The 72,089-nt window shown below is 32.4% G+C and overlaps 1 protein-coding gene across 1 annotated transcript; it reads right to left on the bottom strand.

The window, feature by feature from the left end:
* Positions 1–22,486: 22,486 nt before the first annotated feature.
* Positions 22,487–27,844, bottom strand: LOC142230987 (uncharacterized). Its single transcript, XM_075301606.1, has 2 exons — positions 22,637–27,844; positions 22,487–22,555 (listed from the first exon to the last, which is right to left on the bottom strand). Exons 1-2 carry the CDS (start codon positions 27,842–27,844, stop codon positions 22,487–22,489), a joined length of 5,277 nt encoding a protein of 1,758 aa, XP_075157721.1.
* Positions 27,845–72,089: the final 44,245 nt, after the last annotated feature.

Raw genomic sequence — 72,089 nt, forward strand, 5'->3', positions numbered from 1 at the left:
AAGTCCTTTTCGCTCTAGGACGCATATTTAAGGAGATATGGACAAAAGCAGTTTTTCATATAAAAATTTAAATTTTTCTAGGTTTATTTTCCAATTTTTTGAGGGTGGTCACGAATTAAAGTCCTTTTCGCTCTAGGACGCATATTTAAGGAGATATAGCCAAAAGAAGTTTTTCATATAAAAATTTCAATTTTTTTAGGTTTTAGGTGGATTTTTAAATTTTTTGAGGGTGGTCACGAATTATCGTCCTTTTCGCTCTAGGACGCATAGTTTAGGAGATATGGGCAAAAGAAGTTTTTCATATAAAAATTTCAATTTTTTTAGGTTTTGGGTGAATTTTTCAATTTTTTTGGGGTGGTCACGAAATAAAGTCCTTTTCGCTCTAGGACGCATAGTTTAGGAGATATGGGAAAAAGAAGTTTTTCATATAAAAATTTCAATTTTTTTAGGTTTTGGGTGGATTTTTCAATTTTTTGAGGGTGGTCACGAATTAAAGTCCTTTTCGCTCTAGGACGCATATTTAAGGAGATATAGCCAAAAGAAGTTTTTCATATAAAAATTTCAATTTTTTTAGGTTTTAGGTGGATTTGTAAATTTTTTGAGGGTGGTCACGAATTATCGTCCTTTTCGCTCTAGGACGCATATTTAAGGAGATATGGGCAAAAGAAGTTTTTCATATAAAAATTTAAATTTTTTTAGGTTTTGGGTGGATTTTTCAATTTTTTGAGGGTGGTCACGAATTAAAGTCCTTTTCGGTCTAGGACGCATATTTAAGGAGATATGGGCAAAAGAAGTTTTTCATATAAAAATTTCAATTTTTTTAGGTTTTGGGTGAATTTTTCAATTTTTTTGGGGTGGTCACGAAATAAAGTCCTTTTCGCTCTAGGACGCACAGTTTAGGAGATATGGGCAAAAGAAGTTTTTCATATAAAAATTTCAATTTTTTTAGGATTTGGGTGAATTTTTCAATTTTTTTGGGGTGGTCACGAAATAAAGTCCTTTTCGCTCTAGGACGCATATTTAAGGAGATATGGCCAAAAGAAGTTTTTCATATAAAAATTTCAATTTTTTTAGGTTTTAGGTGGATTTTTAAATATTTTGAGGGTGGTCACGAATTATCGTCCTTTTCGCTCTAGGACGCATATTTAAGGAGATATAGCCAAAAGAAGTTTTTCATATAAAAATTTCATTTTTTTTAGGTTTTAGGTGGATTTCTAAATTTTTTGAGGGTGGTCACGAATTATCGCCCTTTTCGCTCTAGGACGCATATTTAAGGAGATATGGGCAAAAGAAGTTTTTCATATAAAAATTTAAATTTTTTGAGGTTTTGAGTGGATTTTTCAATTTTTTGAGGGTGGTCACGAATTAAAGTCCTTTTCGCTCTAGGACGCATATTTAAGGAGATATAGCCAAAAGAAGTTTTTCATATAAAAATTTCAATTTTTTTAGGTTTTGGGTGGATTTTTCAATTTTTTTGGGGTGGTCACGAAATAAAGTCCTTTTCGCTCTAGGACGCATAGTTTAGGAGATATGGGCAAAAGAAGTTTTTCATATAACAATTTAAATTTTTTTAGGTTTTGGGTGGATTTTTCAATTTTTTGGGGGTGGTCACGAATTAAAGTCCTTTTCGCTCTAGGACGCATATTTAAGGAGATATTGGCAAAATAAGTTTTTCATATAAAAATTTAAATTTTTGTAGGTTTTGGGTGGATTTTTCAACTTTTTTGGGGTGGTCACGAAATAAAGTCCTTTTCGCTCTAGGACGCATATTTAAGGAGATATGGGCAAAAGAAGTTTTTCATATAAAAATTTCAATTTTTTTAGGTTTTGGGTGAATTTTTCAATTTTTTTGGGGTGGTCACGAAATAAAGTCCTTTTCGCTCTAGGACGCATATTTAAGGAGATATAGCCAAAAGAAGTTTTTCATATAAAAATTTCAATTTTTTTAGGTTTTTGGTGGATTTTTCAATTTTTTGAGGGTGGTCACGAATTAAAGTCCTTTTCGCTCTAGGACGCATATTTAAGGAGATATAGCCAAAAGAAGTTTTTCATATAAAAATTTCAATTTTTTTAGGTTTTGGGTGAATTTTTCAATTTTTTTGGGGTGGTCACGAAATAAAGTCCTTTTCGCTCTAGGACGCATATTTAAGGAGATATGGGCAAAAGAAGTTTTTCATATAAAAATTTCAATTTTTTTAGGTTTTGGGTGGATTTTTAAATTTTTTGAGGGTGGTCACGAATTATCGTCCTTTTCGCTCTAGGACGCATATTTAAGGAGATATAGCCAAAAGAAGTTTTTCATATAAAAATTTCAATTTTTTTAGGTTTTGGGTGAATTTTTCAATTTTTTTGGGGTGGTCACGAAATAAAGTCCTTTTCGCTCTAGGACGCATATTTAAGGAGATATGGGCAAAAGAAGTTTTTCATATAAAAATTTAAATTTTTTGAGGTTTTGAGTGGATTTTTCAATTTTTTGAGGGTGGTCACGAATTAAAGTCCTTTTCGCTCTAGGACGCATATTTAAGGAGATATAGCCAAAAGAAGTTTTTCATATAAAAATTTCAATTTTTTTAGGTTTTGGGTGGATTTTTCAATTTTTTGGGGTGGTCACGAAATAAAGTCCTTTTCGCTCTAGGACGCATATTTAAGGAGATATGGACAAAAGCAGTTTTTCATATAAAAATTTAAATTTTTCTAGGTTTATTTTCCAATTTTTTGAGGGTGGTCACGAATTAAAGTCCTTTTCGCTCTAGGACGCATATTTAAGGAGATATAGCCAAAAGAAGTTTTTCATATAAAAATTTCAATTTTTTTAGGTTTTAGGTGGATTTTTAAATTTTTTGAGGGTGGTCACGAATTATCGTCCTTTTCGCTCTAGGACGCATAGTTTAGGAGATATGGGCAAAAGAAGTTTTTCATATAAAAATTTCAATTTTTTTAGGTTTTGGGTGAATTTTTCAATTTTTTTGGGGTGGTCACGAAATAAAGTCCTTTTCGCTCTAGGACGCATAGTTTAGGAGATATGGGAAAAAGAAGTTTTTCATATAAAAATTTCAATTTTTTTAGGTTTTGGGTGGATTTTTCAATTTTTTGAGGGTGGTCACGAATTAAAGTCCTTTTCGCTCTAGGACGCATATTTAAGGAGATATAGCCAAAAGAAGTTTTTCATATAAAAATTTCAATTTTTTTAGGTTTTAGGTGGATTTGTAAATTTTTTGAGGGTGGTCACGAATTATCGTCCTTTTCGCTCTAGGACGCATATTTAAGGAGATATGGGCAAAAGAAGTTTTTCATATAAAAATTTAAATTTTTTTAGGTTTTGGGTGGATTTTTCAATTTTTTGAGGGTGGTCACGAATTAAAGTCCTTTTCGGTCTAGGACGCATATTTAAGGAGATATGGGCAAAAGAAGTTTTTCATATAAAAATTTCAATTTTTTTAGGTTTTGGGTGAATTTTTCAATTTTTTTGGGGTGGTCACGAAATAAAGTCCTTTTCGCTCTAGGACGCACAGTTTAGGAGATATGGGCAAAAGAAGTTTTTCATATAAAAATTTCAATTTTTTTAGGATTTGGGTGAATTTTTCAATTTTTTTGGGGTGGTCACGAAATAAAGTCCTTTTCGCTCTAGGACGCATATTTAAGGAGATATGGCCAAAAGAAGTTTTTCATATAAAAATTTCAATTTTTTTAGGTTTTAGGTGGATTTTTAAATATTTTGAGGGTGGTCACGAATTATCGTCCTTTTCGCTCTAGGACGCATATTTAAGGAGATATAGCCAAAAGAAGTTTTTCATATAAAAATTTCATTTTTTTTAGGTTTTAGGTGGATTTCTAAATTTTTTGAGGGTGGTCACGAATTATCGCCCTTTTCGCTCTAGGACGCATATTTAAGGAGATATGGGCAAAAGAAGTTTTTCATATAAAAATTTAAATTTTTTGAGGTTTTGAGTGGATTTTTCAATTTTTTGAGGGTGGTCACGAATTAAAGTCCTTTTCGCTCTAGGACGCATATTTAAGGAGATATAGCCAAAAGAAGTTTTTCATATAAAAATTTCAATTTTTTTAGGTTTTGGGTGGATTTTTCAATTTTTTTGGGGTGGTCACGAAATAAAGTCCTTTTCGCTCTAGGACGCATAGTTTAGGAGATATGGGCAAAAGAAGTTTTTCATATAACAATTTAAATTTTTTTAGGTTTTGGGTGGATTTTTCAATTTTTTGGGGGTGGTCACGAATTAAAGTCCTTTTCGCTCTAGGACGCATATTTAAGGAGATATTGGCAAAATAAGTTTTTCATATAAAAATTTAAATTTTTGTAGGTTTTGGGTGGATTTTTCAACTTTTTTGGGGTGGTCACGAAATAAAGTCCTTTTCGCTCTAGGACGCATATTTAAGGAGATATGGGCAAAAGAAGTTTTTCATATAAAAATTTCAATTTTTTTAGGTTTTGGGTGAATTTTTCAATTTTTTTGGGGTGGTCACGAAATAAAGTCCTTTTCGCTCTAGGACGCATATTTAAGGAGATATAGCCAAAAGAAGTTTTTCATATAAAAATTTCAATTTTTTTAGGTTTTTGGTGGATTTTTCAATTTTTTTGGGGTGGTCACGAAATAAAGTCCTTTTCGCTCTAGGACTCATAGTTTAGGAGATATGGGCAAAAGAAGTTTTTCATATAAAAATTTCAATTTTTTTAGGTTTTAGGTGGATTTTTAAATTTTTTGAGGGTGGTCACGAATTATCGTCCTTTTCGCTCTAGGACGCATAGTTTAGGAGATATGGGCAAAAGAAGTTTTTCATATAAAAATTTCAATTTTTTTAGGTTTTGGGTGGATTTTTAAATTTTTTGAGGGTGGTCACGAATTAAAGTCCTTTTCGCTCTAGGACGCATATTTAAGGAGATATGGGCAAAAGAAGTTTTTCATATAAAAATTTCAATTTTTTTAGGTTTTGGGTGAATTTTTCAATTTTTTTGGGGTGGTCACGAAATAAAGTCCTTTTCGCTCTAGGACTCATAGTTTAGGAGATATGGGCAAAAGAAGTTTTTCATATAAAAATTTCAATTTTTTTAGGTTTTAGGTGGATTTTTAAATTTTTTGAGTGTGGTCACGAATTATCGTCCTTTTCGCTCTAGGACGCATATTTAAGGAGATATGGGCAAAATAAGTTTTTCATATAAAAATTTAAATTTTTTGAGGTTTTGAGCGGATTTTTCAATTTTTTGGGGGTGGTCACGAATTAAAGTCCTTTTCGCTCTAGGACGCATATTTAAGGAGATATAGCCAAAAGAAGTTTTTCATATAAAAATTTCAATTTTTTTAGGTTTTAGGTGGATTTTTAAATTTTTTGAGGGTGGTCACGAATTATCGTCCTTTTCGCTCTAGGACGCATATTTAAGGAGATATGGGCAAAAGAAGTTTTTCATATAAAAATTTCAATTTTTTTAGGTTTTGGGTCGATTTTTCAATTTTTTGAGGGTGGTCACGAATTAAAGTCCTTTTCGCTCTAGGACGCATATTTAAGGAGATATGGGCAAAAGAAGTTTTTCATATAAAAATTTAAATTTTTTGAGGTTTTGAGTGGATTTTTCAATTTTTTGAGGGTGGTCACGAATTAAAGTCCTTTTCGCTCTAGGACGCATATTTAAGGAGATATAGCCAAAAGAAGTTTTTCATATAAAAATTTCAATTTTTTTAGGTTTTGGGTGGATTTTTCAATTTTTTTGGGGTGGTCACGAAATAAAGTCCTTTTCGCTCTAGGACGCATATTTAAGGAGATATGGACAAAAGAAGTTTTTCATATAAAAATTTAAATTTTTCTAGGTTTATTTTCCAATTTTTTGAGGGTGGTCACGAATTAAAGTCCTTTTCGCTCTAGGACGCATATTTAAGGAGATATAGCCAAAAGAAGTTTTTCATATAAAAATTTCAATTTTTTTTAGGTTTTGGGTGGATTTTTCAATTTTTTGAGGGTGGTCACGAATTATCATCCTTTTCGCTCTAGGACGCATATTTAAGGAGATATGGGCAAACGAAGTTTTTCATATAAAAATTTAAATTTTTCTAGGTTTATTTTCCAATTTTTTGAGGGTGGTCACGAATTAAAGTCCTTTTCGCTCTAGGACGCATATTTAAGGAGATATAACCAAAAGAAGTTTTTCATATAAAAATTTCAATTTTTTTAGATTTTAGGTGGATTGTTAAATTTTTTGAGGGTGGTCACGAATTAAAGTCCTTTTCGCTCTAGGACGCATAGTTTAGGAGATATGGGCAAAAGAAGTTTTTCATATAAAAATTTCAATTTTTTTAGGTTTTGGGTGAATTTTTCAATTTTTTTGGGGTGGTCACGAAATAAAGTCCTTTTCGCTCTAGGACGCATATTTAAGGAGATATAGCCAAAAGAAGTTTTTCATATAAAAATTTAAATTTTTTTAGGTTTTGGGTGGATTTTTCAATTTTTTGAGGGTGGTCACGAATTAAAGGCCTTTTCGCTCTAGGACGCATATTTAAGGAGATATGGACAAAAGAAGTTTTTCATATAAAAATTTAAATTTTTCTAGGTTTATTTTCCAATTTTTTGAGGGTGGTCACGAATTAAAGTCCTTTTCGCTCTAGGACGCATATTTAAGGAGATATAGCCAAAAGAAGTTTTTCATATAAAAATTTCAATTTTTTTAGGTTTTAGGTGGATTTTTAAATTTTTTGAGGGTGGTCACGAATTATCGTCCTTTTCGCTCTAGGACGCATAGTTTAGGAGATATGGGCAAAAGAAGTTTTTCATATAAAAATTTCAATTTTTTTAGGTTTTGGGTGGATTTTTCAATTTTTTGAGGGTGGTCACGAATTAAAGTCCTTTTCGCTCTAGGACGCATAGTTTAGGAGATATGGGCAAAAGAAGTTTTTCATATAAAAATTTCAATTTTTTTAGGTTTTTGGTGGATTTTTCAATTTTTTGAGGGTGGTCACGAATTATAGTCCTTTTCGCTCTAGGACGCATAGTTTAGGAGATATGGGCAAAAGAAGTTTTTCATATAAAAATTTCAATTTTTTTAGGTTTTGGGTGAATTTTTCAATTTTTTTGGGGTGGTCACGAAATAAAGTCCTTTTCGCTCTAGGACGCATATTTAAGGAGATATAGCCAAAAGAAGTTTTTCATATAAAAATTTCAATTTTTTTAGGTTTTGGGTGGATTTTTCAATTTTTTGAGGGTGGTCACGAATTAAAGTCCTTTTCGCTCTAGGACGCATATTTAAGGAGATATGGGCAAAAGAAGTTTTTCATATAAAAATTTAAATTTTTTGAGGTTTTGAGTGGATTTTTCAATTTTTTGAGGGTGGTCACGAATTAAAGTCCTTTTCGCTCTAGGACGCATATTTAAGGAGATATAGCCAAAAGAAGTTTTTCATATAAAAATTTCAATTTTTTTAGGTTTTGGGTGGATTTTTCAATTTTTTTGGGGTGGTCACGAAATAAAGTCCTTTTCGCTCTAGGACGCATATTTAAGGAGATATGGACAAAAGAAGTTTTTCATATAAAAATTTAAATTTTTCTAGGTTTATTTTCCAATTTTTTGAGGGTGGTCACGAATTAAAGTCCTTTTCGCTCTAGGACGCATATTTAAGGAGATATGGGCAAAAGAAGTTTTTCATATAAAAATTAAAATTTTTTAGGTTTTGGGTGGATTTGTCAACTTTTTTGGGGTGGTCACGAAATAAAGTCCTTTTCGCTCTAGGACGCATATTTAAGGAGATATGGGCAAAAGAAGTTTTTCATATAAAAATTTCAATTTTTTTAGGTTTTGGGTGAATTTTTCAATTTTTTTGGGGTGGTCACGAAATAAAGTCCTTTTCGCTCTAGGACGCATAGTTTGGGAGATATGGGCAAAAGAAGTTTTTCATATAAAAATTTAAATTTTTCTAGGTTTATTTTCCAATTCTTTGAGGGTGGTCACGAATTAAAGTCCTTTTCGCTCAAGGACGCATATTTAAGGAGATTTAGCCAAAAGAAGTTTTTCATATAAAAATTTCAATTTTTTTAGGTTTTAGGTGGATTTTTAAATTTTTTGAGGGTGGTCACGAATTAAAGTCCTTTTCGCTCTAGGACGCATAGTTTAGGAGATATGGGCAAAAGAAGTTTTTCATATAAAAATTTCAATTTTTTTAGGTTTTGGGTGAATTTTTCAATTTTTTTGGGGTGGTCACGAAATAAAGTCCTTTTCGCTCTAGGACGCATATTTAAGGAGATATAGCCAAAAGAAGTTTTTCATATAAAAATTTCAATTTTTTTAGGTTTTTGGTGGATTTTTCAATTTTTTGGGGTGGTCACGAATTAAAGTCCTTTTCGCTCTAGGACGCATATTTAAGGAGATATGGGCAAAAGAAGTTTTTCATATAAAAATTTAAATTTTTCTAGGTTTATTTTCCAATTTTTTGAGGGTGGTCACGAATTAAAGTCCTTTTCGCTCTAGGACGCATATTTAAGGAGATATATATAGCCAAAAGAAGTTTTTCATATAAAAATTTCAATTTTTTTAGGTTTTGGGTGGATTTTTCAATTTTTTGGGGTGGTCACGAAATAAAGTCCTTTTCGCTCTAGGACGCATATTTAAGGAGATATGGACAAAAGCAGTTTTTCATATAAAAATTTAAATTTTTCTAGGTTTATTTTCCAATTTTTTGAGGGTGGTCACGAATTAAAGTCCTTTTCGCTCTAGGACGCATATTTAAGGAGATATAGCCAAAAGAAGTTTTTCATATAAAAATTTCAATTTTTTTAGGTTTTAGGTGGATTTTTAAATTTTTTGAGGGTGGTCACGAATTATCGTCCTTTTCGCTCTAGGACGCATAGTTTAGGAGATATGGGCAAAAGAAGTTTTTCATATAAAAATTTCAATTTTTTTAGGTTTTGGGTGAATTTTTCAATTTTTTTGGGGTGGTCACGAAATAAAGTCCTTTTCGCTCTAGGACGCATAGTTTAGGAGATATGGGAAAAAGAAGTTTTTCACATAAAAATTTCAATTTTTTTAGGTTTTGGGTGGATTTGTCAATTTTTTGAGGGTGGTCACGAATTAAAGTCCTTTTCGCTCTAGGAGATATAGCCAAAAGAAGTTTTTCATATAAAAATTTCAATTTTTTTAGGTTTTAGGTGGATTTGTAAATTTTTTGAGGGTGGTCACGAATTATCGTCCTTTTCGCTCTAGGACGCATATTTAAGGAGATATGGGCAAAAGAAGTTTTTCATATAAAAATTTAAATTTTTTGAGGTTTTGAGTGGATTTTTCAATTTTTTTGGGGGTGGTCACGAATTAAAGTCCTTTTCGCTCTAGGACGCATATTTAAGGAGATATGGGCAAAAGAAGTTTTTCATATAAAAATTTAAATTTTTTTAGGTTTTGGGTGGATTTTTCAATTTTTTGAGGGTGGTCACGAATTAAAGTCCTTTTCGCTCTAGGACGCATATTTAAGGAGATATGGGCAAAAGAAGTTTTTCATATAAAAATTTCAATTTTTTTAGGTTTTGGGTGAATTTTTCAATTTTTTTGGGGTGGTCACGAAATAAAGTCCTTTTCGCTCTAGGACGCATAGTTTAGGAGATATGGGCAAAAGAAGTTTTTCATATAAAAATTTCAATTTTTTTAGGATTTGGGTGAATTTTTCAATTTTTTTGGGGTGGTCACGAAATAAAGTCCTTTTCGCTCTAGGACGCATATTTAAGGAGATATGGCCAAAAGAAGTTTTTCATATAAAAATTTCAATTTTTTTAGGATTTGGGTGAATTTTTCAATTTTTTTGGGGTGGTCACGAAATAAAGTCCTTTTCGCTCTAGGACGCATATTTAAGGAGATATGGGCAAAAGAAGTTTTTCATATAAAAATTTAAATTTTTTGAGGTTTTGAGCGGATTTTTCAATTTTTTGGGGGTGGTCACGAATTAAAGTCCTTTTCGCTCTAGGACGCATATTTAAGGAGATATAGCCAAAAGAAGTTTTTCATATAAAAATTTCAATTTTTTTAGGTTTTAGGTGGATTTTTAAATTTTTTGAGGGTGGTCACGAATTATCGTCCTTTTCGCTCTAGGACGCATATTTAAGGAGATATGGGCAAAAGAAGTTTTTCATATAAAAATTTCAATTTTTTTAGGTTTTGGGTCGATTTTTCAATTTTTTGAGGGTGGTCACGAATTAAAGTCCTTTTCGCTCTAGGACGCATATTTAAGGAGATATGGGCAAAAGAAGTTTTTCATATAAAAATTTAAATTTTTTGAGGTTTTGAGTGGATTTTTCAATTTTTTGAGGGTGGTCACGAATTAAAGTCCTTTTCGCTCTAGGACGCATATTTAAGGAGATATAGCCAAAAGAAGTTTTTCATATAAAAATTTCAATTTTTTTAGGTTTTGGGTGGATTTTTCAATTTTTTTGGGGTGGTCACGAAATAAAGTCCTTTTCGCTCTAGGACGCATATTTAAGGAGATATGGACAAAAGAAGTTTTTCATATAAAAATTTAAATTTTTCTAGGTTTATTTTCCAATTTTTTGAGGGTGGTCACGAATTAAAGTCCTTTTCGCTCTAGGACGCATATTTAAGGAGATATAGCCAAAAGAAGTTTTTCATATAAAAATTTCAATTTTTTTTAGGTTTTGGGTGGATTTTTCAATTTTTTGAGGGTGGTCACGAATTATCATCCTTTTCGCTCTAGGACGCATATTTAAGGAGATATGGGCAAACGAAGTTTTTCATATAAAAATTTAAATTTTTCTAGGTTTATTTTCCAATTTTTTGAGGGTGGTCACGAATTAAAGTCCTTTTCGCTCTAGGACGCATATTTAAGGAGATATAACCAAAAGAAGTTTTTCATATAAAAATTTCAATTTTTTTAGATTTTAGGTGGATTGTTAAATTTTTTGAGGGTGGTCACGAATTAAAGTCCTTTTCGCTCTAGGACGCATAGTTTAGGAGATATGGGCAAAAGAAGTTTTTCATATAAAAATTTCAATTTTTTTAGGTTTTGGGTGAATTTTTCAATTTTTTTGGGGTGGTCACGAAATAAAGTCCTTTTCGCTCTAGGACGCATATTTAAGGAGATATAGCCAAAAGAAGTTTTTCATATAAAAATTTAAATTTTTTTAGGTTTTGGGTGGATTTTTCAATTTTTTGAGGGTGGTCACGAATTAAAGGCCTTTTCGCTCTAGGACGCATATTTAAGGAGATATGGACAAAAGAAGTTTTTCATATAAAAATTTAAATTTTTCTAGGTTTATTTTCCAATTTTTTGAGGGTGGTCACGAATTAAAGTCCTTTTCGCTCTAGGACGCATATTTAAGGAGATATAGCCAAAAGAAGTTTTTCATATAAAAATTTCAATTTTTTTAGGTTTTAGGTGGATTTTTAAATTTTTTGAGGGTGGTCACGAATTATCGTCCTTTTCGCTCTAGGACGCATAGTTTAGGAGATATGGGCAAAAGAAGTTTTTCATATAAAAATTTCAATTTTTTTAGGTTTTGGGTGGATTTTTCAATTTTTTGAGGGTGGTCACGAATTAAAGTCCTTTTCGCTCTAGGACGCATAGTTTAGGAGATATGGGCAAAAGAAGTTTTTCATATAAAAATTTCAATTTTTTTAGGTTTTTGGTGGATTTTTCAATTTTTTGAGGGTGGTCACGAATTATAGTCCTTTTCGCTCTAGGACGCATAGTTTAGGAGATATGGGCAAAAGAAGTTTTTCATATAAAAATTTCAATTTTTTTAGGTTTTGGGTGAATTTTTCAATTTTTTTGGGGTGGTCACGAAATAAAGTCCTTTTCGCTCTAGGACGCATATTTAAGGAGATATAGCCAAAAGAAGTTTTTCATATAAAAATTTCAATTTTTTTAGGTTTTGGGTGGATTTTTCAATTTTTTGAGGGTGGTCACGAATTAAAGTCCTTTTCGCTCTAGGACGCATATTTAAGGAGATATGGGCAAAAGAAGTTTTTCATATAAAAATTTAAATTTTTTGAGGTTTTGAGTGGATTTTTCAATTTTTTGAGGGTGGTCACGAATTAAAGTCCTTTTCGCTCTAGGACGCATATTTAAGGAGATATAGCCAAAAGAAGTTTTTCATATAAAAATTTCAATTTTTTTAGGTTTTGGGTGGATTTTTCAATTTTTTTGGGGTGGTCACGAAATAAAGTCCTTTTCGCTCTAGGACGCATATTTAAGGAGATATGGACAAAAGAAGTTTTTCATATAAAAATTTAAATTTTTCTAGGTTTATTTTCCAATTTTTTGAGGGTGGTCACGAATTAAAGTCCTTTTCGCTCTAGGACGCATATTTAAGGAGATATGGGCAAAAGAAGTTTTTCATATAAAAATTAAAATTTTTTAGGTTTTGGGTGGATTTGTCAACTTTTTTGGGGTGGTCACGAAATAAAGTCCTTTTCGCTCTAGGACGCATATTTAAGGAGATATGGGCAAAAGAAGTTTTTCATATAAAAATTTCAATTTTTTTAGGTTTTGGGTGAATTTTTCAATTTTTTTGGGGTGGTCACGAAATAAAGTCCTTTTCGCTCTAGGACGCATAGTTTGGGAGATATGGGCAAAAGAAGTTTTTCATATAAAAATTTAAATTTTTCTAGGTTTATTTTCCAATTCTTTGAGGGTGGTCACGAATTAAAGTCCTTTTCGCTCAAGGACGCATATTTAAGGAGATTTAGCCAAAAGAAGTTTTTCATATAAAAATTTCAATTTTTTTAGGTTTTAGGTGGATTTTTAAATTTTTTGAGGGTGGTCACGAATTAAAGTCCTTTTCGCTCTAGGACGCATAGTTTAGGAGATATGGGCAAAAGAAGTTTTTCATATAAAAATTTCAATTTTTTTAGGTTTTGGGTGAATTTTTCAATTTTTTTGGGGTGGTCACGAAATAAAGTCCTTTTCGCTCTAGGACGCATATTTAAGGAGATATAGCCAAAAGAAGTTTTTCATATAAAAATTTCAATTTTTTTAGGTTTTTGGTGGATTTTTCAATTTTTTGGGGTGGTCACGAATTAAAGTCCTTTTCGCTCTAGGACGCATATTTAAGGAGATATGGGCAAAAGAAGTTTTTCATATAAAAATTTAAATTTTTCTAGGTTTATTTTCCAATTTTTTGAGGGTGGTCACGAATTAAAGTCCTTTTCGCTCTAGGACGCATATTTAAGGAGATATATATAGCCAAAAGAAGTTTTTCATATAAAAATTTCAATTTTTTTAGGTTTTGGGTGGATTTTTCAATTTTTTGGGGTGGTCACGAAATAAAGTCCTTTTCGCTCTAGGACGCATATTTAAGGAGATATGGACAAAAGCAGTTTTTCATATAAAAATTTAAATTTTTCTAGGTTTATTTTCCAATTTTTTGAGGGTGGTCACGAATTAAAGTCCTTTTCGCTCTAGGACGCATATTTAAGGAGATATAGCCAAAAGAAGTTTTTCATATAAAAATTTCAATTTTTTTAGGTTTTAGGTGGATTTTTAAATTTTTTGAGGGTGGTCACGAATTATCGTCCTTTTCGCTCTAGGACGCATAGTTTAGGAGATATGGGCAAAAGAAGTTTTTCATATAAAAATTTCAATTTTTTTAGGTTTTGGGTGAATTTTTCAATTTTTTTGGGGTGGTCACGAAATAAAGTCCTTTTCGCTCTAGGACGCATAGTTTAGGAGATATGGGAAAAAGAAGTTTTTCACATAAAAATTTCAATTTTTTTAGGTTTTGGGTGGATTTGTCAATTTTTTGAGGGTGGTCACGAATTAAAGTCCTTTTCGCTCTAGGACGCATATTTAAGGAGATATAGCCAAAAGAAGTTTTTCATATAAAAATTTCAATTTTTTTAGGTTTTAGGTGGATTTGTAAATTTTTTGAGGGTGGTCACGAATTATCGTCCTTTTCGCTCTAGGACGCATATTTAAGGAGATATGGGCAAAAGAAGTTTTTCATATAAAAATTTAAATTTTTTGAGGTTTTGAGTGGATTTTTCAATTTTTTTGGGGGTGGTCACGAATTAAAGTCCTTTTCGCTCTAGGACGCATATTTAAGGAGATATGGGCAAAAGAAGTTTTTCATATAAAAATTTAAATTTTTTTAGGTTTTGGGTGGATTTTTCAATTTTTTGAGGGTGGTCACGAATTAAAGTCCTTTTCGCTCTAGGACGCATATTTAAGGAGATATGGGCAAAAGAAGTTTTTCATATAAAAATTTCAATTTTTTTAGGTTTTGGGTGAATTTTTCAATTTTTTTGGGGTGGTCACGAAATAAAGTCCTTTTCGCTCTAGGACGCATAGTTTAGGAGATATGGGCAAAAGAAGTTTTTCATATAAAAATTTCAATTTTTTTAGGATTTGGGTGAATTTTTCAATTTTTTTGGGGTGGTCACGAAATAAAGTCCTTTTCGCTCTAGGACGCATATTTAAGGAGATATGGCCAAAAGAAGTTTTTCATATAAAAATTTCAATTTTTTTAGGATTTGGGTGAATTTTTCAATTTTTTTGGGGTGGTCACGAAATAAAGTCCTTTTCGCTCTAGGACGCATATTTAAGGAGATATAGCCAAAAGAAGTTTTTCATATAAAAATTTCATTTTTTTTAGGTTTTAGGTGGATTTCTAAATTTTTTGAGGGTGGTCACGAATTATCGCCCTTTTCGCTCTAGGACGCATATTTAAGGAGATATGGGCAAAAGAAGTTTTTCATATAAAAATTTAAATTGTTTGAGGTTTTGAGTGGATTTTTCAATTTTTTGAGGGTGGTCACGAATTAAAGTCCTTTTCGCTCTAGGACGCATATTTAAGGAGATATAGCCAAAAGAAGTTTTTCATATAAAAATTTCAATTTTTTTAGGTTTTGGGTGGATTTTTCAATTTTTTTGGGGTGGTCACGAAATAAAGTCCTTTTCGCTCTAGGACGCATAGTTTAGGAGATATGGGCAAAAGAAGTTTTTCATATAACAATTTCAATTTTTTTAGGTTTTGGGTGGATTTTTCAATTTTTTGGGGGTGGTCACGAATTAAAGTCCTTTTCGCTCTAGGACGCATATTTAAGGAGATATTGGCAAAATAAGTTTTTCATATAAAAATTTAAATTTTTGTAGGTTTTGGGTGGATTTTTCAACTTTTTTGGGGTGGTCACGAAATAAAGTCCTTTTCGCTCTAGGACGCATATTTAAGGAGATATGGGCAAAAGAAGTTTTTCATATAAAAATTTCAATTTTTTTAGGTTTTGGGTGAATTTTTCAATTTTTTTGGGGTGGTCACGAAATAAACTCCTTTTCGCTCTAGGACGCATATTTAAGGAGATATAGCCAAAAGAAGTTTTTCATATAAAAATTTCAATTTTTTTAGGTTTTTGGTGGATTTTTCAATTTTTTTGGGGTGGTCACGAAATAAAGTCCTTTTCGCTCTAGGACGCATATTTAAGGAGATATAGCCAAAAGAAGTTTTTCATATTTTTTGAGGGTGGTCACGAATTATCGTCCTTTTCGCTCTAGGACGCATAGTTTAGGAGATATGGGCAAAAGAAGTTTTTCATATAAAAATTTCAATTTTTTTAGGTTTTGGGTGGATTTTTAAATTTTTTGAGGGTGGTCACGAATTAAAGTCCTTTTCGCTCTAGGACGCATATTTAAGGAGATATGGGCAAAAGAAGTTTTTCATATAAAAATTTCAATTTTTTTAGGTTTTGGGTGAATTTTTCAATTTTTTTGGGGTGGTCACGAAATAAAGTCCTTTTCGCTCTAGGACTCATAGTTTAGGAGATATGGGCAAAAGAAGTTTTTCATATAAAAATTTCAATTTTTTTAGGTTTTGGGTGGATTTTTAAATTTTTTGAGGGTGGTCACGAATTATCGTCCTTTTCGCTCTAGGACGCATATTTAAGGAGATATGGGCAAAATAAGTTTTTCATATAAAAATTTAAATTTTTTGAGGTTTTGAGCGGATTTTTCAATTTTTTGGGGGTGGTCACGAATTAAAGTCCTTTTCGCTCTAGGACGCATATTTAAGGAGATATAGCCAAAAGAAGTTTTTCATATAAAAATTTCAATTTTTTTAGGTTTTAGGTGGATTTTTAAATTTTTTGAGGGTGGTCACGAATTATCGTCCTTTTCGCTCTAGGACGCATATTTAAGGAGATATGGGCAAAAGAAGTTTTTCATATAAAAATTTCAATTTTTTTAGGTTTTGGGTCGATTTTTCAATTTTTTGAGGGTGGTCACGAATTAAAGTCCTTTTCGCTCTAGGACGCATATTTAAGGAGATATGGGCAAAAGAAGTTTTTCATATAAAAATTTAAATTTTTTGAGGTTTTGAGTGGATTTTTCAATTTTTTGAGGGTGGTCACGAATTAAAATCCTTTTCGCTCTAGGACGCATATTTAAGGAGATATAGCCAAAAGAAGTTTTTCATATAAAAATTTCCATTTTTTTAGGTTTTGGGTGGATTTTTCAATTTTTTTGGGGTGGTCACGAAATAAAGTCCTTTTCGCTCTAGGACGCATATTTAAGGAGATATGGACAAAAGAAGTTTTTCATATAAAAATTTAAATTTTTCTAGGTTTATTTTCCAATTTTTTGAGGGTGGTCACGAATTAAAGTCCTTTTCGCTCTAGGACGCATATTTAAGGAGATATAGCCAAAAGAAGTTTTTCATATAAAAATTTCAATTTTTTTAGGTTTTAGGTGGATTTTTAAATTTTTTGAGGGTGGTCACGAATTATCGTCCTTTTCGCTCTAGGACGCATAGTTTAGGAGATATGGGCAAAAGAAGTTTTTCATATAAAAATTTCAATTTTTTTAGGTTTTGGGTGAATTTTTCAATTTTTTGAGGGTGGTCACGAATTAAAGTCCTTTTCGCTCTAGGACGCATATTTAAGGAGATATGGGCAAAAGAAGTTTTTCATATAAAAATTTAAATTTTTTGAGGTTTTGAGTGGATTTTTCAATTTTTTGAGGGTGGTCACGAATTAAAGTCCTTTTCGCTCTAGGACGCATATTTAAGGAGATATAGCCAAAAGAAGTTTTTCATATAAAAATTTCAATTTTTTTTAGGTTTTGGGTGGATTTTTCAATTTTTTGAGGGTGGTCACGAATTATCATCCTTTTCGCTCTAGGACGCATATTTAAGGAAATATGGGCAAACGAAGTTTTTCATATAAAAATTTAAATTTTTCTAGGTTTATTTTCCAATTTTTTGAGGGTGGTCACGAATTAAAGTCCTTTTCGCTCTAGGACGCATATTTAAGGAGATATAACCAAAAGAAGTTTTTCATATAAAAATTTCAATTTTTTTAGATTTTAGGTGGATTTTTAAATTTTTTGAGGGTGGTCACGAATTATCGTCCTTTTCGCTCTAGGACGCATAGTTTAGGAGATATGGGCAAAAGAAGTTTTTCATATAAAAATTTCAATTTTTTTAGGTTTTGGGTGAATTTTTCAATTTTTTTGGGGTGGTCACGAAATAAAGTCCTTTTCGCTCTAGGACGCATATTTAAGGAGATATAGCCAAAAGAAGTTTTTCATATAAAAATTAAAATTTTTTTAGGTTTTGGGTGGATTTTTCAATTTTTTGAGGGTGGTCACGAATTAAAGGCCTTTTCGCTCTAGGACGCATATTTAAGGAGATATGGACAAAAGAAGTTTTTCATATAAAAATTTAAATTTTTCTAGGTTTATTTTCCAATTTTTTGAGGGTGGTCACGAATTAAAGTCCTTTTCGCTCTAGGACGCATATTTAAGGAGATATAGCCAAAAGAAGTTTTTCATATAAAAATTTCAATTTTTTTAGGTTTTAGGTGGATTTTTAAATTTTTTGAGGGTGGTCACGAATTATCGTCCTTTTCGCTCTAGGACGCATAGTTTAGGAGATATGGGCAAAAGAAGTTTTTCATATAAAAATTTAAATTTTTGTAGGTTTTGGATGAATTTTTCAATTTTTTTGGGGTGGTCACGAAATAAAGTCCTTTTCGCTCTAGGACGCATATTTAAGGAGATATAGCCAAAAGAAGTTTTTCATATAAAAATTTCAATTTTTTTAGGTTTTAGGTGGATTTTTAAATTTTTTGAGGGTGGTCACGAATTATCGTCTTTTTCGCTCTAGGACGCATATTTAAGGAGATATAGCCAAAAGAAGTTTTTCATATAAAAATTTCAATTTTTTTAGGTTTTAGGTGGATTTTTAAATTTTTTGAGGGTGGTCACGAATTATCGTCCTTTTCGCTCTAGGACGCATATTTAAGGAGATATGGACAAAAGAAGTTTTTCATATAAAAATTTAAATTTTTTGAGGTTTTGAGTGGATTTTTCAATTTTTTGAGGGTGGTCACGAATTATCGTCCTTTTCGCTCTAGGACGCATAGTGTAGGAGATATGGGCAAAAGAAGTTTTTCATATAAAAATTTAAATTTTTTTAGGTTTTGGATGAATTTTTCAATTTTTTTGGGGTGGTCACGAAATAAAGTCCTTTTCGCTCTAGGACGCATATTTAAGGAGATATGGGCAAAAGAAGTTTTTCATATAAAAATTTAAATTTTTTTAGGTTTTGAGTGGATTTTTCAATTTTTTGGGGGTGGTCACGAATTAAAGTCCTTTTCGCTCTAGGACGCATAGTTTAGGAGATATGGGCAAAAGAAGTTTTTCATATAAAAATTTCAATTTTTTTAGGTTTTGGGTGGATTTTTCAATTTTTTGGGGGTGGTCACGAATTAAAGTCCCTTTCGCTCTAGGACGCATATTTAAGGAGATATGGGCAAAAGAAGTTTTTCATATAAAAATTTAAATTTTTTGAGGTTTTGAGTGGATTTTTCAATTTTTTGGGGGTGGTCACGAATTAAAGTCCTTTTCGCTCTAGGACGCATAGTTTAGGAGATATGGGCAAAAGAAGTTTTTCATATAAAAATTTCAATTTTTTTAGGTTTTGGGTGGATTTTTCAATTTTTTGGAGGTGGTCACGAATTAAAGTCCTTTTCGCTCTAGGACGCATATTTAAGGAGATATGGGCAAAAGAAGTTTTTCATATAAAAATTTCAATTTTTTTAGGTTTTGGGTGGATTTTTCAATTTTTTTTGGGGTGGTCACGAATTATCGTCCTTTTCGCTCTAGGACGCATATTTAAGGAGATATGGGCAAAAGAAGTTTTTCATATAAAAATTTAAATTTTTTGAGGTTTTGAGTGGATTTTTCAATTTTTTTGGGGGTGGTCACGAATTAAAGTCCTTTTCGCTCTAGGACGCATATTTAAGGAGATATGGGCAAAAGAAGTTTTTCATATAAAAATTTAAATTTTTTAGGTTTTGGGTGGATTTTTCAATTTTTTGAGGGTGGTCACGAATTAAAGTCCTTTTCGCTCTAGGACGCATATTTAAGGAGATATGGGCAAAAGAAGTTTTTCATATAAAAATTTAAATTTTTTTAGGTTTTGAGTGAATTTTTCAATTTTTTTGGGGTGGTCACGAAATAAAGTCCTTTTCGCTCTAGGACGCATAGTTTAGGAGATATGGGCAAAAGAAGTTTTTCATATAAAAATTCCAATTTTTTTAGGTTTTGGGTGAATTTTTCAATTTTTTTGGGGTGGTCACGAAATAAAGTCCTTTTCGCTCTAGGACGCATAGTTTAGGAGATATGGGCAAAAGAAGTTTTTCATATAAAAATTTCAATTTTTTTAGGTTTTGGGTGGATTTTTCAATTTTTTGAGGGTGGTCACGAATTAAAGTCCTTTTCGCTCTAGGACGCATATTTAAGGAGATATGGCCAAAAGAAGTTTTTCATATAAAAATTTCAATTTTTTTAGGTTTTGGGTGGATTTTTCAATTTTTTGGAGGTGGTCACGAATTAAAGTCCTTTTCGCTCTAGGACGCATATTTAAGGAGATATGGGCAAAAGAAGTTTTTCATATAAAAATTTCAATTTTTTTAGGTTTTGGGTGAATTTTTCAATTTTTTTGGGGTGGTCACGAATTATCGTCCTTTTCGCTCTAGGACGCATATTTAAGGAGATATAGCCAAAAGAAGTTTTTCATATAAAAATTTCAATTTTTTTAGGTTTTAGGTGGATTTTTAAATTTTTTGAGGGTGGTCACGAATTATCGTCCTTTTCGCTCTAGGACGCATATTTAAGGAGATATGGGCAAAAGAAGTTTTTCATATAAAAATTTAAATTTTTTGAGGTTTTGAGTGGATTTTTCAATTTTTTTGGGGGTGGTCACGAATTAAAGTCCTTTTCGCTCTAGGACGCATATTTAAGGAGATATGGGCAAAAGAAGTTTTTCATATAAAAATTTCAATGATTTTAGGTTTTGGGTGGATTTTTCAATTTTTTTAGGGTGGTCACGAATTAAAGTCCTTTTCGCTCTAGGACGCATATTTAAGGAGATATAGCCAAAAGAAGTTTTTCATATAAAAATTTCAATTTTTTTAGGTTTTAGGTGGATTTTTAAATTTTTTGAGGGTGGTCACGAATTATCGTCCTTTTCGCTCTAGGACGCATATTTAAGGAGATATAGCCAAAAGAAGTTTTTCATATAAAAATTTCAATTTTTTTAGGTTTTAGGTGGATTTTTAAATTTTTTGAGGGTGGTCACGAATTATCGTCCTTTTCGCTCTAGGACGCATATTTAAGGAGATATGGGCAAAAGAAGTTTTTCATATAAAAGTTTAAATTTTTTGAGGTTTTGAGTGGATTTTTCAATTTTTTGAGGGTGGTCACGAATTATCGTCCTTTTCGCTCTAGGACGCATAGTTTAGGAGATATGGGCAAAAGAAGTTTTTCATATAAAAATTTAAATTTTTTTAGGTTTTGGATGAATTTTTCAATTTTTTTGGGGTGGTCACGAAATAAAGTCCTTTTCGCTCTAGGACGCATATTTAAGGAGATATAGCCAAAAGAAGTTTTTCATATAAAAATTTCAATTTTTTTAGGTTTTAGGTGGATTTTTAAATTTTTTGAGGGTGGTCACGAATTATCGTCCTTTTCGCTCTAGGACGCATATTTAAGGAGATATAGCCAAAAGAAGTTTTTCATATAAAAATTTCAATTTTTTTAGGTTTTAGGTGGATTTTTAAATTTTTTGAGGGTGGTCACGAATTATCGTCCTTTTCGCTCTAGGACGCATATTTAAGGAGATATGGGCAAAAGAAGTTTTTCATATAAAAGTTTAAATTTTTTGAGGTTTTGAGTGGATTTTTCAATTTTTTGAGGGTGGTCACGAATTATCGTCCTTTTCGCTCTAGGACGCATATTTAAGGAGATATGGGCAAAAGAAGTTTTTCATATTGTACAAACGCCTATTGATCCAGGATAATTGATCAATGGGTCTGTTATTTATTCTTCACGAATATGGGTTTACGAGGCGCACCGCCTGAGCCTTTTTAAGTAAAAAGACGTTGTGTTTTCAACTTCAATAATTTATTAGGTCCAAGTGACCTACTTCTCTTCAGCTTCTTAACTTAACTAACTTTGGAATTCATTTAGGTTTTAACAAAAGGTGAATAAAGGCAAAAGAAAACGGTATTCATGTACAAAAAAGGGGAATAGAAACATAACAACAAAATGGAAGATAAGTAAGTAAAATAAAAAGTAAATTCAGTATGAAAATGAAAAAAGATAAATACATATATAAATGGGTAAAAGAAAACAGTGTAAGAAAAATAGAAAAATATTGGTGCGAAACCATTTGGACTCTTCGTGAGTCGATAATGCAGTGATTTTCATTTTTATTGTTGAACTTGCTTCAACATACTCCGGGGGCGGCGAGGCAGCATTAGTGGCAGCTTGCCCTCGTGGCTGAGACACGAGCATCCGACCCAAGTCCCATGGATCACCCAGCCAAAGTGGGTTGCTTGCGCAACGGGTAGGGAACGATTTTCTTTGATGAATGCGTTTCTCTTTATTCGTTCCCATGATCGTCCGCTTATGATGACGTCCACTTTAGTCTCACAGTGGAAATTCTCGTGGGCCAGTGGGAGGAATTTGCTAAAATGGGCACGGAGCCGTGTATCGTTAGTTGGTTCTAGTGGAGGTACTTTAAAAAATGTTTTCAACGAGAACATGAAGTCAAATTTGGGACCCATGCTGTGGACCATGAACCGTCCGTACGGCTCTTCATCTTGGTTGTATTTGGCCTTGAACCCAGGGAACTTGTGGGCAACATTCCATAGCATGGCTGAATGTTCCATCTCTGGCACCACCAAGAACGTCAATAATTGATTCCAATCCTTGTAATGGACGCTTGCTTGAAAAAGTGGTGGTATAGCGACCGGCGGTTGGGGATATTTGAGGCAATACTCATTTTTCGCTGTAGGATGAGAGTCCTCTATGTTGGCTATGGTGGCGCGAGGCTTTTGTTCGTCCTTCGTGTCGATGTGGAGCAACGAATGGTGTATTGACGCGCAATAGCGACAGCGCTCGAAGCTATAACAGAGCTCGACGGTGTGAGTATGAGCTAAACAGTTTAGACACATTTTTTTGTTGGTCACAGTAAGCCGTCGCATTGTTGGTGTCAGTTCAAGAAATTTTCGGCAATATTTTAACTGATGGTTCCGCTTGCAAAGGTGGCACGTTGGCATTTTGTATCTAAAAAGAGAAAGAGGGAAGGAAATGCGTACAAATGATTAAGTGAAATTTTTATGAGTGATTGAGAAACTATTGTGGCGCCGGGACTTGTCCCGAACCGCTCGGACTTTGATTGGGCAAAATACAGAGTTTAACGATGGGACGTGTTATAATGCCGGCTTTTGTTAGTATGTCGGCCACTCGCACCTTGTTGTCTGTCCCGTAGAATAATTTGACTACGCGTCCTAGCCGCCATTCGGTAGGAGGCAATAAATCGTCTTTGATAATAACGAAGTCGTTTTGTTTCACGTTTTCCTTTGTCGTCTTCCATTTCATTCGTCGTTGCAGTTCTGAAATATATTCGTTTTTCCATCGGAGGGCAAAGGTTCGCTGCAAAACTTTGAGTCGCTGCCAACGATTTAACAACGAGATATTGGTTTCTAGGGAGAGACTAGTACTTTCGGGTGGCGCTATTATGGGGGCTCCTCGCAGGAAATGGCCTGGGGTCAGTGGATTCAGCTCGTTTGGATTTTCGGTTATTGCAGTGAGAGGCCGTGAATTCAGTATAGATTCTATTGTAACGAGTAGGGTGGTAAATTCCTCGAAGGTGAAGCTCTGGTTCGCAGCAATGTTCTTTAGGTGGGTCTTCATGCTCTTAACCGCCGCCTCCCATAAACCCCCCATGTGAGGAGCATACGGCGGGATGAAAGACCAGCTAAATCCGTGGAGAGCATATTTGTCCACGAGGACCTTTTCGGCGACTTGAAGAAATTGTTGATGTTCTTTGAGCAACTTATAACTTGCTCCAACGAAATTCCGGCCGTTATCGGAAAATATTGTCTTCGGGAGACCACGTCGTCCTGCAAAACGAGAAAAGGTTGCAACAAAGGCGTTTGCTGATAACTCGGAACATGATTCCAGATGAACTGCTTTCGTTGTAAAGCATACAAATACGGCAGCGTAGCCTTTCAAAATCTTTGCGTTTCGTACCGTTGATGCACGTATGTTGAATGGACCGGCAAAATCCACACCGGTATACGTGAATGGTAATGAAAATTGGACTCTTTCGGTTGGCAATGGTGCCATTAACTGGTTTTGCATACGATGTTTGAAGATAGTACACTGTTTACAGTTGCGTATGCATTTTCGAATGAGATTTCTTACACGTGGTATATAATATCCCTGCCGAACAGCTCGGAGCATGACATGATGCTCAGAATGGAGGAGAATCTTGTGGGTAAAATCAATTAGAAGTTCAGTAAATTTCGATTTTGCGGGCAAGATTATCGGATGCATTTCATCATATCGTAAACCCGAATTGGTGAGTCGACCTCCCACTCGAAGCATTCCATGTTCATCCAAAAAAGGAGTTACAGTGAGAAGTTTGCTCTGTTTACTTATTGGTTGATTTTCGCGCAGATTTTGGATTTCTTTAGAAAAAACCATTCGTTGAGCGAGTGATATAAGACGGATTCTAACAAATTGAATTTCCTCTTGTCGCAAAACTAAGCCATTTGGAATTACTTCTTTTCTGCTAGCCTTGATAAATCTAAAAATGTAGCTCAATACACGTAAACACCGGTTTAGAGAAGAAAATCTTTGAATAATACTTTCATCCACAATTTTCATATGAAAAGCTGAAACTTTTTTCGTCTCCAAATCTGTTGGTTCAAACGTTCTTGGCTCTGGCCATTTACTAATTTCTTGTGTTAGCCATGGTGGGCCGTGCCACCATAGTTGCGAGTTTGCTAATTCTCGAGGAGGACATCCCCGCGATCCCAGATCGGCTGGATTATCTTTCGTATTCACGTATCTCCATTGATTTATGTTAGCAATACTGAGAATCTCGCTGACCTTATTTGAAACAAATGTTTTCAACGTTTGTGGTGTTTTTTGTAGCCATCCCAAAACTATGGCTGAATCCGTCCACAGAAATATTTCGTAGTCAAAAGCGACTTCTCGAACAACAGTTTCTAATAACTTTGTTAGCAATCTAGCTCCACATAATTCTAATTTTGGAATGGTAAGTTTTTTCACGGGAGCTACTTTGGTCTTCGCGACAAGTAAGTGGGAGTGGATTATGTTTTTATCATCTGTCGTACGGAGATATACAGTGGCGCAATAGGCCTTTTCCGATGCGTCGGAAAATCCGTGAATTTGTACTGTCGCGTGAGGCGAGAAGTTGACCCATCGGTCTATTTTTATCATCGGAATCGATTGAAGATTTTGAATGAATGAAGACCATTTGTTAAATATATGTGGGGGCACTGCTTCGTCCCAATCGATTTTCTCATGCCACAGGTCTTGCATCAAGATTTTTGCCGTAATTATTATAGGACCTATCCACCCCAGCGGATCAAATAATTTTGCTATACAAGATAGTATTTTTCTTTTTGTTATTTTATCATTCAGTTTTATCGGATCTATCGCATAGAAGAAAGAATCTGTAACCGCATTCCAACGAATGCCAAGAGTCTTCGTCGCACTTTTCTCTTCGATTCTGAGAAATTCTTCGTTCAGAAGATCTTCCCGCGGCCAGTTCTCTAACAGTGTTATATTATTTGACGTGATCTTTTTCAAAGGGAATCCCGCGGAGAGTAAAGCTTTTTGTACCTGAATCTGTTTTGTTTTTGTCTCTTCGAGAGAGTGTCCACCTGAGAGAATATCGTCTACATAAGTCTCTTTTTGTAAGATATCGGAAGCTTTCGGATACTCTTGCTTGCAATCTTGGCTTAATTGGATGAGTGTTCTTATCGCGAGGAATGGTGCTGCGTTAACGCCGAAAGTGACTGTCATAAGACGATATGGTTCAATGGGGCCATGTTCATCCGCGCGAAATAAGATTTGTTGGTACCGCTGGTCATCTTTATGCACCCATATTTGGCGGTACATTTTTTGTATATCCCCATTAAATACATACTTGTAGTATCGCCAATTCAAAATAATCTTCATTAAATCTCTTTGTAAAATGGGGCCCGAATACAAAACGTCATTTAAGGAATGTCCACTCGTAGTTCTCTTTGACCCATTGAATACGACCCGAATTTTCGTCGTTTTACTTTCGGGCCGAATCACCGCGTGGTGTGGTAAGAAGTAATTTGTTTGCGTACCTGTATAGTCTGAAGAGATAGTCATGTGATTTAAGGTTATATATTCGCGCAGAACTTTGTCGTATTCTAACTTTAATTCAGGATTTTTACGCAAAGTTGCTTCCATGCGGCAATATTGGGCCAAGGCCATATTTCTCGAGGAACCTAAAGGAACAAATTCAGGATACTCCTTCTTAAATGGCAGTCGAACTACATATCTACCATCTGGGTCCCGGTATGTTGTATTTTTATAGAAATCTTCACACCAAATATCCTCGTTAGATTGGGCTATTGACCTTTCAACTTCTTCTACTTCCCAGAATTTTTTCAACTGATCATGAAGTAAATTCTCCTCACAGGCGGATATAAACGTGGAAAAAGCATGAATGGGTTCTGTAGTCGCGGGGCCAAACAAATACCACCCGAAATGAGACTCACGTGCCTCGATACCACCCACAATCGGTAGAACAATCCCTTTTTTGTTTATGAAAGGAAGATAATCACTACCTATAATCAAATCGATTGGTGCAGGTACATAAAAGTTGGGATCCGCAAGATTCAAATGTTTTACTTTCTCGAGAGTAGTTCGAATAGGCCTCGAAGGCAGGAAATGGGCCAGGCTACTGACTACCAGGGCCTTGATACAAATATGAAAGTCTGAGAGCCGTGAGTGAAGTTTCAGGCTACACCTTCCTTTAGAGTTGCCTACCACCGTGCCGCCAAGTCCTGATATTTGTGAATTATAATATTCGATGGGGATTTTCAGTTTCTGCTGCAAACGTTTCGATATGAAACTTTTTTCGGACCCGGAGTCCAAAAGTGCCCGCACGGCAAATCGTTCTCCACCATGTTCCAGCTCAACGCGAGCAGTAGGGAGAATAGTTGCACCCTCCCCCTGTGTAAAAAGTGTATTCACCTCATCTACTGGCTCTGCAGTATTTAAAAATGAATTTTCACGTTTGGCATCGGCGGACGTTGATGCCTGGTCCTCTTCACGAGGAATTGCTGCGCCTGACGTTGAGGCTGATCTCTGATGTTCCTTCGATGGAACTATTTCAAAGTGAAGCATAGTGTGATGCTTTTCATCACATTTTAAACACAGTTTGGTACTTGTACATTTAGATTTAAAATGACCAGTAGATAAACAGTTCAAACAATATCTGTTAGCCATTGCATAGCGCAAACGCTCCTTTGGGGCTAACGCCTTGAAATACTTGCACGCCATAAGCGAATGTTTTTGGTGACACCTCTTGCAAAAATTTGTTTTGCTACTCGATTCTGTAGTAGTATGAAACGAATGTGATTTTGAGTTATGATTTTCTCTCTGGTTAGGTTTTCTAAAGTCGATTATAGTTTCAAGTTTTTCGACTCTTTTTGACAAAAATGAGTCCATTTGTTGCCACGTAGGCAATTCTTTGTGGTCGTTCAAGGAGTCTTCCCAGGCCCTCAGTGTTTCTTCGGGAATTTTAGATGAAACCAAGTGAATTATCAATGGGTCCCAATTGTCAACGCTGATACCATAGGTTTTAAAAATCGAAAGACTGTCCCCAACTGCGCTTTGTATCATACGAATGGACTTTGGTGATTCATTTTGGACCGACTGGACCCCGAAAAGTTTCTTCATCTGTTGATTGACTAAAATTCGACGGTTTTCGTACCGCGCCTTTAAGGCCTCCCATGCCAAATCAAAATTGGAGTCAACTAACTCAAACTTTTTTACAATTTCAAACGCTTCACCCCTTGTTTTCCCTCGTAGGTGATATAGTTTTTGGGCCGGTGATAAATGAGGATGATTCCCAAAAACTGCTGTAAAAATGTCTCTAAATGCAGGCCATTTAGAGTATCCCCCCTCGAAGGGCGGAGTATCGCATGGAGGTAATTTTAAAGAATGAACGAACTGTTGAGGTTGAATTTCTGAGTGTGTATCTCGTTGATTACGAGAACATAAAATAAACATAATTTTCGCTCTAGCAGTTTGGTAAAGTTTTCTGGCTTCTTCGAACTTTTTTCCGTTTGAATCGTTAAAATCATGATCATTTTTCTCGTCCTCTAAAACAAATGCCTCATAACTGGAAAGTACCAACGACCAACTTTGTTCCAATTCTAAATCTTTAATTTCCAATAATTGTGTGGATACCTCATCGCCATTTAAAGTTGTAATTTCCTTACAAAACGACATTGATTGATGGCAATCAAATAGAAATTTTCTCCTAGCTGCCATGTTTTCTTTCTTTTTTTAAATTTAACACTAAAATATCTTCTCGTGGAATTTCCGAATTCTTCGTTAGAATTACTAAATCGATATGCAAAATTAATGCTGAATGTCTTTCAGTATGCCTCTAAAATATGACAAGTAAATTTGTGAGCAATTTTTCAGAAATGAAATGAACCACAGTTTCGATGTTCATCAAAGTCTTTTGAAATTAAAACGAAATCGATCAGTATTTTTTTTTCACGTGTATTTCCAGTATTAAACCGACGATTACTGGCAATTACCAAATTGTCTTTATTTTATTTAATAAATTTTCGCACAAATATTCTTCGGTAATAAAATTAATCCCGCGTGGGTAATTACTTATGTGCCTCTGTGGCAACGCCTTGTCAACGCCTTATGAAACACCAACTACTATGTTATTTTGCCTATTTCGGTCTTTACTTGTTTGCTATTTATTAACTTTTCGAAACCGGCACTTTTGTTTTATTTATATTTCGTTTAAATAATCACCGTCCAAACTTTTGATAGCACTTTTCTCTACACGATTGTCTTTAATTTTCCTTCTTCGCAAATAGTTATTTCACAACACAAAACCGATTTAGATTAAATATATTTCTTCGTTTAGATTTGCGTCCGTTTTCATAAACTTTGATTTCTTTTTGTTATTTTGTCATTAGAAGTGTGAGTGTGTGTGTGCGCTATCGATATCAATGCAACGATAACTAAGCGTGCCCTCAATCAGCGAACAAGTTGCATTGGACAATTCAGGGTTGAATTTCACTTGAATTTCCTTTGAGCTGTTGACTTATGTTTGAATTATGGTTTGACTTATGTTTGAATTTTGGTAATTCGATTACAAATTAGCGACTCATGTTTTATTGTTGCTTTCAGCTCTTTTCTTACATTTAAGTATTTGTTTAATAAATAAAACGGGCGATTACATGTACACTTAATAGAAAACGATCTTTTTGACGAAGAGTGGGCAGTCAAATTTTTAAAATTCGGCGCGGGGACACTGGTGTGTGTTGTTGTTGGATAATCGCAAAAGTGGTATAATGTATGTTGGAAACCGCAGCTCAAGGTGAAACCCACGATTTGTTCCCTATTCTCACTCATAAAATTCAAATAATCAAGTTGTACTCACCCGATCCTCTTTTCTTATTGGATGGATTGTGCACTTTTACCTGTATTCTTGATAGCACTATGTCTTAAAATGTTGCTGTCTTCTTTTGTGCTCACTTTCTTTACTTTGGATGATGTTGTTGCTTTTCTCGAGGAATCGTTACTGCTGCCTCTAAGCAAAATTGATGACACAATTCTTGAGGAATCGTTGCCGCTGCCTCTAGCGAATATGACTATGTGCTTATCTTTCCTTCGTAGGTTCGTCGCAACCTACACTGGTTTACCTTCTCCTAACACCGTTTAGGAGGTTCGAAGGACCACATGTACAAACGCCTATTGATCCAGGATAATTGATCAATGGGTCTGTTATTTATTCTTCACGAATATGGGTTTACGAGGCGCACCGCCTGAGCCTTTTTAAGTAAAAAGACGTTGTGTTTTCAACTTCAATAATTTATTAGGTCCAAGTGACCTACTTCTCTTCAGCTTCTTAACTTAACTAACTTTGGAATTCATTTAGGTTTTAACAAAAGGTGAATAAAGGCAAAAGAAAACGGTATTCATGTACAAAAAAGGGGAATAGAAACATAACAACAAAATGGAAGATAAGTAAGTAAAATAAAAAGTAAATTCAGTATGAAAATGAAAAAAGATAAATACATATATAAATGGGTAAAAGAAAACAGTGTAAGAAAAATAGAAAAATATTGGTGCGAAACCATTTGGACTCTTCGTGAGTCGATAATGCAGTGATTTTCATTTTTATTGTTGAACTTGCTTCAACACATATAAAAATTTAAATTTTTTGAGGATTTGAGTGGATTTTTCAATTTTTTTGGGGGTGGTCACGAATTAAAGTCCTTTTCGCTCTAGGACGCATATTTAAGGAGATATGGGCAAAAGAAGTTTTTCATATAAAAATTTCAATTTTTTTAGGTTTTGGGTGGATTTTTCAATTTTTTGGGGGTGGTCACGAATTAAAGTCCTTTTCGCTCTAGGACGCATATTTAAGGAGATATGGGCAAAAGAAGTTTTTCATATAAAAATTTAAATTTTTTGAGGTTTTGAGTGGATTTTTCAATTTTTTGGGGGTGGTCACGAATTAAAGTCCTTTTCGCTCTAGGACGCATAGTTTAGGAGATATGGGCAAAAGAAGTTTTTCATATAAAAATTTCAATTTTTTTAGGTTTTGGGTGGATTTTTCAATTTTTTGGGGGTGGTCACGAATTAAAGTCCTTTTCGCTCTAGGACGCATATTTAAGGAGATATGGGCAAAAGAAGTTTTTCATATAAAAATTTCAATTTTTTTAGGTTTTGGGTGGATTTTTCAATTTTTTTGGGGTGGTCACGAATTATCGTCCTTTTCGCTCTAGGACGCATAGTTTAGGAGATATGGGCAAAAGAAGTTTTTCATATAAAAATTTCAATTTTTTTAGGTTTTGGGTGGATTTTTCAATTTTTTGGGGGTGGTCACGAATTAAAGTCCCTTTCGCTTTAGGACGCATATTTAAGGAGATATGGGCAAAAGAAGTTTTTCATATAAAAATTTAAAATTTTTGAGGTTTTGAGTGGATTTTTCAATTTTTTGGGGGTGGTCACGAATTAAAGTCCTTTTCGCTCTAGGACGCATAGTTTAGGAGATATGGGCAAAAGAAGTTTTTCATATAAAAATTTCAATTTTTTTAGGTTTTGGGTGGATTTTTCAATTTTTTGGAGGTGGTCACGAATTAAAGTCCTTTTCGCTCTAGGACGCATATTTAAGGAGATATGGGCAAAAGAAGTTTTTCATATAAAAATTTAAATTTTTTTAGGTTTTGGGTGGATTTTTCAATTTTTTTGGGGTGGTCACGAATTATCGTCCTTTTCGCTCTAGGACGCATATTTAAGGAGATATGGGCAAAAGAAGTTTTTCATATAAAAATTTAAATTTTTTGAGGTTTTGAGTGGATTTTTCAATTTTTTTGGGGGTGGTCACGAATTAAAGTCCTTTTCGCTCTAGGACGCATATTTAAGGAGATATGGGCAAAAGAAGTTTTTCATATAAAAATTTAAATTTTTTAGGTTTTGGGTGGATTTTTCAATTTTTTGAGGGTGGTCACGAATTAAAGTCCTTTTCGCTCTAGGACGCATATTTAAGGAGATATGGGCAAAAGAAGTTTTTCATATAAAAATTTAAATTTTTTTAGGTTTTGGGTAAATTTTTCAATTTTTTTGGGGTGGTCACGAAATAAAGTCCTTTTCGCTCTAGGACGCATAGTTTAGGAGATATGGGCAAAAGAAGTTTTTCATATAAAAATTCCAATTTTTTTAGGTTTTGGGTGAATTTTTCAATTTTTTTGGGGTGGTCACGAAATAAAGTCCTTTTCGCTCTAGGACGCATAGTTTAGGAGATATGGGCAAAAGAAGTTTTTCATATAAAAATTTCAATTTTTTTAGGTTTTGGGTGGATTTTTCAATTTTTTGGGGGTGGTCACGAATTAAAGTCCTTTTCGCTCTAGGACGCATATTTAAGGAGATATGGCCAAAAGAAGTTTTTCATATAAAAATTTCAATTTTTTTAGGTTTTGGGTGGATTTTTCAATTTTTTGGAGGTGGTCACGAATTAAAGTCCTTTTCGCTCTAGGATGCATATTTAAGGAGATATGGGCAAAAGAAGTTTTTCATATAAAAATTTCAATTTTTTTAGGTTTTGGGTGAATTTTTCAATTTTTTTGGGGTGGTCACGAATTATCGTCCTTTTCGCTCTAGGACGCATATTTAAGGAGATATGGGCAAAAGAAGTTTTTCATATAAAAATTTAAATTTTTTGAGGTTTTGAGTGGATTTTTCAATTTTTTTGGGGGTGGTCACGAATTAAAGTCCTTTTCGCTCTAGGACGCATATTTAAGGAGATATGGGCAAAAGAAGTTTTTCATATAAAAATTTCAATGATTTTAGGTTTTGGGTGGATTTTTCAATTTTTTTAGGGTGGTCACGAATTAAAGTCCTTTTCGCTCTAGGACGCATATTTAAGGAGATATAGCCAAAAGAAGTTTTTCATATACAAATTTCAATTTTTTTAGGTTTTAGGTGGATTTTAAAATTTTTTGAGGGTGGTCACGAATTATCGTCCTTTTCGCTCTAGGACGCATAGTTTAGGAGATATGGGCAAAAGAAGTTTTTCATATAAAAATTTAAATTTTTTTAGGTTTTGGATGAATTTTTCAATTTTTTTGGGGTGGTCACGAAATAAAGTCCTTTTCGCTCTAGGACGCATATTTAAGGAGATATAGCCAAAAGAAGTTTTTCATATAAAAATTTCAATTTTTTTAGGTTTTAGGTGGATTTTTAAATTTTTTGAGGGTGGTCACGAATTATCGTCCTTTTCGCTCTAGGACGCATATTTAAGGAGATATAGCCAAAAGAAGTTTTTCATATAAAAATTTCAATTTTTTTAGGTTTTAGGTGGATTTTTAAATTTTTTGAGGGTGGTCACGAATTATCGTCCTTTTCGCTCTAGGACGCATATTTAAGGAGATATGGGCAAAAGAAGTTTTTCATATAAAAGTTTAAATTTTTTGAGGTTTTGAGTGGATTTTTCAATTTTTTGAGGGTGGTCACGAATTATCGTCCTTTTCGCTCTAGGACGCATAGTTTAGGAGATATGGGCAAAAGAAGTTTTTCATATAAAAATTTAAATTTTTTTAGGTTTTGGATGAATTTTTCAATTTTTTTGGGGTGGTCACGAATTATCGTCCTTTTCGCTCTAGGACGCATATTTAAGGAGATATGGGCAAAAGAAGTTTTTCATATAAAAATTTAAATTTTTTGAGGATTTGAGTGGATTTTTCAATTTTTTTGGGGGTGGTCACGAATTAAAGTCCTTTTCGCTCTAGGACGCATATTTAAGGAGATATGGGCAAAAGAAGTTTTTCATATAAAAATTTCAATTTTTTTAGGTTTTGGGTGGATTTTTCAATTTTTTGGGGGTGGTCACGAATTAAAGTCCTTTTCGCTCTAGGACGCATATTTAAGGAGATATGGGCAAAAGAAGTTTTTCATATAAAAATTTAAATTTTTTGAGGTTTTGAGTGGATTTTTCAATTTTTTGGGGGTGGTCACGAATTAAAGTCCTTTTCGCTCTAGGACGCATAGTTTAGGAGATATGGGCAAAAAAAGTTTTTCATATAAAAATTTCAATTTTTTTAGGTTTTGGGTGGATTTTTCAATTTTTTGGAGGTGGTCACGAATTAAAGTCCTTTTCGCTCTAGGACGCATATTTAAGGAGATATGGGCAAAAGAAGTTTTTCATATAAAAATTTCAATTTTTTTAGGTTTTGGGTGAATTTTTCAATTTTTTTGGGGTGGTCACGAAATAAAGTCCTTTTCGCTCTAGGACGCATAGTTTAGGAGATATGGGCAAAAGAAGTTTTTCATATAAAAATTCCAATTTTTTTAGGTTTTGGGTGAATTTTTCAATTTTTTTGGGGTGGTCACGAAATAAAGTCCTTTTCGCTCTAGGACGCATAGTTTAGGAGATATGGGCAAAAGAAGTTTTTCATATAAAAATTTCAATTTTTTTAGGTTTTGGGTGGATTTTTCAATTTTTTGAGGGTGGTCACGAATTAAAGTCCTTTTCGCTCTAGGACGCATATTTAAGGAGATATGGCCAAAAGAAGTTTTTCATATAAATATTTCAATTTTTTTAGGTTTTGGGTGGATTTTTCAATTTTTTGGAGGTGGTCACGATTTAAAGTCCTTTTCGCTCTAGGACGCATATTTAAGGAGATATGGGCAAAAGAAGTTTTTCATATAAAAATTTCAATTTTTTTAGGTTTTGGGTGAATTTTTCAATTTTTTTGGGGTGGTCACGAATTATCGTCCTTTTCGCTCTAGGACGCATATTTAAGGAGATATGGGCAAAAGAAGTTTTTCATATAAAAATTTAAATTTTTTGAGGTTTTGAGTGGATTTTTAAATTTTTTTGGGGGTGGTCACGAATTAAAGTCCTTTTCGCTCTAGGACGCATATTTAAGGAGATATGGGCAAAAGAAGTTTTTCATATAAAAATTTCAATGATTTTAGGTTTTGGGTGGATTTTTCAATTTTTTTAGGGTGGTCACGAATTAAAGTCTTTTCGCTCTAGGACGCATATTTAAGGAGATATAGCCAAAAGAAGTTTTTCATATAAAAATTTCAATTTTTTTAGGTTTTGGGTGGATTTTTCAATTTTTTGAGGGTGGTCACGAATTAAAGTCTTTTTCGCTCGAGGACGCATATTTAAGGAGATATGGACAAAAGAAGTTTTTCATATAAAAATTTAAATTTTTCTAGGTTTATTTTCCAATTTTTTGAGGGTGGTCACGAATTAAAGTCCTTTTCGCTCTAGGACGCATATTTAAGGAAATATAGCCAAAAGAAGTTTTTCATATAAAAATTTCAATTTTTTTAGGTTTTAGGTGGATTTTTAAATTTTTTGAGGGTGGTCACGAATTATCGTCCTTTTCGCTCTAGGACGCATATTTAAGGAGATATAGCCAAAAGAAGTTTTTCATATAAAAATTTCAATTTTTTTGGGTTTTAGGTGGATTTTTAAATCTTTTGAGGGTGGTCACGAATTAAAGTCCTTTTCGCTCTAGGACGCATAGTTTAGGAGATATGGGCAAAAGAAGTTTTTCATATAAAAATTTCAATTTTTTTAGGTTTTGGGTGAATTTTTCAATTTTTTTGGGGTGGTCACGAAATAAAGTCCTTTTCGCTCTATGACGCATATTTAAGGAGATATAGCCAAAAGAAGTTTTTCATATAAAAATTTAAATTTTTTTAGGTTTTGGGTGGATTTTTCAATTTTTTGAGGGTGGTCACGAATTAAAGTCCTTTTCGCTCTAGGACGCATATTTAAGGAGATATAGCCAAAAGAAGTTTTTCATATAAAAATTTCAATTTTTTTAGGTTTTAGGTGGATTTTTAAATTTTTTGAGGGTGGTCACGAATTATCGTCCTTTTCGCTCTAGGACGCATAGTTTTGGAGATATGGGCAAAAGAAGTTTTTCATATAAAAATTTAAATTTTTTTAGGTTTTGGATGAATTTTTCAATTTTTTTGGGGTGGTCACGAAATAAAGTCCTTTTCGCTCTAGGACGCATATTTAAGGAGATATAGCCAAAAGAAGTTTTTCATATAAAAATTTCAATTTTTTTAGGTTTTAGGTGGATTTTTAAATTTTTTGAGGGTGGTCACGAATTATCGTCCTTTTCGCTCTAGGACGCATATTTAAGGAGATATAGCCAAAAGAAGTTTTTCATATAAAAATTTCAATTTTTTTAGGTTTTAGGTGGATTTTTAAATTTTTTGAGGGTGGTCACGAATTATCGTCCTTTTCGCTCTAGGACGCATATTTAAGGAGATATGGGCAAAAGAAGTTTTTCATATAAAAGTTTAAATTTTTTGAGGTTTTGAGTGGATTTTTCAATTTTTTGAGGGTGGTCACGAATTATCGTCCTTTTCGCTCTAGGACGCATAGTTTAGGAGATATGGGCAAAAGAAGTTTTTCATATAAAAATTTAAATTTTTTTAGGTTTTGGATGAATTTTTCAATTTTTTTGGGGTGGTCACGAATTATCGTCCTTTTCGCTCTAGGACGCATATTTAAGGAGATATGGGCAAAAGGAGTTTTTCATATAAAAATTTAAATTTTTTGAGGATTTGAGTGGATTTTTCAATTTTTTTGGGGGTGGTCACGAATTAAAGTCCTTTTCGCTCTAGGACGCATATTTAAGGAGATATGGGCAAAAGAAGTTTTTCATATAAAAATTTCAATTTTTTTAGGTTTTGGGTGGATTTTTCAATTTTTTGGAGGTGGTCACGAATTAAAGTCCTTTTCGCTCTAGGACGCATATTTAAGGAGATATGGGCAAAAGAAGTTTTTCATATAAAAATTTCAATTTTTTTAGGTTTTGGGTGGATTTTTCAATTTTTTTGGGGTGGTCACGAATTATCGTCCTTTTCGCTCTAGGACGCATATTTAAGGAGATATGGGCAAAAGAAGTTTTTCATATAAAAATTTAAATTTTTTGAGGATTTGAGTGGATTTTTCAATTTTTTTGGGGGTGGTCACGAATTAAAGTCCTTTTCGCTCTAGGACGCATATTTAAGGAGATATGGGCAAAAGAAGTTTTTCATATAAAAATTTAAATTTTTTAGGTTTTGGGCGGATTTTTCAATTTTTTGAGGGTGGTCACGAATTAAAGTCCTTTTCGCTCTAGGACGCATATTTAAGGAGATATGGGCAAAAGAAGTTTTTCATATAAAAATTTCAATTTTTTTAGGTTTTGGGTGAATTTTTCAATTTTTTTGGGGTGGTCACGAAATAAAGTCCTTTTCGCTCTAGGACGCATAGTTTAGGAGATATGGGCAAAAGAAGTTTTTCATATAAAAATTCCAATTTTTTTAGGTTTTGGGTGAATTTTTCAATTTTTTTGGGGTGGTCACGAAATAAAGTCCTTTTCGCTCTAGGACGCATAGTTTAGGAGATATGGGCAAAAGAAGTTTTTCATATAAAAATTTCAATTTTTTTAGGTTTTGGGTGGATTTTTCAATTTTTTGAGGGTGGTCACGAATTAAAGTCCTTTTCGCTCTAGGACGCATATTTAAGGAGATATGGCCAAAAGAAGTTTTTCATATAAATATTTCAATTTTTTTAGGTTTTGGGTGGATTTTTCAATTTTTTGGAGGTGGTCACGATTTAAAGTCCTTTTCGCTCTAGGACGCATATTTAAGGAGATATGGGCAAAAGAAGTTTTTCATATAAAAATTTCAATTTTTTTAGGTTTTGGGTGAATTTTTCAATTTTTTTGGGGTGGTCACGAATTATCGTCCTTTTCGCTCTAGGACGCATATTTAAGGAGATATGGGCAAAAGAAGTTTTTCATATAAAAATTTAAATTTTTTGAGGTTTTGAGTGGATTTTTAAATTTTTTTGGGGGTGGTCACGAATTAAAGTCCTTTTCGCTCTAGGACGCATATTTAAGGAGATATGGGCAAAAGAAGTTTTTCATATAAAAATTTCAATGATTTTAGGTTTTGGGTGGATTTTTCAATTTTTTTAGGGTGGTCACGAATTAAAGTCTTTTCGCTCTAGGACGCATATTTAAGGAGATATAGCCAAAAGAAGTTTTTCATATAAAAATTTCAATTTTTTTTAGGTTTTGGGTGGATTTTTCAATTTTTTGAGGGTGGTCACGAATTAAAGTCTTTTTCGCTCGAGGACGCATATTTAAGGAGATATGGACAAATGAAGTTTTTCATATAAAAATTTAAATTTTTCTAGGTTTATTTTCCAATTTTTTGAGGGTGGTCACGAATTAAAGTCCTTTTCGCTCTAGGACGCATATTTAAGGAAATATAGCCAAAAGAAGTTTTTCATATAAAAATTTCAATTTTTTTAGGTTTTAGGTGGATTTTTAAATTTTTTGAGGGTGGTCACGAATTATCGTCCTTTTCGCTCTAGGACGCATATTTAAGGAGATATAGCCAAAAGAAGTTTTTCATATAAAAATTTCAATTTTTTTGGGTTTTAGGTGGATTTTTAAATCTTTTGAGGGTGGTCACGAATTAAAGTCCTTTTCGCTCTAGGACGCATAGTTTAGGAGATATGGGCAAAAGAAGTTTTTCATATAAAAATTTCAATTTTTTTAGGTTTTGGGTGAATTTTTCAATTTTTTTGGGGTGGTCACGAAATAAAGTCCTTTTCGCTCTATGGCGCATATTTAAGGAGATATAGCCAAAAGAAGTTTTTCATATAAAAATTTAAATTTTTTTAGGTTTTGGGTGGATTTTTCAATTTTTTGAGGGTGGTCACGAATTAAAGTCCTTTTCGCTCTAGGACGCATATTTAAGGAGATATAGCCAAAAGAAGTTTTTCATATAAAAATTTCAATTTTTTTAGGTTTTAGGTGGATTTTTAAATTTTTTGAGGGTGGTCACGAATTATCGTCCTTTTCGCTCTAGGACGCATAGTTTAGGAGATATGGGCAAAAGAAGTTTTTCATATAAAAATTTAATTTTTTTTAGGTTTTGGATGAATTTTTCAATTTTTTTGGGGTGGTCACGAAATAAAGTCCTTTTCGCTCTAGGACGCATATTTAAGGAGATATAGCCAAAAGAAGTTTTTCATATAAAAATTTCAATTTTTTTAGGTTTTAGGTGGATTTTTAAATTTTTTGAGGGTGGTCACGAATTATCGTCCTTTTCGCTCTAGGACGCATATTTAAGGAGATATAGCCAAAAGAAGTTTTTCATATAAAAATTTCAATTTTTTTAGGTTTTAGGTGGATTTTTAAATTTTTTGAGGGTGGTCACGAATTATCGTCCTTTTCGCTCTAGGACGCATATTTAAGGAGATATGGGCAAAAGAAGTTTTTCATATAAAAGTTTAAATTTTTTGAGGTTTTGAGTGGATTTTTCAATTTTTTGAGGGTGGTCACGAATTATCGTCCTTTTCGCTCTAGGACGCATAGTTTAGGAGATATGGGCAAAAGAAGTTTTTCATATAAAAATTTAAATTTTTTTAGGTTTTGGATGAATTTTTCAATTTTTTTGGGGTGGTCACGAATTATCGTCCTTTTCGCTCTAGGACGCATATTTAAGGAGATATGGGCAAAAGAAGTTTTTCATATAAAAATTTAAATTTTTTGAGGATTTGAGTGGATTTTTCAATTTTTTTGGGGGTGGTCACGAATTAAAGTCCTTTTCGCTCTAGGACGCATATTTAAGGAGATATGGGCAAAAGAAGTTTTTCATATAAAAATTTCAATTTTTTTAGGTTTTGGGTGGATTTTTCAATTTTTTGGGGGTGGTCACGAATTAAAGTCCTTTTCGCTCTAGGACGCATATTTAAGGAGATATGGGCAAAAGAAGTTTTTCATATAAAAATTTAAATTTTTTGAGGTTTTGAGTGGATTTTTCAATTTTTTTGGGGGTGGTCACGAATTAAAGTCCTTTTCGCTCTAGGACGCATAGTTTAGGAGATATGGGCAAAAGAAGTTTTTCATATAAAAATTTCAATTTTTTTAGGTTTTGGGTGGATTTTTCAATTTTTTGGAGGTGGTCACGAATTAAAGTCCTTTTCGCTCTAGGACGCATATTTAAGGAGATATGGGCAAAAGAAGTTTTTCATATAAAAATTTAAATTTTTTTAGGTTTTGGGTGGATTTTTCAATTTTTTTGGGGTGGTCACGAATTATCGTCCTTTTCGCTCTAGGACGCATATTTAAGGAGATATGGGCAAAAGAAGTTTTTCATAAAAAAATTTAAATTTTTTGAGGATTTGAGTGGATTTTTCAATTTTTTTGGGGGTGGTCACGAATTAAAGTCCTTTTCGCTCTAGGACGCATATTTAAGGAGATATGGGCAAAAGAAGTTTTTCATATAAAAATTTAAATTTTTTAGGTTTTGGGCGGATTTTTCAATTTTTTGAGGGTGGTCACGAATTAAAGTCCTTTTCGCTCTAGGACGCATATTTAAGGAGATATGGGCAAAAGAAGTTTTTCATATAAAAATTTCAATTTTTTTAGGTTTTGGGTGAATTTTTCAATTTTTTTGGGGTGGTCACGAAATAAAGTCCTTTTCGCTCTAGGACGCATAGTTTAGGAGATATGGGCAAAAGAAGTTTTTCATATAAAAATTCCAATTTTTTTAGGTTTTGGGTGAATTTTTCAATTTTTTTGGGGTGGTCACGAAATAAAGTCCTTTTCGCTCTAGGACGCATAGTTTAGGAGATATGGGCAAAAGAAGTTTTTCATATAAAAATTTCAATTTTTTTAGGTTTTGGGTGGATTTTTCAATTTTTTGAGGGTGGTCACGAATTAAAGTCCTTTTCGCTCTAGGACGCATATTTAAGGAGATATGGCCAAAAGAAGTTTTTCATATAAATATTTCAATTTTTTTAGGTTTTGGGTGGATTTTTCAATTTTTTGGAGGTGGTCACGATTTAAAGTCCTTTTCGCTCTAGGACGCATATTTAAGGAGATATGGGCAAAAGAAGTTTTTCATATAAAAATTTCAATTTTTTTAGGTTTTGGGTGAATTTTTCAATTTTTTTGGGGTGGTCACGAATTATCGTCCTTTTCGCTCTAGGACGCATATTTAAGGAGATATGGGCAAAAGAAGTTTTTCATATAAAAATTTAAATTTTTTGAGGTTTTGAGTGGATTTTTAAATTTTTTTGGGGGTGGTCACGAATTAAAGTCCTTTTCGCTCTAGGACGCATATTTAAGGAGATATGGGCAAAAGAAGTTTTTCATATAAAAATTTCAATGATTTTAGGTTTTGGGTGGATTTTTCAATTTTTTTAGGGTGGTCACGAATTAAAGTCTTTTCGCTCTAGGACGCATATTTAAGGAGATATAGCCAAAAGAAGTTTTTCATATAAAAATTTCAATTTTTTTAGGTTTTGGGTGGATTTTTCAATTTTTTGAGGGTGGTCACGAATTAAAGTCTTTTTCGCTCGAGGACGCATATTTAAGGAGATATGGACAAAAGAAGTTTTTCATATAAAAATTTAAATTTTTCTAGGTTTATTTTCCAATTTTTTGAGGGTGGTCACGAATTAAAGTCCTTTTCGCTCTAGGACGCATATTTAAGGAAATATAGCCAAAAGAAGTTTTTCATATAAAAATTTCAATTTTTTTAGGTTTTAGGTGGATTTTTAAATTTTTTGAGGGTGGTCACGAATTATCGTCCTTTTCGCTCTAGGACGCATATTTAAGGAGATATAGCCAAAAGAAGTTTTTCATATAAAAATTTCAATTTTTTTGGGTTTTAGGTGGATTTTTAAATCTTTTGAGGGTGGTCACGAATTAAAGTCCTTTTCGCTCTAGGACGCATAGTTTAGGAGATATGGGCAAAAGAAGTTTTTCATATAAAAATTTCAATTTTTTTAGGTTTTGGGTGAATTTTTCAATTTTTTTGGGGTGGTCACGAAATAAAGTCCTTTTCGCTCTATGACGCATATTTAAGGAGATATAGCCAAAAGAAGTTTTTCATATAAAAATTTCAATTTTTTTAGGTTTTGGGTGGATTTTTCAATTTTTTGAGGGTGGTCACGAATTAAAGTCCTTTTCGCTCGAGGACGCATATTTAAGGAGATATGGACAAAAGAAGTTTTTCATATAAAAATTTAAATTTTTGTAGGTTTATTTTCCAATTTTTTGAGGGTGGTCACGAATTAAAGTCATTTTCGCTCTAGGACGCATATTTAAGGAGATATAGCCAAAAGAAGTTTTTCATATAAAAATTTCAATTTTTTTAGGTTTTAGGTGGATTTTTAAATTTTTTGAGGGTGGTCACGAATTATCGTCCTTTTCGCTCTAGGACGCATAGTTTAGGAGATATGGGCAAAAGAAGTTTTTCATATAAAAATTTAAATTTTTTTAGGTTTTGGATGAATTTTTCAATTTTTTTGGGGTGGTCACGAAATAAAGTCCTTTTCGCTCTAGAACGCATATTTAAGGAGATATAGCCAAAAGAAGTTTTTCATATAAAAATTTCAATTTTTTTAGGTTTTAGGTGGATTTTTAAATTTTTTGAGGGTGGTCACGAATTATCGTCCTTTTCGCTCTAGGACGCATATTTAAGGAGATATGGGCAAAAGAAGTTTTTCATATAAAAATTTAAATTTTTTGAGGTTTTGAGTGGATTTTTCAATTTTTTGAGGGTGGTCACGAATTAAAGTCCTTTTCGCTCTAGGACGTATATTTAAGGAGATATGGCCAAAAGAAGTTTTTCATATAAAAATTTCAATTTATTTTAGGTTTTGGGTGGATTTTTCAATTTTTTGAGGGTGGTCACGAATTAAAGTCCTTTTCGCTCTAGGACGCATATTTAAGGAGATATGGGCAAAAGAAGTTTTTCATATAAAAATTTAAATTTTTTGAGGTTTTGAGTGGATTTTTCAATTTTTTGGGGGTGGTCACGAATTAAAGTCCTTTTCGCTCTAGGACGCATAGTTTAGGAGATATGGGCAAAAGAAGTTTTTCATATAAAAATTTCAATTTTTTAGGTTTTGGGTGGATTTTTCAATGTTTTGGGGGTGGTCACGAATTAAAGTCCTTTTCGCTCTAGGACGCATATTTAAGGAGATATGGGCAAAAGAAGTTTTTCATATAAAAATTTAAATTTTTTGAGGTTTTGAGTGGATTTTTCAATTTTTTGGGGGTGGTCACGAATTAAAGTCCTTTTCGCTCTAGGACGCATAGTTTAGGAGATATGGGCAAAAGAAGTTTTTCATATAAAAATTTTTTTAGGTTTTGGGTGGATTTTTCAATTTTTTTGAGGTCGTCACGAATTAAAGTCCTTTTCGCTCTAGGACGCATATTTAAGGAGATATGGGCAAAAGAAGTTTTTCATATAAAAATTTAAATTTTTTTAGGTTTTGGGTGGATTTTTCATTTTTTTTGGGGTGGTCACGAATTATCGTCCTTTTCGCTCTAGGACGCATATTTAAGGAGATATGGGCAAAAGAAGTTTTTCATATAAAAATTTAAATTTTTTGAGGTTTTGAGTGGATTTTTCAATTTTTTTGGGGGTGGTCACGAATTAAAGTCCTTTTCGCTCTAGGACGCATATTTAAGGAGATATGGGCAAAAGAAGTTTTTCATATAAAAATTTAAATTTTTTTAGGTTTTGGGTGGATTTTTCAATTTTTTGAGGGTGGTCACGAATTAAAGTCCTTTTCGCTCTAGGACGCATATTTATGGAGATATGGGCAAAAGAAGTTTTTCATATAAAAATTTCAATTTTTTTAGGTTTTGGGTGAATTTTTCAATTTTTTTGGGGTGGTCACGAAATAAAGTCCTTTTCGCTCTAGGACGCATAGTTTAGGAGATATGGGCAAAAGAAGTTTTTCATAAAAAATTTCAATTTTTTTAGGTTTTGGGTGAATTTTTCAATTTTTTTGGGGTGGTCACGAAATAAAGTCCTTTTCGTTCTAGGACGCATAGTTTAGGAGATATGGGCAAAAGAAGTTTTTCATATAAAAATTTCAATTTTTTTAGGTTTTGGGTGGATTTTTCAATTTTTTGAGGGTGGTCACGAATTAAAGTCCTTTTCGCTCTAGGACGCATATTTAAGGAGATATGGCCAAAAGAAGTTTTTCATATAAAAATTTCAATTTTTTTAGGTTTTGGGTGGATTTTTCAATTTTTTCAGGTTGGTCACGAATTAAAGTCCTTTTCGCTCTAGGACGCATATTTAAGGAGATATAGCCAAAAGAAGTTTTTCATATAAAAATTTCAATTTTTTTAGGTTTTAGGTGGATTTTTAAATTTTTTGAGGGTGGTCACGAATTATCGTCCTTTTCGCTCTAGGACGCATATTTAAGGAGATATGGGCAAAAGAAGTTTTTCATATAAAAATTTAAATTTTTTGAGGTTTTGAGTGGATTTTTCAATTTTTTGAGGGTGGTCACGAATTAAAGTCCTTTTCGCTCTAGGACGCATATTTAAGGAGATATGGGCAAAAGAAGTTTTTCATATAAAAATTTCAATTCATAGGTTTTGGGTGGATTTTCCAATTTTTTGGGGGTGGTCACGAATTAAAGTCCTTTTCGCTCTAGGACGCATATTTAAGGAGATATGGGCAAAAGAAGTTTTTCATATAAAAATTTAAATTTTTTGAGGTTTTGAGTGGATTTTTCAATTTTTTGGGGGTGGTCACGAATTAAAGTCCTTTTCGCTCTAGGACGCATAGTTTAGGAGATATGGGCAAAAGAAGTTTTTCATATAAAAATTTCAATTTTTTAGGTTTTGGGTGGATTTTTCAATTTTTTGGGGGTGGTCACGAATTAAAGTCCTTTTCGCTCTAGGACGCATATTTAAGGAGATATGGGCAAAAGAAGTTTTTCATATAAAAATTTAAATTTTTTGAGGTTTTGAGTGGATTTTTCAATTTTTTGGGGGTGGTCACGAATTAAAGTCCTTTTCGCTCTAGGACGCATAGTTTAGGAGATATGGGCAAAAGAAGTTTTTCATATAAAAATTTCAATTTTTTTAGGTTTTGGGTGGATTTTTCAATTTTTTTGAGGTGGTCACGAATTAAAGTCCTTTTCGCTCTAGGACGCATATTTAAGGAGATATGGGCAAAAGAAGTTTTTCATATAAAAATTTCAATTTTTTTAGGTTTTAGGTGGATTTTTACATTTTTTGAGGGTGGTCACGAATTATCGTCCTTTTCGCTCTAGGACGCATATTTAAGGAGATATAGCCAAAAGAAGTTTTTCATATAAAAATTTCAATTTTTTTAGGTTTTAGGTGGATTTTTAAATTTTTTGAGGGTGGTCACGAATTATCGTCCTTTTCGCTCTAGGACGCATATTTAAGGAGATATGGGCAAAAGAAGTTTTTCATATAAAAATTTAAATTTTTTGAGGTTTTGAGTGGATTTTTCAATTTTTTTGGGGTGGTCACGAATTATCGTCCTTTTCGCTGTAATGGAATTGAACTGGATAGAATAAATAAAACACAAGTGTATTTCTTTGTGTCTATGTCAATTCTGTTTATTGTGGGCTCAAGGTCCCACTTTTATACCATTTTCTTCTTAAAACTATTTTACAATTTTCCAATCTTAAATTTACTAATACATATTTACATTAATTGTATTGACCAATGATAAGTCATGGATTACACACATTCTTACACACATGTGTTTCTCATTCTTAATTTCACTTTTTACGTTGCAATTGCATTTATGCTGACTGCGCAGCATTGCTCTGCTTTAAACCCATTTGTCCATATTCTTGCTTAGTTCAATGTTCTATTTAAGAGTAACAAGAACGGCAATAATATAGGTCAATTGGTTAATGCAGTCATCGAATACCAAAGTATGTCGATGAACCAACATAGTAAGCAAAATAATGTTAGGTGCAGTTGCAGCGTATGTTAACAATATGTTATGAATGTTAACATGCAATCTTATATGCATAACAACAAAATGAATGAGATGTGTGAATGATCACATTACATCGCCCTAGGACGCATATTTAAGGAGATATGGGCAAAAGAAGTTTTTCATATAAAAATTTAATTTTTTTGAGGTTTTGAGTGGATTTTTCAATTTTTTTGGGGGTGGTCACGAATTAAAGTCCTTTTCGCTCTAGGACGCATATTTAAGGAGATATGGGCAAAAGAAGTTTTTCATATAAAAATTTCAATGATTTTAGGTTTTGGGTGGATTTTTCAATTTTTTTAGGGTGGTCACGAATTAAAGTCCTTTTCGCTCTAGGACGCATATTTAAGGAGATATAGCCAAAAGAAGTTTTTCATATAAAAATTTCAATTTTTTTAGGTTTTGGGTGGATTTTTCAATTTTTTGAGGGTGGTCACGAATTAAAGTCCTTTTCGCTCTAGGACGCATATTTAAGGAGATATGGACAAAAGAAGTTTTTCATATAAAAATTTAAATTTTTCTAGGTTTATTTTCCAATTTTTTGAGGGTGGTCACGAATTAAAGTCCTTTTCGCTCTAGGACGCATATTTAAGGAAATATAGCCAAAAGAAGTTTTTCATATAAAAATTTCAATTTTTTTAGGTTTTAGGTGGATTTTTAAATTTTTTGAGGGTGGTCACGAATTATCGTCCTTTTCGCTCTAGGACGCATATTTAAGGAGATATGGGCAAAAGAAGTTTTTCATATAAAAATTTAAATTTTTTGAGGTTTTGAGTGGATTTTTCAATTTTTTGAGGGTGGTCACGAATTATCGTCCTTTTCGCTCTAGAACGCATATTTAAGGAGATATAGCCAAAAGAAGTTTTTCATATAAAAATTTCAATTTTTTTGGGTTTTAGGTGGATTTTTAAATCTTTTGAGGGTAGTCACGAATTAAAGTCCTTTTCGCTCTAGGACGCATAGTTTAGGAGATATGGGCAAAAGAAGTTTTTCATATAAAAATTTCAATTTTTTTAGGTTTTGGGTGAATTTTTCAATTTTTTTGGGGTGGTCACGAAATAAAGTCCTTTTCGCTCTAGGACGCATATTTAAGGAGATATAGCCAAAAGAAGTTTTTCATATAAAAATTTAAATTTTTTTAGGTTTTGGGTGGATTTTTCAATTTTTTGAGGGTGGTCACGAATTAAAGTCCTTTTCGCTCTAGGACGCATATTTAGGGAGATATGGACAAAAGAAGTTTTTCATATAAAAATTTAAATTTTTCTAGGTTTATTTTCCAATTTTTTGAGGGTGGTCACGAATTAAAGTCCTTTTCGCTCTAGGACGCATATTTAAGGAGATATAGCCAAAAGAAGTTTTTCATAAAAAAATTTCAATTTTTTTAGGTTTTAGGTGGATTTTTAAATTTTTTGAGGGTGGTCACGAATTATCGTCCTTTTCGCTCTAGGACGCATAGTTTAGGAGATATGGGCAAAAGAAGTTTTTCATATAAAAATTTAAATTTTTTTAGGTTTTGGATGAATTTTTCAAATTTTTTGGGGTGGTCACGAAATAAAGTCCTTTTCGCTCTAGGACGCATATTTAAGGAGATATAGCCAAAAGAAGTTTTTCATATAAAAATTTCAATTTTTTTAGGTTTTGGGTGGATTTTTCAATTTTTTGAGGGTGGTCACGAATTAAAGCCCTTTTCGCTCTAGGACGCATATTTAAGGAGATATAGCCAAAAGAAGTTTTTCATATAAAAATTTCAATTTTTTTAGGTTTTAGGTGGATTTTTAAATTTTTTGAGGGTGGTCACGAATTATCGTCCTTTTCGCTCTAGGACGCATATTTAAGGAGATATGGGCAAAAGAAGTTTTTCATATAAAAATTTAAATTTTTTGAGGTTTTGAGTGGATTTTTCAATTTTTTGAGGGTGGTCACGAATTAAAGTCCTTTTCGCTCTAGGACGCATATTTAAGGAGATATGGGCAAAAGAAGTTTTTCATATAAAAATTTCAATTTTTTTAGGTTTTGGGTGGATTTTTCAATTTTTTTGGGGTGGTCACGAAATAAAGTCCTTTTCGCTCTAGGACGCATAGTTTAGGAGATATGGACAAAAGAAGTTTTTCATATAAAAATTTCAATTTTTTTAGGTTTTGGGTGGATTTTTCAATTTTTTGGGGGTGGTCACGAATTAAAGTCCTTTTCGCTCTAGGACGCATATTTAAGGAGATATAGCCAAAAGAAGTTTTTCATATAAAAATTTAAATTTTTTGAGGTTTTGAGTGGATTTTTCAATTTTTTGGGGGTGGTCACGAATTAAAGTCCTTTTCGCTCTAGGACGCATAGTTTAGGAGATATGGGCAAAAGAAGTTTTTCATATAAAAATTTCAATTTTTTAGGTTTTGGGTGGATTTTTAAATTTTTTGGGGGTGGTCACGAATTAAAGTCCTTTTCGCTCTAGGACGCATATTTAAGGAGATATGGGCAAAAGAAGTTTTTCATATAAAAATTTCAATTTTTTTTAGGTTTTGGGTGGATTTTTCAATTTTTTTGGGGTGGTCACGAATTATCGTCCTTTTCGCTCTAGGACGCATATTTAAGGAGATATGGGCAAAAGAAGTTTTTCATATAAAAATTTAAATTTGTTGAGGTTTTGAGTGGATTTTTCAATTTTTTTGGAGGTGGTCACGAATTAAAGTCCTTTTCGCTCTAGGACGCATATTTAAGGAGATATGGGCAAAAGAAGTTTTTCATATAAAAATTTAAATTTTTTTAGGTTTTGGGTGGATTTTTCAATTTTTTGAGGGTGGTCACGAATTAAAGTCCTTTTCGCTCTAGGACGCATATTTATGGAGATATGGGCAAAAGAAGTTTTTCATATAAAAATTTCAATTTTTTTAGGTTTTGGGTGAATTTTTCAATTTTTTTGGGGTGGTCACGAAATAAAGTCCTTTTCGCTCTAGGACGCATAGTTTAGGAGATATGGGCAAAAGAAGTTTTTCATATAAAAATTTCAATTTTTTTAGGTTTTGGGTGAATTTTTCAATTTTTTTGGGGTGGTCACGAAATAAAGTCCTTTTCGCTCTAGGACGCATAGTTTAGGAGATATGGGCAAAAGAAGTTTTTCATATAAAAATTTCAATTTTTTTAGGTTTTGGGTGGATTTTTCAATTTTTTGAGGGTGGTCACGAATTAAAGTCCTTTTCGCTCTAGGACGTATATTTAAGGAGATATGGCCAAAAGAAGTTTTTCATATAAAAATTTCAATTTATTTTAGGTTTTGGGTGGATTTTTCAATTTTTTGAGGGTGGTCACGAATTAAAGTCCTTTTCGCTCTAGGACGCATATTTATGGAGATATGGGCAAAAGAAGTTTTTCATATAAAAATTTCAATGATTTTAGGTTTTGGGTGGATTTTTCAATTTTTTTAGGGTGGTCACGAATTAAAGTCCTTTTCGCTCTAGGACGCATATTTAAGGAGATATAGCCAAAAGAAGTTTTTCATATAAAAATTTCAATTTTTTTAGGTTTTGGGTGGATTTTTCAATTTTTTGAGGGTGGTCACGAATTAAAGTCCTTTTCGCTCTAGGACGCATATTTAAGGAGATATGGACAAAATAAGTTTTTCATATAAAAATTTAAATTTTTCTAGGTTTATTTTCCAATTTTTTGAGGGTGGTCACGAATTAAAGTCCTTTTCGCTCTAGGACGCATATTTAAGGAGATATAGCCAAAAGAAGTTTTTCATATAAAAATTTCAATTTTTTTAGGTTTTAGGTGGATTTTTAAATTTTTTGAGGGTGGTCACGAATTATCGTCCTTTTCGCTCTAGGACGCATAGTTTAGGAGATATGGGCAAAAGAAGTTTTTCATATAAAAATTTAAATTTTTTTAGGTTTTGGATGAATTTTTCAATTTTTTTGGGGTGGTCACGAAATAAAGTCCTTTTCGCTCTAGGACGCATAGTTTAGGAGATATGGGCAAAAGAAGTTTTTCATATAAAAATTTCAATTTTTTAGGTTTTGGGTGGATTTTTCAATTTTTTGGGGGTGGTCACGAATTAAAGTCCTTTTCGCTCTAGGACGCATATTTAAGGAGATATGGGCAAAAGAAGTTTTTAATATAAAAATTTAAATTTGTTGAGGTTTTGAGTGGATTTTTCAATTTTTTGGGGGTGGTCACGAATTAAAGTCCTTTTCGCTCTAGGACGCATAGTTTAGGAGATATGGGCAAAAGAAGTTTTTCATATAAAAATTTCAATTTTTTTAGGTTTTGGGTGGATTTTTCAATTTTTTGGAGGTGGTCACGAATTAAAGTCCTTTTCGCTCTAGGACGCATATTTAAGGAGATATGGGCAAAAGAAGTTTTTCATATAAAAATTTCAATTTTTTTAGGTTTTGGGTGGATTTTTCAATTTTTTTGGGGTGGTCACGAATTATCGTCCTTTTCGCTCTAGGACGCATATTTAAGGAGATATGGGCAAAAGAAGTTTTTCATATAAAAATTTAAATTTTTTGAGGTTTTGAGTGGATTTTTCAATTTTTTTGGGGGTGGTCACGAATTAAAGTCCTTTTCGCTCTAGGACGCATATTTAAGGAGATATGGGCAAAAGAAGTTTTTCATATAAAAATTTAAATTTTTTTAGGTTTTGGGTGGATTTTTCAATTTTTAGAGGTGGTCACGAATTAAAGTCCTTTTCGCTCTAGGTCGCATATTTAAGGAGATATGGGCAAAAGAAGTTTTTCATATAAAAATTTCAATTTTTTTAGGTTTTGGGTGGATTTTTCAATTTTTTTGGGGTGGTCACGAAATAAAGTCCTTTTCGCTCTAGGACGCATAGTTTAGGAGATATGGGCAAAAGAAGTTTTTCATATAAAAATTTAAATTTTTTTAGGTTTTGGGTGAATTTTTCAATTTTTTTGGGTTGGTCACGAATTAAAGTCCTTTTCGCTCTAGGACGCATAGTTTAGGAGATATGGGCAAAAGAAGTTTTTCATATAAAAATTTCAATTTTTTTAGGTTTTGGGTGGATTCTTCAATTTTTTGAGGGTGGTCACGAATTAAAGTCCTTTTCGCTCTAGGACGCATATTTAAGGAGATATGGCCAAAAGAAGTTTTTCATATAAAAATTTCAATTTTTTTAGGTTTTGGGTGGATTTTTCAATTTTTTGAGGGTGGTCACGAATTAAAGTCCTTTTCGCTCTAGGACGCATATTTAAGGAGATATGGGCAAAAGAAGTTTTTCATATAAAAATTTCAATGATTTTAGGTTTTGGGTGGATTTTTCAATTTTTTTAGGGTGGTCACGAATTAAAGTCCTTTTCGCTCTAGGACGCATATTTAAGGAGATATAGCCAAAAGAAGTTTTTCATATAAAAATTTCAATTTTTTTAGGTTTTGGGTGGATTTTTCAATTTTTTGAGGGTGGTCACGAATTAAAGTCCTTTTCGCTCTAGGACGCATATTTAAGGAGATATGGACAAAAGAAGTTTTTCATATAAAAATTTAAATTTTTCTAGGTTTATTTTCCAATTTTTTGAGGGTGGTCACGAATTAAAGTCCTTTTCGCTCTAGGACGCATATTTAAGGAGATATAGCCAAAAGAAGTTTTTCATATAAAAATTTCAATTTTTTTAGGTTTTAGGTGGATTTTTAAATTTTTTGAGGGTGGTCACGAATTATCGTCCTTTTCGCTCTAGGACGCATATTTAAGGAGATATGGGCAAAAGAAGTTTTTCATATAAAAATTTAAATTTTTTGAGGTTTTGAGTGGATTTTTCAATTTTTTGGGGGTGGTCACGAAATAAAGTCCTTTTCGCTCTAGGACGCATAGTTTAGGAGATATGGGCAAAAGAAGTTTTTCATATAAAAATTTCAATTTTTTTAGGTTTTGGGTGAATTTTTCAATTTTTTTGGGGTGGTCACGAAATAAAGTCCTTTTCGCTCTAGGACGCATATTTAAGGAGATATAGCCAAAAGAAGTTTTTCACATAAAAATTTCAATTTTTTTAGGTTTTAGGTGGATTTTTAAATTTTTTGAGGGTGGTCACGAATTATCGTCCTTTTCGCTCTAGGACGCATATTTAAGGAGATATAGCCAAAAGAAGTTTTTCATATAAAAATTTCAATTTTTTTAGGTTTTAGGTGGATTTTTAAATTTTTTGAGGGTGGTCACGAATTATCGTCCTTTTCGCTCTAGGACGCATATTTAAGGAGATATGGGCAAAAGAAGTTTTTCATATAAAAATTTAAATTTTTTGAGGTTTTGAGTGGATTTTTCAATTTCTTGAGGGTGGTCACGAATTAAAGTCTTTTTCGCTCTATGACGCATATTTAAGGAGATATGGGCAAAAGAAGTTTTTCATATAAAAATTTCAATTTTTTTAGGTTTTGGGTGGATTTTTCAATTTTTTTGGGGTGGTCACGAAATAAAGTCCTTTTCGCTCTAGGACGCATAGTTTAGGAGATATGGGAAAAAGAAGTTTTTCATATAAAAATTTCAATTTTTTTAGGTTTTGGGTGGATTTTTCAATTTTTTGAGGGTGGTCACGAATTAAAGTCCTTTTCGCTCTAGGACGCATATTTAAGGAGATATAGCCAAAAGAAGTTTTTCATATAAAAATTTCAATTTTTTTAGGTTTTAGGTGGATTTTTAAATTTTTTGAGGGTGGTCACGAATTATCGTCCTTTTCGCTCTAGGACGCATATTTAAGGAGATATGGGCAAAAGAAGTTTTTCATATAAAAAGTTAAATTTTTTTAGGTTTTGGGTGGATTTTTCAATTTTTTTAGGGTGGTCACGAATTAAAGTCCTTTTCGCTCTAGGACGCATATTTAAGGAGATATGGGCAAAAGAAGTTTTTCATATAAAAATTTAAATTTTTTGAGGTTTTGAGTGGATTTTTCAATTTTTTTGGGGTGGTCACGAATTAAAGTCCTTTTCGCTCTAGGACGCATATTTAAGGAGATATAGCCAAAAGAAGTTTTTCATATAAAAATTTCAATTTTTTTAGGTTTTAGGTGGATTTTTAAATTTTTTGAGGGTGGTCACGAATTATCGTCCTTTTCGCTCTAGGACGCATATTTAAGGAGATATGGGCAAAAGAAGTTTTTCATATAAAAATTTCAATTTTTTTAGGTTTTGGGTGGATTTTTCAATTTTTTTGGGGTGGTCACGAAATAAAGTCCTTTTTGCTCTAGGACGCATAGTTTAGGAGATATGGGAAAAAGAAGTTTTTCATATAAAAATTTAATTTTTTTTAGGTTTTGGGTGGATTTTTCAATTTTTTGAGGGTGGTCACGAATTAAAGTCCTTTTCGCTCTAGGACGCATATTTAAGGAGATATGGGCAAAAGAAGTTTTTCATATAAAAATTTCAATTTTTTTAGGTTTTGAGTGGATTTTTAAATTTTTTGGGGGTGGTCACGAATTAAAGTCCTTTTCGCTCTAGGACGCATATTTAAGGAGATATGGGCAAAAGAAGTTTTTCATATAAAAATTTAAATTTTTTAGGTTTGGGTGGATTTTTCAATTTTTTTGTGGTGGTCACGAAATAAAGTCCTTTTCGCTCTAGGACGCATAGTTTAGGAGATATGGGCAAAAGAAGTTTTTCATATAAAAATTTCAATTTTTTTTAGGTTTTGGGTGGATTTTTCAATTTTTTGAGGGTGGTCACGAATTAAAGTCCTTTTCGCTCTAGGACGCATATTTAAGGAGATATGGCCAAAAGAAGTTTTTCATATAAAAATTTCAATTTTTTTAGGTTTTGGGTGGATTTTTAAATTTTTTGAGGGTGGTCACGAATTATCATCCTTTTCGCTCTAGGACGCATATTTAAGGAGATATAGCCAAAAGAAGTTTTTCATATAAAAATTTCAATTTTTTTAGGTTTTGGGTGGATTTTTAATTTTTTGAGGGTGGTCACGAATTATCGTCCTTTTCGCTCTAGGACGCATATTTAAGAAGATATAGCCAAAAGAAGTTTTTCATATAAAAATTTAAATTTTTCTAGGTTTTGGGTGGATTTTTCAATTTTTTGAGGGTGGTCACGAATTATCGTCCTTTTCGCTCTAGGACGCATATTTAAGGAGATATGGGCAAAAGAAGTTTTTCATATAAAAATTTCAATTTTTTTAGGTTTTGGGTGGATTTTTCACCCAGAGCGAAAAGGACTTTATTTCGTGACCACCCCAAAAAAATTGAAAAATTCACCCAAAACCTAAAAAAATTGAAATTTTTATGTGAAAAACTTCTTTTGCCCATATCTCCTAAACTATGCGTCCTAGAGCGAAAAGGACTTTATTTCGTGACCGCCCCAAAAAAATTGAAAAATCCACCCAAAACCTAAAAAAATTTAAATTTTTATATGAAAAACTTCTTTTGCCCATATCTCCTTAAATATGCGTCCTAGAGCGAAAAGGACTTTAATTCGTGACCACCCCCAAAAAATTGAAAAATCCACTCAAAACCTCAAAAAATTTAAATTTTTATATGAAAAACTTCTTTTGCCCATATCTCCTTAAATATGCGTCCTAGAGCGAAAAGGACGATAATTCGTGACCACCCTCAAAAAATTTAAAAATCCACCTAAAACCTAAAAAATTGAAATTTTTATATGAAAAACTTCTTTTGGCTATATCTCCTTAAATATGCGTCCTAGAGCGAAAAGGACTTTAATTCGTGACCACCCTCAAAAAATTGAAAAATCCACCTTAAACCTAAAAAAATTGAAATTTTTATATGAAAAACTTCTTTTGCCCATATCTCCTAAACTATGCGTCCTAGAGCGAAAAGGACTTTATTTCGTGACCACCCCAAAAAAATTGAAAAATCCACCCAAAACCTAAAAAAATTGAAATTTTTATATGAAAAACTTCTTTTGCCCATATCTCCTTAAATATGCGTCCTAGAGCGAAAAGGACGATAATTCGTGACCACCCTCAAAAAATTTAAAAATCCACCTAAAACCTAAAAAAATTGAAATTTTTATATGAAAAACTTCTTTTGGCTATATCTCCTTAAATATGCGTCCTAGAGCGAAAAGGACTTTAATTCGTGACCACCCTCAAAAAATTGAAAAATAAACCTAGAAAAATTTAAATTTTTATATGAAAAACTTCTTTTGTCCATATCTCCTTAAATATGCGTCCTAGAGCGAAAAGGACTTTAATTCGTGACCACCCTCAAAAAATTGAAAAATCCACCCAAAACCTAAAAAAATTGAAATTTTTATATGAAAAACTTCTTTTGGCTATATCTCCTTAAATATGCGTCCTAGAGCGAAAAGGACTTTATTTCGTGACCACCCCAAAAAAATTGAAAAATCCACCCATAACCTAAAAAAATTGAAATTTTTATATGAAAAACTTCTTTGCCCATATCTCCTTAAATATGCGTCCTAGAGCGAAAAGGACTTTAATTCGTGACCACCCCAAAAAAATTGAAAAATCCACCCAAAACCTCAAAAAATTTAAATTTTTATATGAAAAACTTCTTTTGCCCATATCTCCTTAAATATGCGTCCTAGAGCGAAAAGGACGATAATTCGTGACCACCCTCAAAAAATTTAAAAATCCACCTAAAACCTAAAAAAATTGAAATTTTTATATGAAAAACTTCTTTTGCCAATATCTCCTTAAATATGCGTCCTAGAGCGAAAAGGACGATAATTCGTGACCACCCCAAAAAAATTGAAAAATTCACCCAAAACCTAAAAAAATTGAAATTTTTATATGAAAAACTTCTTTTGGCTATATCTCCTTAAATATGCGTCCTAGAGCGAAAAGGACTTTAATTCGTGACCACCCTCAAAAAATTGAAAAATCCACCCAAAACCTAAAAAAATTGAAATTTTTATATGAAAAACTTCTTTTGCCCATATCTCCTTAAATATGCGTCCTAGAGCGAAAAGGACGATAATTCGTGACCACCCTCAAAAAATTTAAAAATCCACCTAAAACCTAAAAAAATTGAAATTTTTATATGAAAAACTTCTTTTGGCTATATCTCCTTAAATATGCGTCCTAGAGCGAAAAGGACGATAATTCGTGACCACCCCAAAAAAATTGAAAAATCCACCCAAAACCTAAAAAAATTGAAATTTTTATATGAAAAACTTCTTTTGCCCATATCTCCTTAAATATGCGTCCTAGAGCGAAAAGGACGATAATTCGTGACCACCCTCATAAAATTTAAGAATCCACCTAAAACCTAAAAAAATTGAAATTTTTATATGAAAAACTTCTTTTGGCTATATCTCCTTAAATATGCGTCCTAGAGGGAAAAGGACTTTAATTCGTGACCACCCTCAAAAAATTGAAAAATCCACCCAAAACCTAACAAAATTGAAATTTTTATATGAAAAACTTCTTTTGCCCATATCTCCTAAACTATGCGTCCTAGAGCGAAAAGGACTTTATTTCGTGACTACCCCAAAAAAATTGAAAAATTCACCCAAAACCTAAAAAAATTGAAATTTTTATATGAAAAACTTCTTTTGCCCATATCTCCTAAACTATGCGTCCTAGAGCGAAAAGGACTTTATTTCGTGACCACCCCAAAAAAATTGAAAAATTCACCCAAAACCTAAAAAAATTGAAATTTTTATATGAAAAACTTCTTTTGCCCATATCTCCTTAAATATGCGTCCTAGAGCGAAAAGGACGATAATTCGTGACCACCCTAAAAAAATTTAAAAATCCACCTAAAACCTAAAAAAATTGAAATTTTTATATGAAAAACTTCTTTTGGCTATATCTCCTTAAATATGCGTCCTAGAGCGAAAAGGACTTTAATTCGTGACCACCCCCAAAAAATTGAAAAATCCACTCAAAACCTCAAAAAATTTAAATTTTTATATGAAAAACTTCTTTTGCCCATATCTCCTTAAATATGCGTCCTACAGCGAAAAGGACGATAATTCGTGACCACCCTCAAAAAATTTAAAAATCCACCCAAAACCTAAAAAAATTGAAATTTTTATATGAAAAACTTCTTTTGCCCATATCTCCTAAACTATGCGTCCTAGAGCGAAAAGGACTTTAATTCGTGACCACCCCCAAAAAATTGAAAAATCCACCCAAAACCTAAAAAAATTTAAATTTTTATATGAAAAACTTCTTTTGCCCATATCTCCTAAACTATGCCTCCTAGAGCGAAAAGGACTTTATTTCGTGACCACCCCAAAAAAATTGAAAAATTCACCCAAAACCTAAAAAAAATGAAATTTTTATATGAAAAACTTCTTTTGCCCATATCTCCTTAAATATGCGTCCTAGAGCGAAAAGGACTTTAATTCGTGACCACCCCCAAAAAATTGAAAAATCCACCTAAAACCTAAAAAAATTGAAATTTTTATATGAAAAACTTCTTTTGCCCATATCTCCTAAACTATGCGTCCTAGAGCGAAAAGGACTTTATTTCGTGACCACCCCAAAAAAATTGAAAAATCCACCCAAAACCTCAAAAAATTTAAATTTTTATATGAAAAATTTCTTTTGCCCATATCTCCTTAAATATGCGTCCTAGAGCGAAAAGGACGATAATTCGTGACCACCCTCAAACAATTTAAAAATCCACCTAAAACCTAAAAATATTTAAATTTTTATATGAAAAACTTCTTTTGGCTATATCTCCTTAAATATGCGTCCTAGAGCGAAAAGGACTTTAATTCGTGACCACCCTCAAAAAATTGAAAAATAAACCTAGAAAAATTTAAATTTTTATATGAAAAACTTCTTTTGTCCATATCTCCTTAAATATGCGTCCTAGAGCGAAAAGGACTTTAATTCGTGACCACCCTCAAAAAATTTAAAAATCCACCCAAAATCTAAACAAATTGAAATTTTTATATGAAAAATATCTTTTGGCTATATCTCCTTAAATATGCGTCCTAGAGCGAAAAGGACTTTATTTCGTGACCACCCCAAAAAAATTGAAAAATCCACCCAAAAACTAAAAAAATTGAAATTTTTATATGAAAAACTTCTTTTGCGTCCTAGAGCGAAAAGGACTTTAATTCGTGACCACCCCAACAAAATTGAAAAATCCACCCAAAACCTCAAAAAATTTAAATTTTTATATGAAAAACTTCTTTTGCCCATATCTCCTTAAATATGCGTCCTAGAGCGAAAAGGACGATAATTCGTGACTACCTCAAAAAATTTAAAAATCCACCCAAAACCTAAAAAAATTGAAATTTTTATATGAAAAACTTCTTTTGGCTATATCTCCTTAAATATGCGTCCTAGAGCGAAAAGGACTTTAATTCGTGACCACCCTCAAAAAATTGAAAAATCCACCCAAAACCTAAAAAAATTGAAATTTTTATATGAAAAACTTCTTTTGCCCATATCTCCTAAACTATGCGTCCTAGAGCGAAAAGGACTTTATTTCGTGACCACCCCAAAAAAATTGAAAAATCCACCCAAAACCTAAAAAAATTGAAATTTTTATATGAAAAACTTCTTTTGCCCATATCTCCTTAAATATGCGTCCTAGAGCGAAAAGGACTTTAATTCGTGACCACCCTAAAAAAATTTAAGAATACACCCAAAACCTAAAAAAATTGAAATTTTTATATGAAAAACTTCTTTTGGCTATATCTCCTTAAATATGCGTCCTTGAGCGAAAAGGACTTTAATTCGTGACCACCCTCAAAAAATTGAAAAATCCACCCAAAACCTAAAAAAATTTAAATTTTTATATGAAAAACTTCTTTTGCCCATATCTCCTAAACTATGCCTCCTAGAGCGAAAAGGACTTTATTTCGTGACCACCCCAAAAAATTTGAAAAATTCACCCAAAACCTAAAAAAATTTAAATTTTTATATGAAAAACTTCTTTTTCCCACATCTCCTAAACTATGCGTCCTAGAGCGAAAAGGACTTTATTTCGTGACCACCCCAAAAAAATTGAAAAATTCACCCAAAACCTAAAAAAATTTAAATTTTTATATGAAAAACTTCTTTTGCCCATATCTCCTAAACTATGCGTCCTAGAGCGAAAAGGACTTTATTTCGTGACCACCCCAAAAAAATTGAAAAATCCACCCAAAACCTCAAAAAATTTAAATTTTTATATGAAAAACTTCTTTTGCCCATATCTCCTTAAATATGCGTCCTAGAGCGAAAAGGACGATAATTCGTGACCACCCTCAAACAATTTAAAAATCCACCTAAAACCTAAAAAAATTTAAATTTTTATATGAAAAACTTCTTTTGGCTATATCTCCTTAAATATGCGTCCTAGAGCGAAAAGGACTTTAATTCGTGACCATCCTCAAAAAATTGAAAAATCCACCCAAAACCTAAAAAAATTGAAATTTTTATATGAAAAACTTCTTTTGGCTATATCTCCTTAAATATGCGTCCTAGAGCGAAAAGGACTTTATTTCGTGACCACCCCAAAAAAATTGAAAAATTCACCCAAAACCTAAAAAAATTGAAATTTTTATATGAAAAACTTCATTTGCCCATATCTCCTTAAATATGCGTCCTAGAGCGAAAAGGGCTTTAATTCGTGACCACCCCCAAAAAATTGATAAATCCACCCAAAACCTAAAAAAATTGAAATTTTTATATGAAAAACTTCTTTTGCCCATATCTCCTTAAATATGCGTCCTAGAGCGAAAAGGACGATAATTCGTGACCACCCTCAAACAATTTAAAAATCCACCTAAAACCTAAAAAAATTTAAATTTTTATATGAAAAACTTCTTTTGGCTATATCTCCTTAAATATGCGTCCTAGAGCGAAAAGGACTTTATTTCGTGACCACCCCAAAAAAATTGAAAAATCCACCCAAAAACTAAAAAAATTGAAATTTTTATATGAAAAACTTCTTTTGCGTCCTAGAGCGAAAAGGACTTTAATTCGTGACCACCCCAACAAAATTGAAAAATCCACCCAAAACCTCAAAAAATTTAAATTTTTATATGAAAAACTTCTTTTGCCCATATCTCCTTAAATATGCGTCCTAGAGCGAAAAGGACGATAATTCGTGATCACCCCAAAAAAATTTAAAAATCCACCCAAAACCTAAAAAAATTGAAATTTTTTATGAAAAACTTCTTTTGCCCATATCTCCTTAAATATGCGTCCTACAGCGAAAAGGACGATAATTCGTGACCACCCTCAAAAAATTGAAAAATCCACCTAAAACCTAAAAAAATTGAAATTTTTATATGAAAAACTTCTTTTGGCTATATCTCCTTAAATATGCGTCCTAGAGCGAAAAGGACTTTAATTCGTGACCACCCTCAAAAAATTGAAAAATCCACCCAAAACCTAAAAAAATTGAAATTTTTATATGAAAAACTTCTTTTGCCCATATCTCCTAAACTATGCGTCCTAGAGCGAAAAGGACTTTATTTCGTGACCACCCCAAAAAAATTGAAAAATCCACCCAAAACCTAACAAAATTGAAATTTTTATATGAAAAACTTCTTTTGCCCATATCTCCTTAAATATGCGTCCTAGAGCGAAAAGGACGATAATTCGTGACCACCCTAAAAAAATTTAAGAATACACCCAAAACCTAAAAAAATTGAAATTTTTATATGAAAAACTTCTTTTGGCTATATCTCCTTAAATATGCGTCCTTGAGCGAAAAGGACTTTAATTCGTGACCACCCTCAAAAAATTGAAAAATCCACCCAAAACCTAAAAAAATTTAAATTTTTATATGAAAAACTTTTTCTCCTAAACTATGCCTCCTAGAGCGAAAAGGACTTTATTTCGTGACCACCCCAAAAAATTTGAAAAATTCACCCAAAACCTAAAAAAATTTAAATTTTTATATGAAAAACTTCTTTTTCCCACATCTCCTAAACTATGCGTCCTAGAGCGAAAAGGACTTTATTTCGTGACCACCCCAAAAAAATTGAAAAATTCACCCAAAACCTAAAAAAATTTAAATTTTTATATGAAAAACTTCTTTTGCCCATATCTCCTAAACTATGCGTCCTAGAGCGAAAAGGACTTTATTTCGTGACCACCCCAAAAAAATTGAAAAATCCACCCAAAACCTCAAAAAATTTAAATTTTTATATGAAAAACTTCTTTTGCCCATATCTCCTTAAATATGCGTCCTAGAGCGAAAAGGACGATAATTCGTGACCACCCTCAAACAATTTAAAAATCCACCTAAAACCTAAAAAAATTTAAATTTTTATATGAAAAACTTCTTTTGGCTATATCTCCTTAAATATGCGTCCTAGAGCGAAAAGGACTTTAATTCGTGACCATCCTCAAAAAATTGAAAAATCCACCCAAAACCTAAAAAAATTGAAATTTTTATATGAAAAACTTCTTTTGGCTATATCTCCTTAAATATGCGTCCTAGAGCGAAAAGGACTTTATTTCGTGACCACCCCAAAAAAATTGAAAAATTCACCCAAAACCTAAAAAAATTGAAATTTTTATATGAAAAACTTCATTTGCCCATATCTCCTTAAATATGCGTCCTAGAGCGAAAAGGGCTTTAATTCGTGACCACCCCCAAAAAATTGATAAATCCACCCAAAACCTAAAAAAATTGAAATTTTTATATGAAAAACTTCTTTTGCCCATATCTCCTTAAATATGCGTCCTAGAGCGAAAAGGACGATAATTCGTGACCACCCTCAAACAATTTAAAAATCCACCTAAAACCTAAAAAAATTTAAATTTTTATATGAAAAACTTCTTTTGGCTATATCTCCTTAAATATGCGTCCTAGAGCGAAAAGGACTTTATTTCGTGACCACCCCAAAAAAATTGAAAAATCCACCCAAAAACTAAAAAAATTGAAATTTTTATATGAAAAACTTCTTTTGCGTCCTAGAGCGAAAAGGACTTTAATTCGTGACCACCCCAACAAAATTGAAAAATCCACCCAAAACCTCAAAAAATTTAAATTTTTATATGAAAAACTTCTTTTGCCCATATCTCCTTAAATATGCGTCCTAGAGCGAAAAGGACGATAATTCGTGACTACCTCAAAAAATTTAAAAATCCACCCAAAACCTAAAAAAATTGAAATTTTTATATGAAAAACTTCTTTTGCCCATATTTCCTTAAATATGCGTCGAGCGAAAAGGACTTTAATTCGTGACCACCCCCACAAAATTGAAAAATCCACTCAAAACCTCAAAAAATTTAAATTTTTATATGAAAAACTTCTTTTGCCCATATCTCCTTAAATATGCGTCCTAGAGCGAAAAGGACGATAATTCGTGACCACCCTCAAAAAATTTAAAAATCCACCTAAAACCTAAAAAAATTGAAATTTTTATATGAAAAACTTCTTTTGGCTATATCTCCTTAAATATGCGTCCTAGAGCGAAAAGGACGATAATTCGTGACCACCCCAAAAAAATTGAAAAATCCACCCAAAACCTAAAAAAATTGAAATTTTTATATGAAAAACTTCTTTTGCCCATATCTCCTTAAATATGCGTCCTAGAGCGAAAAGGACGATAATTCATGACCACCCTCAAAAAATTGAAAAATCCACCTAAAACCTAAAAAAATTGAAATTTTTATATGAAAAACTTCTTTTGGCTATATCTCCTTAAATATGCGTCCTAGAGCGAAAAGGACTTTAATTCGTGACCACCCTCAAAAAATTGAAAAATCCACCCAAAACCTAAAAAAATTGAAATTTTTATATGAAAAACTTCTTTTGCCCATATCTCCTAAACTATGCGTCCTAGAGCGAAAAGGACTTTATTTCGTGACCACCCCAAAAAAATTGAAAAATCCACCCAAAACCTAAAAAAATTGAAATTTTTATATGAAAAACTTCTTTTGCCCATATCTCCTTAAATATGCGTCCTAGAGCGAAAAGGACGATAATTCGTGACCACCCTAAAAAAATTTAAGAATACACCCAAAACCTAAAAAAATTGAAATTTTTATATGAAAAACTTCTTTTGGCTATATCTCCTTAAATATGCGTCCTTGAGCGAAAAGGACTTTAATTCGTGACCACCCTCAAAAAATTGAAAAATCCACCCAAAACCTAAAAAAATTTAAATTTTTATATGAAAAACTTCTTTTGCCCATATCTCCTAAACTATGCCTCCTAGAGCGAAAAGGACTTTATTTCGTGACCACCCCAAAAAAATTGAAAAATTCACCCAAAACCTAAAAAAATTTAAATTTTTATATGAAAAACTTCTTTTGCCCATATCTCCTAAACTATGCGTCCTAGAGCGAAAAGGACTTTATTTCGTGACCACCCCAAAAAAATTGAAAAATCCACCCAAAACCTCAAAAAATTTAAATTTTTATATGAAAAACTTCTTTTGCCCATATCTCCTTAAATATGCGTCCTAGAGCGAAAAGGACGATAATTCGTGACCACCCTCAAACAATTTAAAAATCCACCTAAAACCTAAAAAAATTTAAATTTTTATATGAAAAACTTCTTTTGGCTATATCTCCTTAAATATGCGTCCTAGAGCGAAAAGGACTTTAATTCGTGACCATCCTCAAAAAATTGAAAAATCCACCCAAAACCTAAAAAAATTGAAATTTTTATATGAAAAACTTCTTTTGGCTATATCTCCTTAAATATGCGTCCTAGAGCGAAAAGGGCTTTAATTCGTGACCACCCCCAAAAAATTGATAAATCCACCCAAAACCTAAAAAAATTGAAATTTTTATATGAAAAACTTCTTTTGCCCATATCTCCTAAACTATGCGTCCTAGAGCGAAAAGGACTTTAATTCGTGACCACCCTCAGAAAATATAAAAATCCACCCAAAACCTAAAAAAATTGAAATTTTTATATGGAAAACTTCTTTTGCCCATATCTCCTTAAATATGCGTCCTAGAGCGAAAAGGACTTTATTTCGTGACCACCCCAAAAAAATTGAAAAATTCACCCAAAACCTAAAAAAATTGAAATTTTTATATGAAAAACTTCATTTGCCCATATCTCCTTAAATATGCGTCCTAGAGCGAAAAGGGCTTTAATTCGTGACCACCCCCAAAAAATTGATAAATCCACCCAAAACCTAAAAAAATTGAAATTTTTATATGAAAAACTTCTTTTGCCCATATCTCCTAAACTATGAGTCCTAGAGCGAAAAGGACTTTATTTCGTGACCACCCTCAAAAAATTTAAAAATCCACCTAAAACCTAAAAAAATTGAAATTTTTATATGAAAAACTTCTTTTGGCTATATCTCCTTAAATATGCGTCCTAGAGCGAAAAGGACTTTAATTCGTGACCACCCTCAAAAAATTGAAAAATAAACCTAGAACAATTTAAATTTTTATATGAAAAACTTCTTTTGTCCATATCTCCTTAAATATGCGTCCTAGAGCGAAAAGGACTTTAATTCGTGACCACCCCAAAAAAATTGAAAAATCCACCCAAAACCTCAAAAAATTTAAATTTTTATATGAAAAACTTCTTTTGCCCATATCTCCTTAAATATGCGTCCTAGAGCGAAAAGGACGATAATTCGTGACCACCCTCAAAAAATTTAAAAATCCACCTAAACCTAAAAAAATTGAAATTTTTATATGAAAAACTTCTTTTGGCTATATCTCCTTAAATATGCGTCCTAGAGCGAAAAGGACGATAATTCGTGACCACCCCAAAAAAATTGAAAAATCCACCCAAAACCTCAAAAAATTGAAATTTTTATATGAAAAACTTCTTTTGTCCATATCTCCTTAAATATGCGTCCTAGAGCGAAAAGGACTTTAATTCGCGACCACCCTCAAAAAATTGAAAAATCCACCTAAAACCTAAAAAAATTGAAATTTTTATATGAAAAACTTCTTTTGGCTAGATCTCCTTAAATATGCGTCCTAGAGCGAAAAGGACTTTAATTCGTGACCACCCTCAAAAAATTGAAAAATCCACCCAAAACCTAAAAAAATTGAAATTTTTATATGAAAAACTTCTTTTGCCCATATCTCCTAAACTATGCGTCCTAGAGCGAAAAGGACTTTAATTCGTGACCACCCTCAAAAAATATAAAAATCCACCCAAAACCTAAAAAAATTGAAATTTTTATATGGAAAACTTCTTTTGCCCATATCTCCTTAAATATGCGTCCTATAGCGAAAAGGACTTTAATTCGTGACCACCCCCACAAAATTGAAAAATCCACCCAAAACCTAAAAAAATTGAAATTTTTATATGAAAAACTTCTTTTGCCCATATCTCCTAAACTATGCGTCCTAGAGCGAAAAGGACTTTATTTCGTGACCACCCCAAAAAAATTGAAAAATTCACCCAAAACCTAAAAAAATTGAAATTTTTATATGAAAAACTTATTTTGCCCATATCTCCTAAACTATGCGTCCTAGAGCGAAAAGGACTTTATTTCGTGACCACCCCAAAAAAATTGAAAAATCCACCCAAAACCTAAAAAAATTGAAATTTTTATATGAAAAACTTCTTTTGCCCATATCTCCTTAAATATGCGTCCTAGAGCGAAAAGGACGATAATTCGTGACCACCCTCAAAAAATTTAAGAATCCACACAAAACCTAAAAAAATTGAAATTTTTATATGAAAAACTTCTTTTGGCTATATCTCCTTAAATATGCGTTCTTGAGCGAAAAGGACTTTAATTCGTGACCACCCTCAAAAAATTGAAAAATCCACCCAAAACCTAAAAAAATTGAAATTTTTATATGAAAAACTTCTTTTGCCCATATCTCCTAAACTATCCGTCCTAGAGCGAAAAGGACTTTATTTCGTGACCACCCTCAAAAAATTGAAAAATTCACCCAAAACCTAAAAAAATTGAAATTTTTATATGAAAAACTTCTTTTGCCCATATCTCCTTAAATATGCGTCCTAGAGCGAAAAGGACGATAATTCGTGACCACCCTCAAAAAATTTAAAAATCCACCTAAAACCTAAAAAAATTGAAATTTTTATATGAAAAACTTCTTTTGGCTATATCTCCTTAAATATGCGTCCTAGAGCGAAAAGGACTTTAATTCGTGACCACCCCCAAAAAATTGAAAAATCCGCTCAAAACCTCAAAAAATTTAAATTTTTATATGAAAAACTTCTTTTGCCCATATCTCCTTAAATATGCATCCTGGAGCGAAAAGGACGATAATTCGTGACCACCCTCAAACAATTTAAAAATCCACCTAAAACCTAAAAAAATTTAAATTTTTATATGAAAAACTTCTTTTGGCTATATCTCCTTAAATATGCGTCCTAGAGCGAAAAGGACTTTAATTCGTGACCATCCTCAAAAAATTGAAAAATCCACCCAAAACCTAAAAAAATTGAAATATTTATATGAAAAACTTCTTTTGCCCATATCTCCTAAACTATGCGTCCTAGAGCGAAAAGGACTTTATTTCGTGACCACCCCAAAAAAATTGAAAAATTCACCACAAACCTAAAAAAATTGAAATTTTTATATGAAAAACTTCATTTGCCCATATCTCCTTAAATATGCGTCCTAGAGCGAAAAGGGCTTTAATTCGTGACCACCCCCAAAAAATTGATAAATCCACCCAAAACCTAAAAAAATTGAAATTTTTATATGAAAAACTTCTTTTGCCCATATCTCCTAAACTATGCGTCCTAGAGCGAAAAGGACTTTATTTCGTGACCACCCTCAAAAAATTTAAAAATCCACCTAAAACCTAAAAAAATTGAAATTTTTATATGAAAAACTTCTTTTGGCTATATCTCCTTAAATATGCGTCCTAGAGCGAAAAGGACGATAATTCGTGACCACCCTCAACAAATTTAAAAATCCACCTAAAACCTAAAAAAATTGAAATTTTTATATGAAAAACTTCTTTTGGCTATATCTCCTTAAATATGCGTCCTAGAGCGAAAAGGACTTTAATTCGTGACCACCCCCAAAAAATTGAAAAATCCGCTCAAAACCTCAAAAAATTTAAATTTTTATATGAAAAACTTATTTTGCCCATATCTCCTTAAATATGCGTCCTAGATCGAAAAGGACGATAATTCGTGACCACCCTCAAAAAATTTAAAAATCCACCCAAAACCTAAAAAAATTGAAATTTTTATATGAAAAACTTCTTTTGCCCATATCTCCTAAACTATGAGTCCTAGAGCGAAAAGGACTTTATTTCGTGACCACCCCAAAAAAATTGAAAAATTCACCCAAAACCTAAAAAAATTGAAATTTTTATATGAAAAACTTCTTTTGCCCATATCTCCTTAAATATGCGTCCTAGAGCGAAAAGGACTTTAATTCGTGACCACCCCCAAAAAATTGAAAAATCCACCCAAAACCTAAAAAAAATTGAAATTTTTATATGAAAAATTTCTTTTGGCTATATCTCCTTAAATATGCGTCCTTGAGCGAAAAGGACTTTAATTCGTGACCACCCTCAAAAAATTGAAAAATCCACCCAAAACCTAAAAAAATTTAAATTTTTATATGAAAAACTTCTTTTGCCCATATCTCCTAAACTATGCCTCCTAGAGCGAAAAGGACTTTATTTCGTGACCACCCCAAAAAATTAGAAAAATTCACCCAAAACCTAAAAAAATTTAAATTTTTATATGAAAAACTTCTTTTTCCCACATCTCCTAAACTATGCGTCCTAGAGCGAAAAGGACTTTATTTCGTGACCACCCCAAAAAAATTGAAAAATTCACCCAAAACCTAAAAAAAAATTAAATTTTTATATGAAAAACTTCTTTTGTCCATATCTCCTAAACTATGCGTCCTAGAGCGAAAAGGACTTTATTTCGTGACCACCCCAAAAAAATTGAAAAATCCACCCAAAACCTCAAAAAATTTAAATTTTTATATGAAAAACTTGTTTTGCCCATATCTCCTTAAATATGCGTCCTAGAGCGAAAAGGACGATAATTCGTGACCACCCTCAAACAATTTAAAAATCCACCTAAAACCTAAAAAAATTTAAATTTTTATATGAAAAACTTCTTTTGGCTATATCTCCTTAAATATGCGTCCTAGAGCGAAAAGGACGATAATTCGTGACCATCCTCAAAAAATTGAAAAATCCACCCAAAACCTAAAAAAATTGAAATTTTTATATGAAAAACTTCTTTTGCCCATATCTCGTAAACTATGCGTCCTAGAGCGAAAAGGACTTTATTTCGTGACCACCCCAAAAAAATTGAAAAATTCACCCAAAACCTAAAAAAATTTAAATTTTTATATGAAAAACTTCATTTGCCCATATCTCCTTAAATATGCGTCCTAGAGCGAAAAGGGCTTTAATTCGTGACCACCCCCAAAAAATTGATAAATCCACCCAAAACCTAAAAAAATTGAAATTTTTATATGAAAAACTTCTTTTGCCCATATCTCCTAAACTATGCGTCCTAGAGCGAAAAGGACTTTATTTCGTGACCACCCTCAAAAAATTTAAAAATCCACCTAAAACCTAAAAAAATTGAAATTTTTATATGAAAAACTTCTTTTGGCTATATCTCCTTAAATATGCGTCCTAGAGCGAAAAGGACTTTAATTCGTGACCACCCTCAAAAAATTGAAAAATAAACCTAGAAAAATTTAAATTTTTATATGAAAAACTTCTTTTGTCCATATCTCCTTAAATATGCGTCCTAGAGCGAAAAGGACTTTAATTCGTGACCACCCTCAAAAAATTGAAAAATCCACCCAAAACCTAAAAAAATTGAAATTTTTATATGAAAAATTTCTTTTGGCTATATCTCCTTAAATATGCGTCCTAGAGCGAAAAGGACTTTATTTCGTGACCACCCCAAAAAAATTGAAAAATCCACCCAAAACCTAAAAAAATTGAAATTTTTATATGAAAAACTTCTTTTGCGTCCTAGAGCGAAAAGGACTTTAATTCGTGACCACCCCAAAAAAATTGAAAAATCCACCCAAAACCTCAAAAAATTTAAATTTTTATATGAAAAACTTCTTTTGCCCATATCTCCTTAAATATGCGTCCTAGAGCGAAAAGGACGATAATTCGTGACTTTCTCAAAAAATTTAAAAATCCACCCAAAACCTAAAAAAATTGAAATTTTTATATGAAAAACTTCTTTTGCCCATATCTCCTTAAATATGCGTCGAGCGAAAAGGACTTTAATTCGTGACCACCCCCACAAAATTGAAAAATCCACTCAAAACCTCAAAAAATTGAAATTTTTATATGAAAAACTTCTTTTGCCCATATCTCCTTAAATATGCGTCCTAGAGCGAAAAGGACGATAATTCGTGACCACCCTCAAAAAATTTAAAAATCCACCTAAAACCTAAAAAAATTGAAATTTTTATATGAAAAACTTCTTTTGGCTATATCTCCTTAAATATGCGTCCTAGAGCGAAAAGGACTTTAATTCGTGACCACCCCCAAAAAATTGAAAAATCCGCTCAAAACCTCAAAAAATTTAAATTTTTATATGAAAAACTTATTTTGCCCATATCTCCTTAAATATGCGTCCTAGAGCGAAAAGGACGATAATTCGTGACCACCCTCAAAAAATTTAAAAATCCACCTAAAACCTAAAAAAATTGAAATTTTTATATGAAAAACTTCTTTTGCCCATATCTCCTAAACTATGAGTCCTAGAGCGAAAAGGACTTTATTTCGTGACCACCCCAAAAAAATTGAAAAATTCACCCAAAACCTAAAAAAATTGAAATTTTTATATGAAAAACTTCTTTTGCCCATATCTCCTTAAATATGCGTCCTAGAGCGAAAAGGACTTTAATTCGTGACCACCCTCAAAAAATTTAAAAATCCACCCAAAACCTAAAAAAATTGAAATTTTTATATGAAAAACTTCTTTTGCCCATATCTCCTAAACTATGAGTCCTAGAGCGAAAAGGAGTTTATTTCGTGACCACCCCAAAAAAATTGAAAAATTCACCCAAAACCTAAAAAAATTGAAATTTTTATATGAAAAACTTCTTTTGTCCATATCTCCTTAAATATGCGTCCTAGAGCGAAAAGGACGATAATTCATGACCACCCTAAAAAAATTGAAAAATCCACCCAAAACCTAAAAAAATGAAATGTTTCTTCTTTTGCCCATATCTCCTAAACTAAGCGTCCTAGAGCGAAAAGGACTTTAATTCGTGACCACCACAAAAAAATTGAAAAATCCACCCAAAACCTAAAAAAATTGAAATTTTTATATGAAAAACTTCTTTTGGCTATATCTCCTTAAATATGCGTCCTAGAGCGAAAAGGATGATAATTCGTGACCACCCCCAAAAAAATTGAAAAGTCCGCTCCAAACCTAAAAAAATTTAAATTTTTATATGAAAAACTTCTTTTGCCCATATCTCCTTAAATATGCGTCCTAGAGCGAAAAGGACTTTAATTCGTGACCACCCTAAAAAAATTGAAAAATCCACCCAAAACCTAAAAAAATTTAAATTTTTATATGAAAAACTTCTTTTGCCCATATCTCCTAAACTATGCGTCCTAGAGCGAAAAGGACTTTATTTCGTGACCACCCCAAAAAAATTGAAAAATTCACCCAAAACCTAAAAAAATTGAAATTTTTATATGAAAAACTTCTTTTGCCCATATCTCCTAAACTATGCGTCCTAGAGCGAAAAGGACTTTATTTCGTGACCACCCCAAAAAAATTGAAAAATCCACCCAAAACCTAAAAAAATTGAAATTTTTATATGAAAAACTTCTTTTGCCCATATCTCCTTAAATATGCGTCCTAGAGCGAAAAGGACGATAATTCGTGACCACCCTCAAAAAATTTAAGAATCCACCTAAAACCTAAAAAAATTGAAATTTTTATATGAAAAACTTCTTTTGGCTATATCTCCTTAAATATGCGTCCTTGAGCGAAAAGGACTTTAATTCGTGACCACCCTCAAAAAATTGAAAAATCCACCCAAAACCTAAAAAAATTGAAATTTTTATATGAAAAACTTCTTTTGCCCATATCTCCTAAACTATGCGTCCTAGAGCGAAAAGGACTTTATTTCGTGACCACCCTCAAAAAATTGGAAAATTCACCCAAAACCTAAAAAAATTGAAATTTTTATATGAAAAACTTCTTTTGCCCATATCTCCTTAAATATGCGTCCTAGAGCGAAAAGGACGATAATTCGTGACCACCCTCAAAAAATTTAAAAATCCACCTAAAACCTAAAAAAATTGAAATTTTTATATGAAAAACTTCTTTTGGCTATATCTCCTTAAATATGCGTCCTAGAGCGAAAAGGACTTTAATTCGTGACCACCCCCAAAAAATTGAAAAATGCGCTCAAAACCTCAAAAAATTTAAATTTTTATATGAAAAACTTATTTTGCCCATATCTCCTTAAATATGCGTCCTAGAGCGAAAAGGACGATAATTCGTGACCACCTTCAAAAAATTTAAAAATCCACCCAAAACCTAAAAAAATTGAAATTTTTATATGAAAAACTTCTTTTGCCCATATCTCCTAAACTATGAGTCCTAGAGCGAAAAGGACTTTATTTCGTGACCACCCCAAAAAAATTGAAAAATTCACCCAAAACCTAAAAAAATTGAAATTTTTGTATGAAAAACTTCTTTTGCCCATATCTCCTTAAATATGCGTCCTAGAGCGAAAAGGACTTTAATTCGTGACCACCCCCAAAAAATTCTAAAATCCACCCAAAACCTAAAAAAATTGAAATTTTTATATGAAAAATTTCTTTTGGCTATATCTCCTTAAATATGCGTCCTTGAGCGAAAAGGACTTTAATTCGTGACCACCCTCAAAAAATTGAAAAATCCACCCAAAACCTAAAAAAATTTAAATTTTTATATGAAAAACTTCTTTTGCCCATATCTCCTAAACTATGCCTCCTAGAGCGAAAAGGACTTTATTTCGTGACCACCCCAAAAAATTTGAAAAATTCACCCAAAACCTAAAAAAATTTAAATTTTTATATGAAAAACTTCTTTTTCCCACATCTCCTAAACTATGCGTCCTAGAGCGAAAAGGACTTTATTTCGTGACCACCCCAAAAAAATTGAAAAATTCACCCACAACCTAAAAAAATTTAAATTTTTATATGAAAAACTTCTTTTGCCCATATCTCCTAAACTATGCGTCCTAGAGCGAAAAGGACTTTATTTCGTGACCACCCCAAAAAAATTGAAAAATCCACCCAAAACCTCAAAAAATTTAAATTTTTATATGAAAAACTTCTTTTGCCCATATCTCCTTAAATATGCGTCCTAGAGCGAAAAGGACGATAATTCGTGACCACCCTCAAACAATTTAAAAATCCACCTAAAACCTAAAAAAATTTAAATTTTTATATGAAAAACTTCTTTTGGCTATATCTCCTTAAATATGCGTCCTAGAGCGAAAAGGACTTTAATTCGTGACCATCCTCAAAAAATTGAAAAATCCACCCAAAACCTAAAAAAATTGAAATTTTTATATGAAAAACTTCTTTTGCCCATATCTCCTAAACTATGCGTCCTAGAGCGAAAAGGACTTTATTTCGTGACCACCCCAAAAAAATTGAAAAATTCACCCAAAACCTAAAAAAATTGAAATTTTTATATGAAAAACTTCATTTGCCCATATCTCCTTAAATATGCGTCCTAGAGCGAAAAGGGCTTTAATTCGTGACCACCCCCAAAAAATTGATAAATCCACCCAAAACCTAAAAAAATTGAAATTTTTATATGAAAAACTTCTTTTGCCCATATCTCCTAAACTATGCGTCCTAGAGCGAAAAGGACTTTATTTCGTGACCACCCTCAAAAAATTTAAAAATCCACCTAAAACCTAAAAAAATTGAAATTTTTATATGAAAAACTTCTTTTGGCTATATCTCCTTAAATATGCGTCCTAGAGCGAAAAGGACTTTAATTCGTGACCACCCTCAAACAATTGAAAAATAAACCTAGAAAAATTTAAATTTTTATATGAAAAACTTCTTTTGCCCATATCTCCTTAAATATGCGTCCTAGAGCGAAAAGGACTTTAATTCGTGACCACCCTCTGAAAATTGAAAAATCCACCCAAAACCTAAAAAAATTGAAATTTTTATATGAAAAACTTCTTTTTCCCATATCTCCTAAACTATGCGTCCTAGAGCGAAAAGGACTTTATTTCGTGACCACCCCAAAAAAATTGAAAAATTCACCCAAAACCTAAAAAAATTGAAATTTTTATATGAAAAACTTCTTTTGCCCATATCTCCTAAACTATGCGTCCTAGAGCGAAAAGGACTTTATTTCTTTATTTATTTTTATATGAAAAACTTCTTTTGGCTATATCTCCTTAAATATGCGTCCTAGAGCGA

This window comes from Haematobia irritans, chromosome 3, assembly GCF_050003625.1.
Source record: "Haematobia irritans isolate KBUSLIRL chromosome 3, ASM5000362v1, whole genome shotgun sequence".
Lineage (NCBI taxonomy): Eukaryota > Metazoa > Arthropoda > Insecta > Diptera > Muscidae > Haematobia > Haematobia irritans.

Excerpts from the sequence above, each read along its gene's own strand:
- LOC142230987 (XM_075301606.1), bottom strand. The coding sequence starts at position 27,844 with ATGGCAGCTAGGAGAAAATTTCTATTTGATTGCCATCAATCAATGTCG. Across the intron at positions 22,556-22,636 it reads GCGGTTCGGGACAAGTCCCG|ATACAAAATGCCAACGTGCC; the intron begins GCGCCACAATAG and ends TTCTCTTTTTAG.